At 44.9% G+C, this 72,089-nt stretch overlaps 1 protein-coding gene across 4 annotated transcripts; it reads right to left on the bottom strand.

Annotated features, from left to right (window-relative positions):
• Window positions 1–28,452: 28,452 nt before the first annotated feature.
• Window positions 28,453–65,536, bottom strand: LONRF3 (LON peptidase N-terminal domain and ring finger 3). Of its 4 annotated transcripts, none has more exons than XM_036839854.1 (12): window positions 64,562–65,520; window positions 61,827–61,945; window positions 58,535–58,657; window positions 54,473–54,628; window positions 52,196–52,463; window positions 51,411–51,501; window positions 43,341–43,455; window positions 41,023–41,144; window positions 38,720–38,878; window positions 37,950–38,130; window positions 36,789–36,938; window positions 28,453–33,669 (listed from the first exon to the last, which is right to left on the bottom strand). In XM_036839854.1, the coding sequence occupies exons 1-12, from the start codon at window positions 65,376–65,378 to the stop codon at window positions 33,514–33,516; spliced, it is 2,457 nt and encodes an 818-aa protein (XP_036695749.1). In that variant the 5' UTR covers window positions 65,379–65,520; the 3' UTR covers window positions 28,453–33,513. The 4 variants fall into 4 exon arrangements, with proteins under 4 accessions (XP_036695749.1, XP_036695750.1, XP_036695751.1 ...); XM_036839855.1 differs by having other exon boundaries at window positions 37,950–38,112; XM_036839856.1 differs by lacking the exon at window positions 54,473–54,628.
• Window positions 65,537–72,089: the final 6,553 nt, after the last annotated feature.

Genomic DNA, 72,089 nt, shown 5'->3' with positions numbered 1-72,089 from the left:
AAATAAGTTCATTTATAGCATTTTTAAAGATTCCACATATAAGTGATATCATATGATATTTGTCTTTCTCTGACTTAAAAAGTTCCTTCTTTTTTTAAGGCTGAATAATGCTGCATTGTATGTATATGCTACATTTTCTTTATCTATTCATCTGTTTTTTGTTTGTTTACTAGTAACATCATTTTTGATTGATGTTTTTTGCTTTTTTGTTTTTGTTTTTGTTTTTTTATTTTTTAACAACTTTATTAGAGTATAATTGCTTTACAATGGTGTGTCAGTTTCTGCTTTATAACAAAGTGAATCAGTTATACATATACATATGTTCCCATATCTCTTCCCTCTTGCATCTCTCTCCCTCCCACCCTCCCTATCCCACCCTTCTAGGTGGTCACAAAGCACCGAGCTGATCTCCCTGTGCTATGCGGCTGCTTCCCACTAGCTATCTATTTTACATTTGGTAGTGAATATATGTCCATGCCACTCTCTCATTTTGTCCCAGCTTACCCTTCCCCCTCCCCGTATCCTCAAGTCCATTCTCTAGTAGGTCTGCATCTTTATTCCCGTCTTGCCCTTAGGTTCTTCTGACCATTTTCTTTTTTTCTTTTTCTTTCTTTTTTTTTTTATATTCCATATATATGTGTTAGCATACGGTATTTGTTTTTCTCTTTCTGACTTACTTCACTCTGTATGACAGACTCTAGGTCCATCCACCTCACTACAAATAACTCAATTTCATTTCTTTTTATGGCTGAGTACTATTCCATTGTATATATGTGTCACATCTTCTTTATCCATTCATCTGTCGATGGACATGTAGGTTGCTTCCATGTCCTGGCTATTGTAAATAGAGCTGCAATGAACATTGTGGTACATGACACTTTTTGAATTATGGTTTCCTCAGGGTATATGCCCAGTAGTGGGATTGCTGGGTCGTATGGTAGTTCTATTTTTAGTTTTTTAACTAAACTATGGCCATTCTGATTGGTGTGAGGTGATACCTCACTGTAGTTTTGATTTTATTTCTCTAATGATTAATGATGTTGAGCATCCTTTCATGTGTTTGTTGGCAATCTGTATATCTTCTTTGGAGAAATGTCTATTTAGGTCTTCTGCCCATTTTTGGATTGGGTTGTTTGTTTTTTCAATATTGAGCTGCATCTGCTGCTTGTACATTTTGGTGATTAATCCTTTGTCAGTTGCTTGGTTTGCAAATATTTTCTCCCATTCTGAAGGTTGTCTTTTCGCCTTGTTTATGGTTTCCTTTGCTGTGCAAAAAATTTAAATTTCATTAGGTCCCATTTGTTTATTTTTGTTTTTATTTCCATTTCTCTAGGAGGTGGGTGAAAAAAGGTCTTGCTGTGATTTATGTCATAGAGTGTTCTGCCTATGTTTTCCTCTGAGAGTTTTATAGTGTCTGGCCTTACATTTTGGTCTTTAATCCATTTTGAGTTTATTTTTGTGTATGGTGTTAGGGAGTGTTCTAATTTCATTCTTTTACATGTAACTGTCCAGTTTTCCCAGCACCACACTGAAGAGCCTGTCTTTTCTTCATTGTATATTCTTGCCTCCTTTATCAAAGATAAGGTGACCATATGTGCGTGGGTTTATCTCTGTGCTTTCTATCCTGTTCTTGATTGATGTTTTTAGATTTGGTTTCTTGAGTTACAGTCCTCATGAGAGAGAAAGGGAGGATATCTGTGTTTGTCACTTCTATTATATATGTCCAGTTTTTTTTTTCAGAAGATTTGAACTGCTTAATATATCCACCAACCACGAAAACAAGTTCCTATTTGGCTATACAGTTAATAAGCTTTATTGACTTTTTAACTTTATTGTAGACACGTGCATTAAATCCTGTCATTATCTTTTTTTTTCCTGTAAACATAGGACACAAAGTACTTTATATATGCAGCATGAGTCCCATTTTATTTTTTAAATGGCTATAAATTTATATGTAAAGAAAAAGACTAGAAAGGACGATGGTGGTTTCTGGGTAGTGGGATTATGGGAAACTTTAATTTTCTTCCTTATAATTTTCTAAATTTAATTTTCTATGATGTGTATATATTACCTTTAAAATCATAAAAATATTAAGGTAAACCCAATATAATGTATGGGGAAAGGAACATCACATAGTAAGTATAAATACATGTTTATAAAATCTAAAATATAAAATATTTTGCATATTTTATAGATTTTAATTTCATTTGCTATGAAATAAGTGTTAGTTTATCTTTTATGGATGATGATTCTATATTTGGCTTCTTAATTTTAATTTTAAGTAATTTAAATTAATTTTACTGTGATTTATTTCCAGCATAATACTAGTCAAGTTTTGGTTTGATTTTCAGTTTTTTAATATTGTCCCATTTGTTTTTCCCTTTTGTTTAGCATAGTCACTTTTCATCAGTGTCACCAGTATCAAAATAACATATAGACCAGAAAATCAAAAGTGGGTACAAAATAATTGTTTAGTGACAAGGTGTTCCTGCATAAAAATATTTTAGTTTTATTTCATGTGCCTACTCTACATTGAAGAAACATGCTTACATAATACATTGTCAAATCGTTTTCTTAAATCTAACTATTAAAACATCTCTTGTAGAAGAAATAGCTAAACGTTTACTTAATCTTTTCAAAGATAATAATCTCATTATGTTAAGTGAAATAAGTTAGACAGAGAAAGACAATACTGTATGTTATCACTTATATGTGGAATCTAAAAAATAAAAAACAAATGACTATAACTGTCGATGAAAAAAGTCAATAGTCAATCTAAGAAAGAAATGGAAAATTTCATCCGAGCCAACCTGAGGATTATAACCCAGGAGACAGTCTTTCAGAAAGCTCTGAGGTCAAAGCCCAGTTATATAAATTTTTGGGACAAGCGGTTATGCATCAAAAGGTTATACATCAAAGTAGCATATTGACAGTTTACATAGTCCAGCAGGCGAGTAGTGGGTCATTGTGACCTATTATAGGATTGAGAAGGGAATGTTATTTCCCAAGGAGTTACTTTGCTGGAGACAGGAGAAAATTGCTTTTTGTGTGTGTGTGTGTGAGCAGGACTTCCTGTGTCTTCAAAGAGGATCTAGTTCATGTATAATGCAGATACACAATGCATACTAAAGAGGAGGGGGTAGTGGCCCAAATGGGCAGAGAGAGAATTTTATGCTTAAAAATTTTCTAATCCTGTCCTAAAAATAATTTTATTTCCTCATAACAAAACAGAAACAGACTCAGAGATATAGAGAACAAACTAGTGGTTACCAGCGGGGAGAAGGAAGGGAGGAGGGGCAAGATAAGGGTAGGGGATTAACCACTATGTATAAAATAAATAAGAGATAAGGATATATTGTACAGCACAGTGAAATACAGCCACTATTTTATAATAACTTTAAATGGAGTACAATCTATAAAAATATTGACCTCCATGTTGTACACCTAAAACTAACATAATATTGTAAATCAATTATACCTCAATAAGAAAAAAGATAAGTAGGGACTTCCCTGGTGGTGCAGTGGTTAAGAATCTGCCTGCCAATGCAGGGGACATGGGTTTGATGCCTGGCCCGGGAAGATCCCATATGCTGTGGACCAACTAAACCCGTGCACCACAACTACTGAGCCTGCTCTCTAGAGCCCACAAGCCACAGCTACTGAGCCCACGTGCCACAACTACTGAAGCCCACATGCCTAGAGCCCGTGCTCTGCAACAAAAGAAGCCACTGCAATGAGAAGCCCGCGCACCGCAACAAAGAATAGCCCCTGCTCGCTGCAACTAGAGAAAGCCCACGCGCAGCAACAAAGACCCATCACAGCCAAAAATAAATAAATAAATTAATTAATTTTTTAAAAAGATAAGTATTTGAACTACAGTTCAAAGCAAGTTAACTCTGATTACAGCTACTGAACATATCTTCTTTTAAAAAATATTCTCTTAACATTTTGATGCATCATCTTTTCAATTAATAATATGCTGACAACAGTTTTCTAAAACTGAGTATAGTATTTCCTTAGTTATGCATAAATCACAGACCCACAATAACAAATTCAAATTAAAATTCATACTTCTGTACCAATTATCTCTGAAACTTTAAATTTAGATCCCTACTTGCACAGGAGCAACCCACTCACTGCAACAACGTGGAGAAGGTCTGTGTGCTGTGATTTTGGAAACTTTTGACATATGTGAAGTATCTTTACTAAAATGTTCAGTCCTATTATCTTTATCTCATTGTTGAGTTGTTAACAGAAATCCAGTTCTGAAGGACCCCAGTCTCTCGTTATTCAACCTTTTCAGTTGCTTCACATCATTTCCCATATTTTTCCCCCATACACTTGTCTCTTGATGAGTTTCTCTGGGTGACACAATATAGGTAGGAAAGGTGTCACCTGGTGATGTGCATCTATTCCTATTGCATTAAATCCAAACTTTCTTTCCAAACTGAAGCGTGGAGCAATAGAGATCTGATTGCCCTAGAAGTACTTGAAAGCCTGTTAAGATTACTAACACTGAAACACTCAGCAAGTGTTTCTGAATTTGGCTGGCTAAGTTCGAAATGGTAACATATACAGCGTTGTATTGAAGCTAAAACTGGAAGCAACCAAGGTGTCTTTCAATAGATAAACGGATAAACAAATTGTGGTATTTCCATACAATGGAATTCAATGATACAGGTAAAAAACTACTAATTCAGGCAACAATATGGATGGATGGATTTTAGATGCATTTTGCTAAGTGAAAGAAGTCAGACCAAAAATGCTACATAATGTATAATTCCATTCGTATTACATTCTGGAAAAGGCAAACTAGAGAGATGGAAAATGGATTAATGGTTGCTATCAGTTTGGAGAGGAGGAGAGTTTGACTAGTGGAAGCACAGGAGATTTTTTTAGTGTGATAGAAGTAATCAGTATGCTACTCTAGTGGTAGACACGTGACACTATGCATTCGTCAAAACTCTTAGAACTTTACAGCACAAAAAGTAAACCTTAATATATGAAAAAATTTTTTTCTAACCAACCAGGAGGTTGGAGGACCCCAGTATGAGATGCAGACTAATGAATCTAGCTGTTTTACAAATATATGACATAACCTCCCTGAAGGGAGTGTGGAAAATGATGCTGACCTAAGTAACTTTGCAAATGGTATTTTGACTGGCTAATGTAAAGCTGAAGATAAGAGAGTACATAAACACTCTACTCTGCTTGGTAAAGGTGTTTCTCGTGGAGGTACAGGTCCAATTCTAAAATTGCTGTACATGTATACATTGGCCAATTAAGTAAATGGATGGCAGATGGTGGGAACCAGATTCCAACCTGTAGTGGGAGGTTGTAGTGGGAGGCTACAGATAAGCAAGGGGAGGAAACCAGAATGACACATGTGATAACCAGAGATATCAGCTTGAACTCATGTCCAGCTTAACACAGATACAGATGAAGAGATAGAGAAATAATTCTTGATATGCAAGTATACATGGGTTAGTATGTATGCATATATCTCCTAGCTCTGTCACTGAAGGGGCCTAGAAGCAACAACACTCCAGTAGCAATGAGCACACCCAGTCCCCTGATATTGGTTTCTAATGCTATTCTCCAATAAAGAGAACCAGGTCTCCTTGGAGAAAAGGCTGATTCCGGGACTGGGGCAGGGAATACATAAGATGAGTCTGGAGCATCTTGTAGTGACAGAGAATAAGAACATGCTAAACAAAAAATCCCCAAATGATGAGGGTATATCAAAGAGACACAGGAACTGATATGAAAGAGTTTCCAGTGAACACAGCTGAAATAAGCTGAGCCAAAAAATACATAATGAGAGTATTGGATTATAACCCGAAGTATAAAATAAATATCCATGTGTCCATACTGATATTAAATAAATAATAAATAAATAAATAAATGGGGGAGAAGAGACAAAGCTCCTGTGCTGAAGAATTCCAAATAATTTATGTAGATACTCTGCCTTCAAGGAGGTGGAGTGTAACCCCGCACTCTTTAAGTGTGGGCTGGGCATAGTGACCTCCTTCTGGAGAGTACAGTATGTAAAGGTGGGGGGAGGGGGCTGGGAAGAGTAATGTTACAGTGGAGAAAGCTGACAGACAGTGCCTCCAGCCAGGTGACTAAAGTCAACATCAATAATGATAAGTTATATTGATAGCATGTACCCTTGATATGATGTGTTGAGAAAGGCACTTGACCTCTGTGGTCTTCCTCCCTCAAAACCCATAACTTCATGTTAAAAGCATCAGGAGACCCCAAACATGGTAAGTTAAGCAAAATGAGAAGACAAAGAAACACACAGCGAATGAAGGAGCAAGGTAAAAACCCACCAGACCTAACAAATGAAGAGGAAATAGGCAGTCTACCTGAAAAAGAATTCAGAATACTGATAGTAAAGATGATGCAAAATCTTGGAAATAGAATGGAGAAAATACAAGAAATGTTTAACAAGGACCTAGAAGAACTAAAGAGAAAACAAACAATCATGAACAACACAATAAATGAAATTAAAAATTCTCTAGAAGGGATCAATAGCAGAATAAATGAGGCAGAAGAACAGATCATCTAAATGATCATCTAAAATGAAAATAAATAAGGAAACACAAGCTTTAAATGATACATTAAACAAGATGGACTTAATTGATATTTATAGGACATTCCATCCAAAAACAACAGAATACACTTTCTTCTCAAGTGCTCATGGAACATTCTCCAGTATAGATCATATCTTGGGTCACAAGTCAAGCCTTGGTAAATTTAAGAAAATTGAAATCGTATCAAGTATCTTTTCCGACCACAACACTATGAGACTAGATATCAATTACATGAAAAAATCTGTAAAAAAATACAAACACATGGAGGCTAAACAATACACTACTTAATAACGAAGAGATCACTGAAGAAATCAAAGAGGAAATCAAAAAATACCTAGAAACAAATGACAATGAAAACACGATGACCCAAAACCTATGGGATGCAGCAAAAGCTGCTTTAAGAGGGAAGTTTATAGCAATACAATCCTACCTTAAGAAACAAGAAACATCTCAAATAAACAACCTAACCTTACACCTAAAGCAATTAGAGAAAGAAGAACCAAAAATCCCCAAAGTTAGCAGAAGGAAAGAAATCATAAAGATCAGATCAGAAATAAATGAAAAAGAAATGAAGGAAACGATAGCAAAGATCAATAAAACTAAAAGCTGGTTATTTGAGAAGATAAACAAAATTGATAAACCATTAGCCAGATTCATCAAGAAAAAAAGGGAGAAGACTCAAATCAATAGAATTAGAAATGAAAAAGGGGAAGTAAAAACTGACACTGCAGAAATACAAAGGATCATGAGAGATTACTACAAGCAACTCTATGCCAATAAAATGGACAACATGGAAGAAATGGACAAATTATTAGAAATGCACAACCTTCCGAGACTGAACCAGGAAGAAATAGAAAATATGAACAGACCAATCACAATCACTGAAATTGAAACTGTGATTAAAAATCTTCCAACAAACAAAAGCCCAGGACCAGATGGCTTCACAGGCGAATTCTATCAAACATTTAGAGAAGAGCTAACACCTATCCTTCTCAAATTCTTCCAAAATATAGCAGAGGGAGGAACACTCCCAAACTCATCCTACGAGGCCACCATCACCCTGATACCAAAACCAGACAAGGATATCACAAAAAAAGAAAATTACAGGCCAATATCACTGATAAACATAGATGCAAAAATCCTCAACAAAATACTAGCAAACAGAATCCAACAGCACATTAAAAGGATCCTACACCATGATCAAGTGGGGTTTATCCCAGGAATGCAAGGATTCTTCAATATATGCAAATCAATCAATGTGATACACCATATTAACAAATTGAAGGAGAAAAACCATATGATCATCTCAATAGATGCAGAAAAAGTTTTTGACAAAATTCAACACCCATTTATGATAAAAACCCTCCAGAAAGTAGGCATAGAGGGAACTTACCTCAACATAATAAAGGCCATATATGACAAACCCACAGCAAACATCATCCTCAATGGTGAAAAACTGAAACCATTTCCACTAAGATCAGGAACAAGACAAGGTTGCCCACTCTCACCACTATTATTCAACGTAGTTTTGGAAGTTTCAGCCACAGCAATCAGAGAAGAAAAAGAAGTAAAAGGAATCCAAATCGGAAAGAAGAAGTAAAGCTGTCACTGTTTGCAGATGACATGATACTATAAATAGAGAATCCTAAAGATGCTACCAGAAAACTACTAGAGCTAATCAATGAATTTGGTAAAGTAGCAAGATACAAAATTAATGCACAGAAATCTCTTGCATTCCTGTACACTAATGATGAAAAATCTGAAAGTGAAATTAAGAAAACACTCCCATTTACCTTTGCAATGAAAAGAATAAAATACCTAGGAATAAACCTACCCAAGGAGACAAAAGACCTGTATGCAGAAAATTATAAGACACTGATGAAAGAAATTAAAGATGATACAAATAGATGGAGAGATATACCATCTTCTTGGATTGGAAGAATCAACATTGTGAAAATGAGTATACTACCCAAAGCATTCTATAGATTAAATGCAATCCCTATCAAACTACCACTGGCATTTTTCACAGAACTAGAACAAAGATTTTCACAATTTGTATGGAAACACAAAAGACCTTGAATAACCAAAGCAATCTTGAGAAAGAAAAACGGAGCTGGAGGAATCAGGCTCCCAGACTTCAGACTATACTACAAAGCTACAGTCATCAAGACAGTATGGTACTGGCACAAAAACAGAAATATAGATCAATGGAACAGGATAGAAAGCCCAGAGATAAACCCACGCACATATGGTCACCTTATCTTTGATAAAGGAGGCAAGAATATGCAATGGAGAAAAGACAGCCTCTTCAATAAGTGGTGCTGGGAAAACTGGACAGCTACATGTAAAAGTATGAAATTAGAACACTCCCTAACACCATACACAAAAATAGACTCAAAAAGGATTAAAGACCAAAATGTAAGGCCAGACACTATCAAACTCTTAGACAAAAACATAGGCAGAACACTCTGTGACATAAATCACAGCAAGATCCTTTTTGACCCAGCTCCTAGAGAAATGGAAATAAAAACAAAAATAAACAAATGGGACCTAATGAACTTAAAAGCTTTTGCACAGCAAAGGAAACCATAAACAAGATGAAAAGACAACCCTCAGAATGGGAGAAAATATTTGCAAATGAAGCAATGGACAAAGGATTAATCTCCAAAATTTACAAGCCATTCATGCAGCTCCATATCAAAAAAAACAAACAACCCCATCCAAAAATGGGCAGAAGACCTAAATAGACATTTCTCCAAAGAAGATATACAGATTGCCAACAAACACATGAAAGAATGCTCAACATCATTAATCATTAGAGAAATGCAAATCAAAACTACAATGCGATATCATCTCACACCAGTCAGAATGGCCATCATCAAAAAATCTACAAATAATAAATGCTGGAGAGGGTGTGGAGAAAAGTGACCCCTCTTGCACTGTTGGTGGGAATGTAAATTGATGCAGCCACTATGGAGAACAGTATGGAGGTTCCTTAAAAAACTAAAAATATAGCTACCATACGACCCAGCAATCCCACTACTGGGCATATACCCTGAGGAAACCATAATTCAAAAAGTGTCATGTACCACAATGTTCATTGCAGCTCTATTTACAATAGCCAGGACATGGAAGCAACCTAAGTGTCCATTGACAGATGAATGGATAAAGAAGATGTGGCACATATATACAATGGAATATTACTCAGCCATAAAAATAAACGAAATTGAGTTATTTGTAATGAGGTGGATGGATCTAGAGACTGTCATACAGAGTGAAGTAAGTCAGAAAGAGAAAAACAAATACCATATGCTAACACATATATATGGAATCTAAAAAAAAAATGGTTCTGAAGAATCTAGGGGCAGGACAGGAATAAAGATGCAGATGTAGAGAATGGACCTGAGGACATGGGAAGGGGGAAGGGTAAGCTGGGACGAAGTGAGAGAGTGGCATGGACTTATATGTACTACCAAATGTAAAATAGGTAGCTAGTGGGAAGCAGCCGCATAGCACAGGGAGATCAGCTTAGTGCTTTGTGACCACCTAGAGGGGTGGGATATGGAGGGTGGGAGGGAGACGCAAGAGGGAGGAGATATGGAGATATATATATATATATATATAGCTGATTCACTTTGTTATAAAGCAGAAACTAACACAACATTGTAAAGCAATTATACTCCAATAAAGATGTTATTAAAAATTAAAAATAAATTAAAAGAAAAGAAAAAAAGAAATAAAAAAAAGAAAAATAGAGGAAAGAGGTATAGGAAATGTAGAGGTGAGATTTTTAAACAGGAGGTCCAAGGACAACCTCGCTGAGAAGAGTACCAATATTAGGACAAGGGCAGGAAATTTTGTAAGGGCCAAAACATAGTAAATTATGCATTCTATCTAACCCTCCGTTAATCAGAATACAGATCCCTCAGGCATTTTTGTGGTTGGTTTCCCTGCGCTGTGCTTTTTGACTGATGTTCCTAGAACATCTTTTATCCATTTGGACCCCCTTTCCCAAACATTTTTGTTGGTACCAAATAAAGCAAAAGAGAATTGCAGGAATATAAGGAAAGTTGTGATTATCAAGCTATTTTAGGATTTTTTAAACTTTTATTTATGGTAAATTTAGGAAAGTAAGTAAATATGACTTCAATAGAAGTAAATAGTGGATAACTCCTGAATTAGGAAATCCATGTTTTTGTTCCCTTTATTTCTAAGAACATCTGTGTCCTATATTCAACTATAAATTTCACCCCCTGTTGGTGAAAACATTCTTAAGCCTGATCAGATGAAGCCACTGATGATAAAAGGGGCATTTTCTTTTTCTGTATATTATTATATTGCTGTATAACTTGATCAGATGGCTAGAGATCATGTCTTCTAAATTAGGAAATCACAGGCTTCAACATTAGTATTCAATTTTTAGAAAAGGGACAACAGAAAGTCTAAAATAGGTCAGTAAACAAAATCAATCTGTATAAGAGCAAGTTAATACATAATAAAGTGCAAACTACTTTAATTGTGGTGATGTCCAATTTATCTATTTTTTCTTTGTCTGCTTGTGCATTTGGTGTCATACCTAAGAAACCATTGTCTAACCAAGGTCACAAAGATTTACATCTATATTTTCTTCTAAGAGTTTTAGCTCTTACATTTAGGTCTTGGATCTCTTTGGAGTCAATTTTTATGTATAGTACGTGGTAAGGGTCTAACTTCATTCTTCTGCATGTGGATATCTAGTTGTCCCAGCACCATTTGTTGAAGAGAGTATTCTTTCTACATTGAATTGTCTTGGTACCTTTGTGGAAAATGAATTAACCATTGATGTATGGGCTCGTTTCTGGACTCTCAATTCTATTCCATTGGCCTATATGTCTATTCTTATGCTAGAACCACATTGTCTAGATTACTGTAGATTTGTAGTAAGCTTTGAAATTGGAAGTGAAAAGTCCTTCAACTTTGTTCTTCTTTTAAAAGATTGTCTTGGCTATTCAGGGTCCCTTGCATTTCCATATGAATTTTAGAATCAGATTGTCCATTTTGTCTAAAAAAATACAGCTGTGATTTTGAGAGGGATTGCCTTGAATCTGTAGGTCAATTTGGGAAGTATGCCATTGAACAACAGTAAGTCTTCCAATCCATGAATATAGGATGTCTTTCCATTTATTTTAATCTACTTTAATTTCTTTCAACAGTGTTTTGTAGTTTTCAATGTACAAGTCTTACCTCCTTGGTTAAATTTACTCCTAAGTATTTTATGATTTTTATGCTATTGTAATTAGAATTGTTTACTTAATTTCATTTTTGGAATGTTCATTGCTAGTATAGATAAATACAACTGATTTTTGTATATTAATTTTATTTCTGCTATGGAAAGCTTTTGCCCAGGGGAATGACTTCTTAATGCTTAATTCGGGAAGCATTATATCAGAGCTTAGTTTGGATAATCCCTGGGTTTTTCTAAGCCCTGTGCTTTTAGGGCTAATGAGGTTTTGAAATAGGAACAGTTGAAATGGAGAGAAAGAAGTGTTTATGAGAGAACTTTGTTTTATTTTTAAGAGATTTTCTTTGTCTATCTCCTCCTCTTCTCCCTCAATACCACTATTTCAATCCAGGCCCTTATGGTCTTTCTCTTGAAATTTCGGTAACAGTGATTTTCTAACTGGTATCTCCCGGTTTCCAATCTTGCCACCATCTCCCATCCACTCAAATGCCTTCTCCATGCTGACACTAGAGTGATCTTTTACACCCTAAATCTGATATATTGCCAAACCTAGCGGTCATTTCTTCTCCCCTCTTCCATTACCTTTTAGCAACATTTAACACATTTGCTCACACTCTCCTTCATGAAACACTCTCCTTTCTTCACTTCTGGGAAAGCACTCTTCTGATTTTCTTCATACCTCACCAATTCCTTATTTTATATTTCCTTTTTTGGATCCTACTGGTCTGCTAAATCTCTAAGTGTTGGGCCCTGTCCTGGGACTCTTGTTCCCCATATACTCTCTCTAGCAATCTCAGCCAGTCCCATGGCTTTAAATACTGTCAATACTGATGACCCTCAAAAGTTTATCTCCAGGACTGACTTTTTCCATGAACCCCAGACATGTGTGTCCAGCTTTCCACTTGTATGGCATCTCAAACTTAATATGTCCAAAACTGTACTATTGATTTCCCCCCACCTCCAGTTACAGTGTTTCCCACTTCAGTACCAAGTTGCTCAAGCCCAACACCTAAAAGTCAACTTTGATTCCTTCCATTCTTTTACCTCTCACCTGAAATCTCTTATCAAGTCCTATTTCCTCTACCTTCAAAACATATTCCAAATCCATCCACTTATCTCCATCTCAAGTACCACCACCTTAAGCTAAGCCACTATGATTTCTTTCCCAGATGACTACAATGGCCTCCAACCTGGTCTTTCTGCTTTAATTCTTCACACACACACACACTCCAGTCTCCATACCAGAGTTATCTTTTAAAAACATAAATCAGATCATGGTCCCAGGGCAGCCAATAGTGTAATTGCAGTCTGAAGGCCAAAGGCTTGAGACCCAGGAAGAGCTAATGTTTCAGTTGAATCTAAAAGCAGGAAAAAGCTGATGTCTATGCTTGCAGGCAGTCAGGCAGGAGAAATTCTCTCTTAGGGAAGGGTCAGCCTTTTTGGTCTATTCAGGCCTTCAACTGATTGGATGAGGCCCACCCACACTGGGGGGAGCAATCTGCTTTCCTCAGTCTACCGATTCAAATGTTAATCTCATCCAGAAACACTTTCACAGACACACTCAGAATAATGTTTGTCCAAATATCTGGGCACCATATGGCCTGGTCAAGTTGACACATAAAATTAACCATCACAAATGATAATTTGCATTTGCATAACCTGTAACTTTTCAAGAACAGTCACGTATTTCTTCTCATTGTCTTTATAGCCACTCTGTATGTCGGAAAGGTAGGTATTAAATAGCCTAGGGGAAACTGAGCCTCTGAAAGGATAACTGAGACTAAAGTCCAACTCTCCAGGTTACCAACTCCATCTACCAGCTCAAACTCTACTTCCAAGGAACAGTAAAATGTTTAGACGGTGTCATGGAAATAATAGGGACCCAAGTGATTTGAATGGAAACTGAAGGAGGTATTCACTAAATAATCAGACAGGTCCTCATAACCTGTACATCCTAGCATGGTTTCTCTTGTGGGTTTTTTGCCCATATGAGGGATTAAATGAGTTGCTTCAAAGTGTTGCTTTATGGTTTATCTGGGTGATATAGAGGGTATCTAGTGCTCAGTTGCAGAGGAGAAGGAAGGTGGGAAGTGTGTATGAAGACATTTTGTGGGGGAAAAACCAGATAGGTACAAACACAGAGGATAGATCCATTACCTCAAGTGGCTTTTATTCAAGTGGCTTTATTCTACCAAAATTCAGTGGGAGGAGATTTATGAATAATTGGAAAAGACAAATGGAATAAATAGATTTATCCTTTCCAAACATCCCAGGATATCTATTCAATCAATATTTTAATTCTTCAATTTTTGCCTTCCCCCTCTTAATTCCAACCTGTGCACATTTGCAAGGGCTTATCACAGTGGTGAATGTCAATGAGAGCATTCAGAAGGGAAGAGAACCTCCTAGAAATAGCTTTGTAAATGTTAATGCAGGAAATTATCTTCTCAGGATACAAATTAACAAATGTACAAATCAATTCTGACATTCTGCCTTATAGAGTCTGGTCAACATAAATATCCCCTCTAGTCTGAGTACACTTCTTCTTGGATTAGATTAGTTAGTTTAGTAAATTAAATATTAAGAGAGTTGTATGTTGTGATGTGTAACCTTGGCTCAGTTACTTGACCTTTCTAAGCCTCCATCTCTTTGTCTATAAAAGTGGGGAAAATATAAGTCCCTACTTCTTAGCGTTGTTTTGTGGATTGAAAACGATAATGTGCTTAACACAATTCCTGGCACATAGAGAGTGGTCAAAAAAAATTAGCTGTTATTATCTAAGGTAAAACAAATGCCAATACAGTGGAAAGTACATGTTGTCCCGGAAAGAGCACTGAACTGGATTCTAGTTCTGATTCTGCTACTAAATTGTCATAATGGCCTTGGGTAAATGACAAAAATCTCTCTGGACTTTATTCACTTGTAAAGAATGAAGACATTGGACTAGATGGTTTCTAAGGACCTGCCCAATTTTAAATATCACAATAATTCCAGAAGTCCCCTATGACAGAAAAGTGCACTCTCTCTGCTCCCTACTAGCCCAAAGGTAAGAAAAACGAAAATGCGTAAATGACTGGATTTAACAATATATCCATGAGATGATCAGAGGAAAAGTTGCACAGGCTCCCCAGCAGCACTGCAGAGCTTTTCTGCCCATGGCTGTAGTCTGTCGTGAGGGGTGCATGACAGTGGCAGCCCTGCAGGAACCTGCAGGAGAAGGTTGGCACAGTCCAGGGGTGCGTCATGAGCACACTAAGCGAGGCTGAGGAGCCCATGCCTTGTCGTCGACATTTATGTGCCTCTACCCTTTGCATGTGGAACACATGGGGGTGCTTCAGAGGCACCCACATAATAGTTCTTTGATGACTGTGTCTGGAACAATTAAAACGTTGCACTGATCTTGCCTTTGGCTTTGTGTGTATGAACCATTACCGAAAATTTGTTCCTGAAAATAAAAAAAAGCTCTCTCCGGAGCCTGGAAGCCTGTCGATTTCTCATGACTACAATCCAGAATTGAAAGGCTGTGTGGAAAATTGGTCCTTATTGATTTTGGGGGAGGATATTAAAAGCACACCCAGTCCTGAAATTGTCTCTCTGCACCTGTTGTAGAAAAGACTAAGCGACATTTCATAGAAGCTCACTTGCAGACTTCCCTTTCTCTGGAGGAAAAAAATAAAGAAAAAAAAAGATAAATGTAAAAGTTTAGAGGGAAACATCTCAATTAATGTAATGTGCTGTTTCCAGAGAAAGAAACTAGCAAAATAGCCTTCAATTTGAGGGTTGGTCAGTTCCATTTGTTGAGTGTGATGTCAGGGCACCCAAGGGATACCTATAAGGGATGTCAAATGTGCAGGGAACCCAGGGGGCACCCAGGTGGCCAAAGGACAGGTTCTACTGACAGTGAGGAAAAGCATCATGTTTCTATGTGGCTTGGACAAACCATCCCATTAGCATAAACATGGAGAACCCTGGGACACCACTTCCCCTCACAGAAGTCTAACAAGCGGGAGGTAGTTACTGCATAATCCGCTCCTTATCGTGTACAAGAGAGGCACAGAGAGAAGCCCACGTGATGTTTCATGCACAACTTTGTGGGGTATGTGCCCTCTGATGTGGTCAACACATGCTTGGGGTCAGTCCTTTGCTTGAGAAGTTAGATTGGATCACTGCCTCTTCCTCCAGGGTGATGAGGTTTTGAGGAAATGATTCTCAATAACCGAGCTCATAATAGAGAAACTTCCAAACATATTTCCAAAATAATTTGGGGCAATGACTTGATAATGACTCACACTCATTCAGTACTTATGTGTGACAGGGACTCTGAAAATTTCTTTATATGATTGATCTTGTTTAAACTTCACAATAATTCTCTGATATACACCATGAGGTACTATTTTCTCCCCATATTGTAGCCAAGGAAATTAAGCCTCAGACAGAGGAAGTCATCTATAGGTAGTAAATGACAGATCTCTGTGACTCCAAAGCCATCATGACTTTTGTCATAATAGTAATAGAAGACACAGCCCCTTCCTCGAGTAACTAGGAAGAATATGGGGAGGGGATAAGGAAGAAGGCTTATAAGAAGCAAGCACACCCTCTCTCTTTGTGCCTATGACTCAGCTGCAGCTGTGGCTCACAGAAGACTGAAGGTCACTCAGCAACTTGGAAATGACCTGGACTTCAGTATTAGAGCCAACACATGAGTGCTGTGGCACTGGTTGTTATCCCAAACTGGCCTCCCTCACCACCACTCCCACGGAATTAAACATTCTTCCGTCTCCCACGCCTGCCTTCTCTCAGACAAATGTGATCAAAGACACAAATAAGGTGCCTGATTGTGCTGTTTGGGGGATGGGGAGGGCAGAGGTGGGTTCTGAGACACAAGGGAGGTTGACACAGAAGCAATTTCCAGGGTCCAAGAATTGGGCAGCCCCCCAGACTGGTCTCTCAACATTCACGTAGCTGGTGAGAATGGGGTCTTTGGCCCCTCTGGTGGGGCTGATGTTGATCAGGTGACAGACTTTCCTCCCACAGGACGCTGAGAAAATAGAATGCATCTCCCTCTCTCACTCCTTCATTGTATTACCCAGACAGGGAACAAATTTCTCTAAGTCAAACACCATTCTCATCTACAGGTGCAAAGTAAAGTAGCTGCCTTATATGAGGCTCTGCAATTCCCCACATTTAGCGAAAGTGGGTTGATTCATCTATTTACATCTGGTTTGCAGAGGTGTGGCTGAGATAAAAGAAACTAATGGCGGATATTCATTTCCAGCAGTCTCTATACTTATCATCAATTTTCTACCTGAGCATAAACGGGAATTTCCGGTTGTTGTCATAGGTTTGGGACGGGGGAGACTGAGGGCTGCAGGGGACGTGTCTACTGGGCAATTTAGCCCTTTTAACCTTGGTAAATCCTCAGGTTCCCAGGCCTAGGTTTTTTGTTGTTGTTTCTTTGTTTTTTGGTACCCGCCAGCATGCCATCCTGGTCTTCCTGTGTTTTCTTGCCCACACATCACTTTACTCTCAAGTACATCTGGCTTGTACTCATCTCCACCCACCCTTCCCCCCCAAAAAGGAGGCCTGCCCATTCTTGCCAGGGAACCAGACCAGCAGGGATTACCTAGTCTGAGTAGCACCAAGCTTTTCAGAATGAAGCCTTAGGCTTTCTGTTTTCTCAGGTTTTGTCCTCCCATTCTTTAGGGCACTCCCCACCTCCCATTCCTGAATACATGTACACAACATATATATTCCCAACCCCCAATCCCCACCCCAGGTTGAAGGCCTTCCTAACAACAGGGCCATATTACACAGCCTCAGGCATTTGTAAATACCTACTTGGCTCCTCCTTGATAAGTGGGCTGAAACCATCACTTATTCCAGTTATATAACCATTGGTCAGCCAATTCCCACAAAGCCCGTCTCAGACTTAGTTGCGCCTCATAATTTAATGATTTCATAGGTTACAAGAGGTGCGGCTGTCAGGTTGCTATAGAAACTTTTGCTCCACTGACCTTTTTCTCCCCCTAATAAAATGTTAAAACAAAGTTAAATCAACTATCCAATAAGGCATTGGGTATATTTTAAGTATAATGTGCTCTTCCACACCGGTGGATGCTTGAAAGCCTTTTACCTCAGACAAATTCAATTTGTCTCCTGGGTTTCTTGTTTTGTTTTGTGTTTGTACATTTTCAATCAAATAATCCTACTGAGTTCCCCAAAAGGAGAAATAATAACCTGAAAATTACCCCTAATTGTGTATGCTCTTGCCAAAGGACTGACTTCAATGTCATGCCTAGACTCCACAGGCTGGAATGGAGAAGGAAAGACCAGGGCATTTATAAGATATGGCAAGGAAGAGTTGGAGGTATTGAAGTCTGGCAAGCCTGAGGTCACACTGCAAAATGATCAGCTAAAACTCTGTTCTAGGCCCAAGGGATTAGGCCACAAAAGCCCTGAGTCCTGTGCCTGGGAGACCAATGAGCAGAGGTAAGGGCCCAGGCAACCGGAAGTCAGGCCCCAGGCAGGTGGCTGAGGAACAGTGTAAGTCCCTAAGAGCAAAATTGAACTTGGGGCTGAATAACTGCCTTCTGATATAATGTTGGGGACCATAGATGCCTCCTGTCCAGGAGTGGTGGCACCAACTAGTAGCTTGGGAGAGCTATATAGACCCCCTTATACCCATCTGTCTCCCAAAGTTACCCTCAAATAAAAATATTAAAAGCCTTTTTTGATAAGGACAACCTATATTTTAAAATATTGGGTAAAAGGTCAAAAGGACCATATTTGGAGACTTCTGGTTTTCCTGCTCCTCTACCATATACCACCTAAATAGAAGTAGTGTGCTAGTTATATAAACTCAGTTTCAAGACAGCCCCCGGCCACACGGAGTGCCCCTGCTTCTTGGCCCAACTCCCCACCTCCCACTAGTAACTATTTGTTGCCCTTAATAGATATATAGATATTCTTTCTTTATAGATATTTTAGAGCTGCCACTTGGTCTCAGGATGACCCTTGGTTTCCAAGTAATAGAGAATCAAAGGTTACACAAAAATAATGTCGTATTTTCCTTATTTACCGGTCTTCATGGCTGAGTCCAAGAAGGGCTGGGATAGGGCAGAGGGGGACGCATTCTAAGGCAGCTTTTATTCCCAAGACAGCCCAGACTAAGAAGGGCTCACAGCTTCCTTCTCCCAAGGGCCCCACTTAGGGCTGAACAACGTCTGTGGGCTAGCCAAAGCATTAGCTAAGGATGAGGAATGAAAAGGAAGGAACGAAAGGAAGTAGGAAAGAGAAAAGAAAAGAGCACCTCAGGTCAGGTGTTCCTCTTGAGAGCATCTCCGATGGCTGGAGCACTGCTCAAAACTACCTCAATCCTGGGAACTCTGAGGCCATCACCCATCCAACTTTGAATGTGCCTGACACCTAGAAACTTTTGCAGTTGAATTACTCCCAGGTTACAGATACAGACCTGAATCATGGCGGTCAGTGGTCTTAATCATAAGCCACAGAAACCATCTCTAACTGATATAGGGAGAAAACGTATTTATTTAAAGGTTCTTGGTAGCTCACAGAATCCCTGGGAGAGCTAGGGAGCCAAGCTAGCTGTAGAGCTAGTCCGCCCAGGACATTCCTACAGTTGCCTTCAATGGGCACTAGACATGGCAACCTGACCTCTTAAGTGCTCTCAACGTTGAACTGCATCTTGATGCAACCATTGCTGCTGCTAGAGAGGCTCTGCCTCCCCCAATACTCATCAGTGGGGACTTCCTCAAATATTGGAAGGGGGTTTAGAGTCTGGGAAGTTCAAAAGAAAGGGGATGGAATTCATTCACTAAGGCTGCCATAACAAAATAACACAGATTGGTGGCTTAAACAACAGAAATTTATTCTCTCACAGTTCTGGAGGCGAGAAGTCCAAGATCAAGGGCCGACAGGTCTGGTTCTCCTGAGGCTTCTCTCCTTGGCTTGCAGATGGCCACCTTCTCATTGTATCCTCATGTGTCCCTTCCTTTACTTATAAGGACACTGGTCAGATGGGACTGGGACCCACCCTAATGGCCTAATTTTAACTTAATTAACTCTTTAAAGGCAGTATCTCCAAATACAGTCACATTCTGAGGTACTGGGGCAGGGGGGTTAGGGCTTCAACATATGAATTTTGCAGGGGACACAGTTCAGCCCACAACAGGGACAAATGTTTATTTCCCCAAGTTTGCCACCCTGCACTATTAGTTTGGGAGGACTCACTACTCCATCCCCTTGACCCTTCTAGGGGAAAACCAGGTTGTCTTCCCCTCCCGCAATCTTATCTAATACCAGCTACTTTTCCTTCTCTACCAGTCCTCTATTGGGGTCCCAGCAAGTTTTGTGGCTGCACTTACCCAAATTGATACATCTGGAGTTCTTAAATCTCCTGATCTGATATTCTTCTAGATGAACCATTGAACTTCAAACTCCTTCCTCTAACAGCAGCTAGTTCCTATATAAGGTATCAACTCATGTCCCAAGGACCAGATGGGTGGGGATATCCAGGAAGATATGACTATCATGTTCCTCAAGATAAGCTCTGAAGAAAATGATTTAGAATGTGGTCCCACTGCCCTTAGAGGGATCACAGTGTATGTACACCACTGTTAACCTAAAAAACGTTAGGTACAGGGGCCATGTTTTCATTATCAGAAATACGCTATTTTCTTTTTGCAATGCGCTTCTAGGTCAACGAGGAGTGTTAACCCAAGAGTTTGTCTATCTAGTGCTCATTTTGAAAAATTCCATAATCCCATTTTGTAAATTGGTAGTCATTCATTTTCCCCAATGGATGGCTATTATTAGAAGTGACTTAGCTAAAATTCTGTCTGAAAAGAGTAAAATGAGGTGGTTTTATTTGTGAGCCCCACATATACATCTCTGGACTCAATCTGATGACCACTTTTCTCTAGCCATATAGACAGAATGTTCTACCATTTAGCTCCACAGCTAAGGGATGGGAGAGGTGGGGAGAGGTGTAAGGTTACTCCTGGAAAAGGAGGGTTTTTGAATGGTGGAAGCCAGTAGAGGATAGAAGGAGAGTCAGAGTGAGACTTTTAAAAAATATATAACATGGCTTCCTGAGGTGTGGGTTTTGTTTCTGTTTTGGCAAAGCCAAAGTCCATGGGAATCATAATCAAAATGCAAATGTATATTGGGAAGCCATAAGGAAACTCTTCAGGAGAATAAGGCAGAGGCTGTTTGTGGGAGACGCTGGGAACCATGAGCTGGGCCAGGCAGAGGAGGACGAGGCACGCGGTGTTCAGAGGCTGATGGGGAAAGAGGGACGCGGAGACCAAAAGACCAGAATGGTGTAATGCGAGCCTCAGAAAATAAGGGCTAAAGGTGTGAAGGAGGGAAACCAGGTGGAAATATAACTATGGATCCAAGATGGGAGCGCTCAGGTGTGGTGGGGCAAGGACAGAGGCTACCAGATGAATAAAACAGGGGGGAAACCAGGAGGTGAACGTCCAATTGGCTTTAGCTTAGACCCTAGAGTCAGAGAAAGACTATTTCAAGAAGGGCCCAGGTCAGAAGGCAGAGAGTAAATAGAGCTGCCTATGGTCCTCTAGGCAGGATGGTCCATAAATGCATGTCAGGGGGGGTCTAAGAGCCCCCAAATATATGTACCTATGTATATGGCTTTTAGCAGATTCTCAAAGGCAGAACGACTTATATACATTTTCTATTTACACAGAATGGCCCCAGAGAGATTCAATGAGTATTTACATTTGCTTGTTTTCTGGGTCAATTCTAGGCTGTAGCCAAATAGTCAGCATGCTGGGGAGACCAAGTCAGAGGGAGGTGTGGGGTACAGTCCTCAAACTGGTCAAGACTGGGAAAGTTGGTAGTTTGGGTCCTCATACTGGTCAGACTGGGAAAGTTGGAAGTTTGGGTCAAGTTCAAATTTAGCATGTTGTCCTGATATGCTGAACCACCACCAAATCACTGAAATATTATGGGGCTCTTATGTTAACCTTGGTGACCTCAAACAATTATGGCTTAGAACTTCCTATTAAAGAGTGTGGACTTTACATTCACACTCATAGTGAAAGCCAGGGCTATCCCTAAATCTGCAGGGTCCAGAGCAAGTGTACCAACAGAAGTATGTGTATCATGTTTATACATATTGAAAAGCTGCAGATAAAGCTAACGAAAGGTTAAGTAAAATAATATTCTCCAACCTTGATGACTATTCCTTTATATTGATAAAATCAAAACATTATAACTATGGTTATCACATGCGGAAAATTAGTAAAATGCCAAAAACTTAAAAAAAAAAAAAAGGAGTGTGGACTTTAGTGTGTAGAAAGTTCTTAGACAGAGAGCACATGAATGGGCTTCATTGATTCCGAGGAGGTCTGTAAACTGTATATATGCCAAGTGTATTCAAAATAGTGTGTATGCCTTTTTCTAGAGAGCAGCTACATAAAGTTCTGCGTTTGTGTGTGACACAATAAAGGTGATAACCAGAGAGATACAGCAATATAAAGAATGATGAAACAACAAGGTCCTACCGTATAGCACAGGAAACTATATTCAACGTCTTGTCATAAACTACAATGGAAAAGTATCTGAAAAAAAAAATATATATATATAGCTGAATCACTTTGCTGTACACCAGAAACTAACACAATATTGTAAGTCAACTATACTTCAATTTTTAAAAGTTCTAACAAAAGAATGACGAAATAAGGTTAAACTATCTGCTTGAATGACCAAAAAAGTAGGGACAAGGTTGTTTCAGCCTGGAAGGGTTTTCAAGCTTGTGCAGTCCCTCTGGAAACTACAGCGCGGGCCAGAGCTGTGAAACCGAGTATGAAATTGACAGTACCTGTGAGAGGCCCTCTGCTGCCAGAAGCCTTATGTCAGGTCAGGGCAAAACATGGCCGGGGCAGCTAGGAAAGTCATTTGATCAAGGCCTTACATTCACGACCGACTTCAGTGTTTGAGGTTATCTCACAACGAGGCTATTTTTCATACATTCACAGAGTTTCACTGATAGGTCTGGACAAAGACAACATTCATCCTACAACTTAAAGCTTGTGTCCCATTTTCAGACGACACTGCATATAGTGCAACACAAATTAATTTTTATATAAATACTGGATTCATCTTGTGAATAGTAAAGTCATACTGTATTAAACTGCTCTGTAATTAAATATGTGAATGTGTTACCACAAATTTTGTAACCTTATCTTTGGGGTTTCCTTGTTTGTTTGTTTTTTTTCTGTATACTCGCTATAAGATTTTTTTTTAAATTGTGGTAAAAAGCACATAACATAAAATATACCATCTTAATCAACTTTAAGTGTAAAGTTCAGGTGTGTTAACTATATTCCTATTGTTGTGCAACAGATTCTTAGAACTTTTTAATCTTGCAAAATAAACTCTATCCTCATTGAGCAAACTCCCCACTTCTCTTGTGAATAGCAAAATTATATTGCATTAAGCTCTGTATTAAATGTGTGAATGTGTTACCACAAATTTTGTAACCTTATCTTTGGCATTTCCTCATATTTTTGTTTGTTTTAATACATTGGAAGGATCATAAAATGGAAATGGTCTGGGACTTTCTCAGCTTCTGTGATTTTCTCACTTAATGGTCAAGTTCAGCCATACATCTAAGCCCCTAGGTGTGCCGTCCTGTAATGGGCAGGGAGAGAGAACAAGCTGGTCAGAGAGAGGAGGAGATGAGTCCCAGCCAAGCCAGGGGAAGAGCCATGAGGACACCTTTGATGGGAGAAATCTCCCTGCCGTGGTGAGAAAGGAGCACTCTGGAAGCAGACTGCCTGGATTCCTATCTCCTTCCACGGCTTGATTGCTCTGTGCCTTTGAGCAGGTTCCTTAACCTCTCTGAGACTCAGTTTCCTCGTCTATAAAATGGGGATGGTAATGGTATTTGCCTTCCAGAACTCTTGTGAGCACTAAAGTGCACTGCCTGGTACATAGTAAGCACTCAATATATATTACCTGCTTCTGCTATTATTATTATTATTATTATTATTATTATTATTTACCCTTGTGTAGTGGTGGTAAAAGTGAATCTCTCTAGCTGGGAGCTCCTGCGCTGAGGACCTGTCAGTCCATTTTGTCATGACCTTAGTGGGATGAATGATGAGGATTCAGCTGCTTAATTCCACAGAAATCCTAGGCCGGGGGAATAGTTTCAGGCTTGTGGTTTGAAGGGGGTGAGTGTGGAGGGATGACCTCAAACAAAAGCATAGAGGGGATTGTGGTCTATTATGTCCATTTCAACAGCCGCTGAAAAGGTTGGTCTGAAAATGTCAATCACACCATCTTGGCATCCCCAGAAGACTCTGTTAAAGCACGAATAAATTATCTAAGAGCCCAAACCAGAAATCTGGACTCCTAGCACTTTGCATGTCCACATGAATTAGTTTTCAGGACTGCATTTTCCTGAAAACAGCTATTGGCACTGGGGGTAAGCTGAGAGTTGGAGAAAGGAAAAAGACCCAGAGCCAGCACTGTGCTGGTAAAAATGTAGCAAATGGCTCCCTGGGAGAGGACCCCTAATTTCCAGTGTGCTGTACATCACACACCATGGCTGGTTTCGGCTACCAACCTGACGTCACTGATGAGAGTGAAAAGTAGTACAACAATTAGGAAGTGATAAACTTTGAGTATCCATTACTTTGTTTTTAACGTAATTTATTTAATTGTAGGTTTATATAACTCGTTTTAAAATAATGGCTGTGTTTCGCAACCACCTTGTAAAATTTCGGAAATCTTAACAGTTGGCTTTTGTGAGCCAGGATGAGCCAGCTCCCGCCGGGGCCCTGGTTTATGTTTGGCTGATCAAGGTGAGGAGATTCATCTGGGCCCATTGTCCCAAAGCCTTCAGGTCTTATAAATCACAACCCTCCACTCCAGCCCTGCCAACTCCTTTCTTTCCCCACTCCACCCTGGCCTCCCCACTTCTGAAGGTTCCAATCACTCCTCAAAGCATGTCCAACCCACAAACTCCCACTTCTCTTTCTCTCGTCCAAACCCTAACGGGGCTCCTGGGCTCAGCAGCAGGAGTCAGGCTTTGCCGAGAGGACTCCCGTGGCGGTTACCCCACGGACCCTGACTTGGCTGGCAGGCTGGGCTCTCACACGCTAGCCCTCCCAGAGAGCAGCTGGTGGTTTCAATCAGGATAAAACAAAAGTGTGAGGCACTGGGCCCTGCTTCCCTGTCGGGAACCACCGTGCCTTGAACCCTGTGCTCTGCCGGGCTGAACTGCTCACAATATTCCACACGATTGGCTGATGCTCTCCTCATGGACCACTAGATTTTTTCATGTGTTTCTTCTGCCTGGAATGTTCTTCAACCCCTCTCTACTCTTTCATCTGGAAAATTTCTCATCCTTCAGGATTCAGCTTCTGCATCACCTCCTCCAGGAAGCCTTCCCTGAATACCTCCCCAAGCAAGCTTAGGTGATTTTCCTTTGAGGAAAGTAATGCTCTGTATGATGCTCTGTGTTTTCTTCCCTAGGCTGTGAGCCTCTCAAGGAAACAGACATGTTGTGCTCTTCTTTGTAGCCCAGTGCCTAGCATATAATGTGTCCTGTAAATACTTGTTCCATTAATAAGTGAATGAGTTGGAGGTGCTACTGCCCTTGCAGGACCTGGACTAAGAATTACCACTGTCGCTGAGCCTCTATTTTGCTGCCAGTTCCTATAGGCAGAAAGGCCTCTGGTGAACACCCTCCCATCTGAACTTTGAAGTAGATGTGAGCATCAGAAGACCCCCCCCTTTCCACTTATTTATTTTTGAACACACGTCAAAGATTTTATTTAACTCATAATTAATGAGGGAACCAGTAAGATGTCACAACCTGTTCTAGGGAGAATTCAAACTACTTAAAAAATCCCTTCATCTGTGGATTTATAGCCCTGTATTGCTGATGGCCAACAAAACCCCTCCCCTTCAGGCATCTGGCCCCCAGTGGGAAGGACTAGGTAGACATCCTTCTTTCCTTTGTGAAGCTGTTTCATTAATAATGAGGCTTTAAAAAACATTCAGGAAAGATGGAAGTGGACCAGGCACTTGATGGGATTATTGGACCTATGAACCAACCTTGAAATCTCTTGCTTCTGGTCTTCCCGTTAAGGTAGATAAATGTCTGTTGGTGTGGGTTGGGGAGGCAGTGGTGGGAATACAGAAACCCAAGGCCCGAGAAGTGAGAGCAGTGGGCTTCATGAGAGGCAGTCTAATGACTGTGGAGTGAGACAGCCTGGATCCCAAGCCCAGCCTCCCTGCCTCCCAGCTGCGTGGCCTTCAACAAGTTGCTTTATTTTTCCAAACCGCAGCATCCTCCTCTGTAAATGATGGGTGATAACAGCACCTACCTCAGGACCAAGCAAGATAATGTGAAGCACAGCACCCAATACATTGTTCACATTCGGTAAATGGGAGCTGCTCTTTTGCTGTCCCCCTTACTGCAGGTTCCCCAACCGAGTATCCAGCAGCTGAGTTGTTCTCCTGAGTCTGTAGCACCGCGTGGTGGGCAGCTCCTAATAGTGGTTAAGGGTGTGGGCTCTGGAATCACATTGCCCAGGTTTTAGTTGGTATGACCCTAGGTAAGTAATGTAACCACCCTGTGCTGCAGTTCACTCCCCTATAACGTGGGGCTAGAGATCTACTTCCTAGATCATAGGGAGGATCCCACAAGAAGCTAAATATTTAAAAACCTAGAAAAGAGCCTGGCATGCAGGGGACACTCAGTCCATGTTGGCAGGGTCTTTGAATGCTTAAGGGTTTAAGAACATGACAGTCATTGCTTCCTGAAGACATGACTGCAGTCTTAGTTTGGACATAAGTGGCATCCCCAATCAGGATGGAAGATCAAATCCAGTCACCATGAGAAGAGGATGCCTGAAGTTCTGTCTAGAAGGCGGTGAAAAGCAAGTCACTTCATTTGTCATGATTAACCATTTCCACACCCTTCTTTCCCTCCCTCCTTCCCTCCCACCAGTTGGAACTCATCCCTGTAGACTGCCGAAACTGAAGAGCTCAACTCCATTTGTGGGCTTCATCCTTCCCTAGCCCTCCTCCCTGGTCCTCTTACGAAAGTGCTCACTGGGGCTTGCAGGAGGAGTATGTGGTCCTGAGAATGCAGTTGCACGCCAGGTGTGGCAATGGGCTTCCTGATGGGCCAGAGGGGCAGTGATCTCCCCTGTTCCCGAGACCGTGCTGAGTATTTCCATAATGCACCTCTAAAATCCAAGAGAAGCAAGATTTTTATAGCGAAACTGGACTTCTGTTAAGTAAGCTATTTTGGGACTTAATTTCATTGCACTTGTGGTATCCAGAAATTGTTGATATTGACTTACTGGGAGGTAGGTGGTGTTCTGCAGGAGGGCTAGAGGGCAACACTTCAATAAGCAGAGGAAAGGGTTTTTCAGGGCTTTCTAATGCAACAATGACATTGGCTAATACATGTGTATAAGTGGACAGTAAACGTGGGTGGCCAGTCAATGGGAGGATCAGTTGAACTCCGCAGAAAACTAGAAAGGGTGGGAGAGGTGGGCTCCGAGATCCAGAAGCGGGGCTCCTTGGGGCCTCCACTCTTCTGCCTTGACCAGGGCATGGCTCTGCACTGGGCTGACCATGGACAAGTCTGGCTGGGAAGCTTCTGCATTGCCTGGAAGAAGCCAGTACAGAAAGTATTGACACCAGCCCCTTCCCATCCCACCTCAGCCCCTCCTGGAGTTAAGAACTCATAAAACATAAGAGGGGAAGGAAATGTTTAAACATCTGGGAGCCTGTGGATTTAGGGCATTTGTCCTTCCCTTCTTTTGCTCCTATCTTATTTTGAGACTGGGAGTTCCTTCTAGGGAGGCATCTTAGGCCCTAGAGAACTCAAAGGGTGGATCCCAGAGGAGAGGAAGCAGAAAGTGTTGGCTTTGGCTTTGCTCAAACAAGACCCTCTTTTTCGATGATCCAGTCCAGTTCTCCAGAAAGGATTAGGCAGGCATTCTGGGAAGAACTGCCTCAGTGGGAAGATGTGCCTTTGGCCAGCGTGTGCTCTATCTCATGAGACCCAGACAGTAGCAGATGAGGCACGGAAGGGCGAAGTCCAACAGAGCCAAGCATTCCCTCTGGGCCCTGGTTGGCAGGAGTTCTGATTTTTCGCAACTACCCGAAAGATCCTGTTACAAAGAACAAGGTCAGGCCCAAGTGGAGTTTTCTATCATTTCGGATTTTTTTTTTATAAAGTCAGATTTATTCGCCTGTTTCAACATAAACATTTTTTTTCAATTATTAATTTATTTATTTATGGCTGTGTTGGGTCTTCGTTTCTGTGCGAGGGCTTTCTCTAGTTGTGGCAAGCGGGGTCCACTCTTCATCGCGGTGCGTGGGCCTCTCACTATCGCGGCCTCTCTTGTTGCGGAGCACAGGCTCCAGACGCGCAGGCTCAGTAGTTGTGGCTCACGGGCCCAGTTGCTCCGCAGCATGTGGGATCTTCCCAGACCAGGGCTCGAACCCGTGTCCCCTGCATTGGCAGGCAGACTCTCAACCACTGCGCCACCAGGGAAGCCCGGTTTTGTTTTGTTTTTTTTAATTGTTCTACCCCTATGTCTTTTTTTCGTCAGTGGTAAAATAGAACCTGTGTAAAGTCCTCAGTGGCACGAGACTAACGTGTACCGTAAAGGAGGTGAGACATTGCTGAAGCTCTCGTGCCAGTCAGCTCAGTCGATACTGCTCATTGTCTTAGTCAATTTTACCAATTTTCCTGCCAAAGGGTTCATGCTGTGGGCCTTAGCTTTAGCCTATTGTTGAGAAACCATTTAATTGAAATAAAACGTGTAATTTGCTTTCATGAACATTTTATCATGCCAAAGAAAACAGAGCAGGTAGTGCGCTCTGCTTTAAGCAAACTCAATATATGAATGGATTGACAAATAAAGTAGGGGCAGATTATTAGCAAAAAGTTTCAACATAATTAGTAACAACAAGCTTTTCTGGTGCATTTTTAAACAATTAGTTTAATCAGTTCACACCTGCCTCACTGTCACGTAAGAGCTTGCTTTCTGAGTGCAGGTCTATTTCCTTGGAAGATCTTCTGGTCAAATGTATTACAAACAATAGGAACAAGAACAAAATAGATGTTCCCATCCCTTTCCCTTCTATTCAGCTTCCAACAAAAAGATACTGAAGTTATTTGGGCAATTTTTGCCCTAAAGTATGGGTAGAGTTGTGTTAGATACAAAGTGAGACAATAGAAAACATTTTTTAATGAACAACAAGCTTTCACAGAGACTGTCTATATCACATTGTTATTACAACATAGATGAGCTGAAACTTCTTTTGTACAGATTTAGAGGAAAGAAGACCCTAAAGAGACATCAAGCATATAGAGGTAGTTGAATAACAATATGGGAAGAAAAAAAAAGCGTTATCTTAATTCCCCTTTCAGCTCATTACAGTGCAAGAGTAAAATGGCTGCTTAACAAACAACTGGAATTACAAACACGAAGACACATTTGCCACTGTTTAAATGGCTTGCTGGATATTTTAATCCTGGCATTACTGAGAACTGCATAAAATGATGGAACTAGTTTATCTAATAAGCCTACGATGCCACATTGAACTATTTGTTCTCCTTTGATTTTGTTGTTGTTTATTATTGTTGCTTTGACTATAGATAAATGTCAAGCAAGTTTTAAAATGATGCATAAGCTACAGTGTTGCTTTGTAAACTTTAAATGGCTACACAGTCACGAAGCAAAAGCTTTAAAATGACACCAGGAACAGAGATTACAGGCACTTCTCTCTCAAGGTTAATTTAGCTCATTTGAAAATACCCATTTGTAAGGGAAAATGTCTTCATTTCACCTCTGGATGTGCATAATCCAGAGTGGGAGCTATCATTCTAAGAGGAACAAAAAAAAAAAAAAAAAGAGGAACCAAATGTGTACATTTTACTTGGCTCCTTTTCCTTCTTTCTGCACTCAGGAAAGGCCACAAATTGCAGCCCATGCAGCCAGCTGCTTCTCAGAACTCTCTTCTATCAAATCAAAACCTCATTCCTCAAGCCCAAGAATGGGCTGAAAATCTGTCCTTTTCCCTTATTTGGGCTGCCTTCTATTTGCATCTCAATTACATATCTCTGCTATGATTCTGCCTTAGGAAACAGAAATGGATGCAAAGTCAGCATGTTGGGAACTCAAGGAATGAGTCCCTGAATAAAACTCCCATCTTGGAAACGGAGTTGGTGAGGGAAACACAGCCCCCAGCGGGTTCCTGTCCATCAACAGTGTGCGATCTATTGACAGTAAGAGACGTCTGAGTGCTGTGAACCAGCCTCAGAGCTCCACTGCTCCAACAGCCAGTCACAGGGGACTATCTGAGCCCAGTCCGGCTCCACAGGCAGAACTGGAAGTGCCACATGTGCAGTGATTCCACGAGTCCCAGCATGCTGCGGCAGCAAGGGGCTAGAAGCAGTTGGCCTTCAGAAAAGGCAAATTGTTGACACAGTCAGTTCTCTACCCCACTGAGTAAGGAGCAAGCACTCTTTTCTCCAAGTTGTCTACAGAAAATTAGTTTTATCATTTTTCATTTTCTACATTTTGCTGGTTATTAGCTAGCAGCAATAGTACAGTACGAAGCAGAAAGGCATAATGTCTGCTTGGTACCTAATATATATACACACATGTACATATATACACAAACACACTCATATATATATATATATACACACACACACACACACACACACACACACACACACACACACACAGAAAATAACCTACTAGGAAAAGACTAGGTAAATCACAATAAACAGAAAAATTAGCTGAATAAATGGCACTAACTACCAAGGGGGAAGTCTTGTCCTTCTGGCCTAGATTTAACTTTATGTTTTTCCTGTATATACTCTTTATTCCCAAGCTTTGCAGCAAAATCAATTTACAAGCAGTGAAATGGTCATGTCCAATTGATTACCCCGTTCAAGTACCTATCAAAGAAAGCCAAGGCTTAGCCTTGCACTTTGCCTCCCTCCACTACTGAAACAAAAGCTTGCTGTAAAACATGTAAAACAGTCCAAATGTGTATCCAGGCTACTGAGAGAAAAGTGCAATTCTGCCTAGCCAAGCTACATTTGCTGCAGTTAGGTCCTCTCTTATCAACGTGAAATATTCTATGATGTGGAACTTTATACATTTGGGAGAGCAGGAAGTGATGAGTTGGTTATTCTAATGGAGCTAGAACTTAAGGCTTCCATTATATCAGAAATTCTAGACCTCCAAACAACACTAATTTTTAGCCCTCTTGAAAGAGGAAAAATTTGCTGGCATGGGATTCTCCCTTATCTCTGACCCTAATTTGTTTTCCAGTCTTTTCATTTTCCCAAACAGACTTGACCCCCAAAGGAATTACATGTAAATCATCAAGTTATGGTATGAAAATCAGAGGTGTGGATTCCCCCAACCAAGTTTAAAGGAATTGCAAATGGGTATTGTGTGCAAAGGCAGGGTTTTACGCCAATGTAGTCCCCTGATGATATTCTGTAACTATGAATAATCTAATCATAGCTGTTATTTGTTGAATGACTCCTATGTGCTAGGCACTATGCTAAGTGATGTATATATTATATTATCTCATGTAATGTTATAAGAACCCTACATGCAGTATTTATCCCCACCGCTTGCTAGTTGACAAACTGGTGCTCAGAAAAAGTGAAATCACAAAAGTAACACATCTAGCAATCCAAGACACTTATGACCCTTTTCTTTGTTGCATTTACACTAGATAGTAGGAAATTACTGTCCTAGGACTGTGCTATGACCACAAGGCTGGGCACCAGGTGGGAGAGGGAGCCTTTCATTTCCTCCTACCTGAGCCTTGTAGAGTTTGCTTAGGCAGTAACCACGCCTATGCTTCCATTCTTTACCAGCCCAGTTGGGCTCCAAACATCAAACCTGGTAACATAATGTTCTGACAACACGGTGTTCATTAAGAAAGTGCAGAAAAGGTTATTTGGTTTCTGCGTACATGAATCTCTTTTTTGTTGCCTGGATCATCTCATTCTCCCTTTTCTGTTTCTGGCCACATGTGGTGATGGAAGAAGTCAGACTGATTACTTGAGGCATTAACCTCTAGCAGGAACAGAGTGGATGGGCTGCGTGTGAGTCTCGCACTGCAGCTGTCCAGAGTCACATGGCGGGAGGATAATTTGCGTGATGGTAGGAACAACACGATTCACTTCTTCGCTGTCCTAATCATTTCACTCTGTCATTATAACACTCCTGTTTTCAGGTTGTCCTGGCACTAAAGAAATCAAACTGGCACTAAGCAAGCTAAACAAGACCTCACTCTTACCCCCTTACCACTTTCTTGCCCTGTATTGAAATCTTTGGCTCATCTCAGTGAGGAGGAAAGACCGTGTTTAGATAAAATCATGGATTAATTGCTTCCTTTGAAAAGATTTTAAAACAAAAAAGATAGTTTGAGGGTTTCTTAAAGGGTTCTGCCCTCTTTCCTGGCTTCTTTACACTTTTAATAATGAACCGTCCTTCATCAAGCGTTTGCACACATGCTCGCCAGGCCCTGATCCTCAGAACCCTAAGAAGAGGTGGGGTATGGAGGCTAGCTGGGCATGGCTGTGACGTACCAGACTGAAAACCATCACCTCTGAAGGGTTAAATATTATCCTGCCTAAAAGTCCCATTACTAACTGCACTGGGGAGAAATTAAGATATAATTAGATTGCTGAAATAAATGCCTATAAGAGATTGTAATAAAAGACACTCCTCTTATTCATCTCTTGATTCCAGAAAAATAATTCCTTCAGCCTGGCTCTGTATGACACATAGAAAATGGATTACTTTTATTGTACCCTGGCTTATTCCACAACCTATGCCAAATCCCTTAAGTATTTTATACTGTTGGATTCAAATTGAAAGCAAAATAGAATCTGTAAGGATAGATGATCTTGGCATGATTCTGAACTTCCTTTTAAGCATCCAATTGGATAGATACAAAAATGGTTCAAGAGCTGGGATCAAATGTAGCAAAAACTGTTAAAGCAAAAATTGTACATTTCTAGTATTGTTACTTCCCCCTAGGTACATGGTAAACCACATCAATAAATAAAGCAGTATTTTTCAGTAATGCACACTTAAATAGTTACAAACATACATGTAGAAAAAAAAGATACGGTAGTGCAAAAAATAAATTATTAAAACAGAAGGAAGTATGAACATTATTTTACACAATGCTATATAAAATATGAACCATTTGGAATGACACCTCAAAAGTCAGTGAAATAATGCAGCAATATGATTAGTAACTGGGCATCACATTTCAACCACACAGTCATTCATCTATGAAAGACAGAAAATTAAAGCAAAACCACTTTAAACTTTGAGAAACTTTTATGTCAAAATCAAAAAAAATTTTTTTTCTTCTGGGCTCTTAAACAACCTCTGCTGTGCATGTAGTTGTGCAGCATGTCAAGAAGCATCTTAAGAAAGAAAGTTTCAAACAGATCACATTCTTTTGGTCTTTCTACTTAATTTCTTTCTGATCAATAGCAGGACAATGCCTCTGTTTGATACTTCCTTCTAAGATGTTATTGCAATTAGGTATATTTACAAGACGACTCCCCCACGGTGGTGAGGGGAGCATGGGAGCTCCTTTTCAGCAATCCACTCACTAGTTTTGGTTTCGGGATATAAAGGCCAGGACTCGCCGAATACCGTTCAGTCTATCCTTTAGGGACCTCATTGCTAGGAACGGGAGCTGAGCTCGGCTTTCCAATGGAAGAACCGCTAATGTCCACCAGCACCAGGCCGGGCCATTGGGGTTGATCTGCAAGAGAAATGCAATGGGCTCGTCTTATTCCTGCGGAAGTGATCCTAGCCTGTAGGCTTCCAAAGTTGCCAGGAAACACCCCAGGTGGAACTGCTTCTGTGTGTGGCAGGGATTGCTAATTACCCCCCATCTCTATTTCCCTTTATCTTAGCTGGGCATACAGCCACCCAGGGGGTGGGGGTGGGAAGGCTACATTTGTCAGCCTCCCTTGCAGCTAGGTGAGGCCATAAGACAAAGTCCTGGCTAAGGAGATGTAAAGGGCAGTGATAAGTGTAACTTCTGGGCCATGCTCTGAGAAAGGGGCATGCGCCCTCACTTTCCTCTTTCTCTCCCCTTCCCCTAGCTAGAACACAGACATGCTGATGATCAGACTTCTTCAATCAGGAGGATGAGGGCAACACTCAAAGGATGGTAGAGCTTTGTCAGGAAGGAGCCTGGGTCTGAATGATCTCACGGAACAGGGCTGCCCTAGCCCTCCATCTCTACGACTTACACTCTCTATCTAGTTTAAGCTACAGTTATTTTTGGTAGTGGTTAAAGCAAACACATCAATTTCCTAAAAAATACACCATACCTTCTAGCCAGTGTGATTTTACAAGCTGAACTATCTACTACAGTCGGCCCTCCATATCCATGGATTCAACCAACTATGGATCGAAATTGGTTGGTTGAATCTGTAGACGCGAAACCTGTAGATGCAGAGGGCTGACTGTACTCATTGCACCACATAATTTTATAGAAGGGATTTTGGTATCCATGGGGCCTCCTAGAACCAATCCCCCATGGATACCGAGAGACAACTACTCAGCCTCTTCCACCTCTTAGATTCTGTTTAGGCCCTTTGGCCTGATGCATAGAGCATCTGGGTCTTCAGTTCTCATGACCCCTTAGGCTGTGCATGTCTCTTACCTCCATTTCCCTGTTTCTGGCTGAAGGCAACAGAGTCCACATATGCCAGGTCACTAAACGGGGCCATGGCTAGCTTCTCCCCTAAAACCAGAGCCTATGATTCACAGCCCCAAAGCACAGCAATCCCACTTTGCAAAAATTCCAATTGGAAAACACAGTCACATAGAAATATATTCCATCCCAGGTTTCCTCTAATAAAGAGCTTTCCTATCCTACAGTGATCCTGCACCAAAATTCTGTTTGTCGGCAGCGTCCCAGGTACACATTGTAGACCTTGGTGACTTATTTCCTACTAAGCCCCAAATGAGCTTTCTGCCCACACCCCTCAGAAGGTTGGCTTTAGGACTGCAGAGAACCACATTCTACACGCGGGACTGTTTGCTTCCAAACTGGTCACCTGATTCTCCCCCAACCTTCACTGCCTCTTTGCTTCTCTGTGTCTCTAGCTCCATTTGGATTCTTTTTGTCCCTCGCTGCAGTCTGTAACGTGTTATCCCTCCTAGGATGAGTTCTGAATGTTAGATTGACATATCCTGAACTGTATTTCCCAGGATCATTAACAAAGATGTTTAAGCTGATGTTAATACATGTGGTGGTTCCTAAGAAACGTCCTGCGGAGGCTTAGAACATTCTTATTAATGGGACCACTGGGGCTACAGCATTGACTGGATCAAACTGTATGGGTTTTATTTTTTCTGCTGCTGCGCTGCCAAAGCAACAGTCCTAATAAGAAATGAAATGAAACCCAAGATTTCGGCTTTCTGTGTCCCTGAGCCCTTAAGAATCACACAGTGGCACCTGTGTTTTCTCTTGTGGAAGATACTGTTACCATTGCTGATCGCTATCTTCTGCCTGACTAGGGGAGAATGCTTTCCAGAAGGTGAAGGGGAACATTCAACTTGATCATGAGCTTTCTCAGAGCTCTGCTGTAGTCCTGAGTCACAGTGGCCCAGAGCCAGGAGCTGGATCATCTGGAAGCAATGGCCTTTCTCCCTCCAACATTCACGATGCCTTTGAACGGGGGCGGGGAAAGGAGCCACCTTTGTGGCCCGGAGAAAACAAGACACTGCAGCGCATTAGGGAACAGACTGGTGTTTTATAGCCTCAAAACGCAAGAGGAAGAAGGGACTTTAGAGACCTCCTCGTCTACCTCCCTCATTTCAGAGATGGGCGAACAAGTCAGAAAGGGGAAGGGACTTACCCGAGGTCACACAGCTAGAGAGGTAAGTAGGACCAGTTTTTTGGCATGGAAGTCAGAATATACATATTCTATTTTACTATTGTGATAAAGTCAGGAATGAGTACAGGGAAAGAATCAAGGAAGTTATGGAGGCGATTACGTAGCAACCAGGTCAGAATGTGGAAAGGTGATGGTGGGAAAATATTTGACTAGGATATCTCCAGCCTTGTCCTAGAGAGAGGATTCCCTGATTTATACCAGGCAAGCAAAGCTTGGTGAAACTTAACTATCTCCACTTTCCTGGAAAGCTTCAGATCTGCAGCTTGATCTCTCAAATGGACCTGTCCCTCCAGGAAGTAGACTGATCCAGTAGAATCTAATGAACTCTTTTCTAGTATAACTCAGCCAAGGGTAAATTTAAGGATTGGGTCAGTTGTCTCAGGAAAACTTGTTCATCCCTGATGAGGACAATGGCAAGGGTCTAGACCTGCAGGGCTAAGCACGGAGGGACCTGGGGGTGAAAGGTTTCCGTGATCCTGCAGTTGGAATCCTGTAAGGTGGCTGGCCCTAGCTCCTCACTCCTTGTTCCTGCAGCAATCAGGGGGAGAGTTATGAAGCCTCCAGGAAGTGGCAGCCTTTGGTCTCAGCTCCCTAGGTACCCTTCTCTTAAGCCTGGCCTTTTGTGAATCTTGTCACCCTAACACATCATCATGGTGGGAATCTGGACTCACATTAAAGGTTCTTCTGTTGATGGTGCCTGTGTTCCCATCCTCTCACTTAACTAATCTCTTAAAGCCTATCTTGGATCCAAGTTCCTACTGCTTTACTTTAGTTACTCCAATTCTGATTTGGGGTCCTTTTGTTCTTACCCATGATGCCTACTGCCCAGCCAAACAAGACCGATTTGGATCCATCTTCTTCTCTACACTAAATGTGCTGGACGGAAACCACACACGTATCTAATCACAAACCCTAGGCGCTCTCATCTGGTGGGGGCGACTGATTACAAAGAGACATTTTTAGATACCTGGGGATCAGCATCTTTCTCTGGCATTGGACCAAAATGATTGAGTATCCGATTCTTCAGAGATGATTTGAGCGAATGAAACCATGATGACGCTTGCTCATAGACACAGTTATGTAATCCCATGAGCTCAGCACAATCCTCTCCTTGAACCTGAAAGTATCAAAGTGGAAGTGAAGCATTCTGTGCCTTCTCCAACATGCCTAGAGCCCCTTTGACACCTGCCTATTTGAGCATCCATCCCGTCACCCTACGGGAAGACTCGCCCTTCTGGCTTTCTCCTGTGTAGTGTGTGAAAGGCTCCTCAGCCAGATGATGGACTGTGTGTAAATATTGCTGAGCGTGGAGGACAGAGAAAGGTTCAGCTGGGTAAATGAGCTGAAACGGCCAGACATATAGAAAACCAGTGACACTAACTGGCCTGAGTGGAGGCGTGCTGTTAAACGAGGTTGTGCTTGTTCACGCCTCTCTCCTTTTCATTTTTTACATCTGCTTTCCCACTGCTCCCTGGGAAGAGAGGGAGCAGTGGCTGTGTCTCCGTATGTAACTTTATCTTCCAAGTCAAATACATTTATTCGTTGAGCAAATGTTTATTAATCTTGTACTATGTAGTGAATGTAAATATAAACGCTTATGGGATTATTTACCTCTTCTTCTACCCGTTAGTTCAGAAAACCAAGGATTAACTGGACATGTCATCTTTCTGTGTTATGGGATGATGGATTATTGGGAAGGGCTCTTGGCCAGGTTGCACATTTAAAAATAGACATGTGTATGTGAATCTACAATTATCTCAAAAGAAAAAGGTTTAAAATATAAATAAATCAAAAAATAAAATACATATGTATAGATCCAGCTCCAGATCTTGGTATCCCTGGCAGAGACCTAACTCCTGTGCTGAATGGGCTCCAGGGTTGGTCTGGCTTGGCACCTCTTATGCATGAATATAGATCAGCAACTAAGCAGGGAAAGCCCAGACAAGGGGCGCGCTCACTGCCATTCCACAATCGAACAGGAACCTGGCAGCATTCGGTGTGGCAGCAGCGAATCAGTGAGAAATCCCAAGGCCCCCATCCATGCCCAGAAATCCTTTTGCAATCATCTTGGTCTGCCAAGCTTCAGGGCTAGCTTGGCTTCAGGATTCTTGGCACTGGCCACCCTCACCTTTTGGTCTTCAATGTATTCGATGTCAGCTGTGTTGTAACCATCCCGCTGGCCCTGATGGAGGACCTTGAAGCGCCTCTTGCCTATGCTGTCGACCACTGAGCGGCCATCAGCAAAGAACTGAACATTTCTGATCTCTAGGATGCAGCCATATTCCGCAAACCTGTTTATTGGGAATGGACTCAAGAAAGTAAATTCTTGATGAGCTGTTTCCCTGGCCTGCGCACCTCCCCCCATTTCTATAACCCCATGTTGTGTCCTGAGGGACTTCTGCCTTCTTCCCTGTCCCAGGGTCTACAGCTGCAATAACACCACAGGCAGTGCCTGTGTGAGAAAAAATTTTAATGTGTAACTGCTACCATTTATTGTACTGTGGTCAGTACTTTACGTGCATTATTAAGTCACCAATCCTCCCAACAAACCCAACGAGGTAGGCACTATTATTGTACCCACTTTACAGATAAGGAAACTGAGTCACCAGAGGTTCAGTAACTTGCCCGAAGTCAAACTTGCTCCAAGGATGGAGCCAGAATATCAACCCAGGCAGTTTGACTCCAGGGACCACACTCTTATAAAACACGTTTTAGAGTATATACCACCTGTTTAACAAAAGGTTGATCCTGGGGTTCCTTTAAACGGGCAGCCTCTCACACTGTAAACTAGGGGCCAGAGGGACCCTGATCCTTACAAATGCTCCTGGGAGGGACCCAAAGTAAAACAAAAAACCCTTTCCACCCAACCTCCCTTTACTTGCATAGCTCCTCACTTACCTTTTGACAGGATCTCCAAGGCACATGCCAAACTGTCGTGTGCCTGTCTCAATGCATCTACGAATCATCAGACGGTAGCAAGGCTCAAAGATGTGCAGGGGACAAGGAACCGTGGGATATGCCATGGTACACACGAAAATAGGCACGTTCTTATTTAAGCTGTCAGGAAGAGCAAATGACATGCATCTCACAGCATTGAAGCAGAACACAGAAATGTTGGTCAAATTTCACCATGTGGTTCCCCCGCAGGAAGGCAAGGAGACATCAAGTTGAGGCTGATAACAAATACTAAAATGCATCTGGTGCTGTGGGCTGAATCCCATTATCTGGTGCACAGGTTACCCTAAGGGCTACGATTAAAATTGACATTCTACACATTCTAATTTGGGTAATGAAGTTCTCTAGTACCGTAACATTGTCGGTGATAGTTATACCTCACATTTTCCTTTCTTTCTTTCATGCTCTCCACTCTAAACAATCTCTCCAGGTGTCTTGCTGGCAGTATGGGGAAGGGGGGTAAAAGTAGACCCAGCTCTCCAGAGGAATGGTGGGAAAATCTCTGCAAGATGTCCGTGAGCATCTCACATATTTGCAAAGCCCCCAGAGGATCTGCATGGCAGGCCCAGCTGGGAGGAGGAGGGAGCAGTGGAGAGGCAAGAGTAATCTAGCCCAGTGATGCTCAAACGCTCCTGTGCATCAGAATCACCAGAGGCCCTTAAACGCAGACAACAGGCCACTGCACCCCCCCAGACACACTGGTGCAGTAGCTCTGAAATCGACACCTACGAGTCTGCCTCTCAACATGTGCCCACGAAGACTCAGACACATGGCCTGATGGGGAACCACCAACCGGGCCAGCTCCTCCTGGATCACTGTTCTTTTATTTGCCTAGTAAATCCAATACAGGGACATCTGAACATAAACTTACCAATAGATATAAGATCATTTGCCCAAATCTCAAAAGCATTAAATTTAGGATTCCTTTAAAGAGAAATCCACCTAGTATATTCCAGTGTTTGTTAATCAGACATTAAATGATATTTGAGAAGAGGGCCCAGAGAGACTCAAGGTGAACTTAAGAATCAGAAATAAAGATAAAGATGCCTTGAGTAGATCTGTTAATGAGCAAAGAACGATTTCATTTCTGGCTCCCCAGCACAGTGTGTTATTCAAAGTGAGAGGCACAAATAAACTGGTGGCAGTTTAGAAATGTTCTCTACAGGGTGAGCATAAAACCAGAACAGCTTTTGCCATCGGGAACCTTGCCCCCAGAATGCTGTGAGAATTCCACCAGGGATGGGGAGATGGGGGGTCAGCAGTATGAGAGACAGAAATTAGTGATTTCCTCCTGCTTTTTCTGCTAAGTGAGTTGTTCTTCCGGCCAGGCAAAGAGCTTGGAGCCTTACTTCTTTCTCCACCCCTACTCTCTACTTCTCACAATACCTGTGATGGAAGAGGAAGCGTAATAACAAGCAGCATTCTTACTATTGCTTTTGTTAAGTGCTTACACTATGTACTAGCTCATTTGATCTTCGTAACAAGTCCATGAGGCAAGGACTATTATTATCCCCAAGTTACAGATGAGGAGACTGAGGCCCAGAGAGGTTAAGTGACTTGCCTAGGGTCATGAAGTATACTCACTTTGTGGCAAAACTGCATCATAAGCCCAGGTCTGGCTGATATCAAAGTTCTTAACTTCGTAGAACCTCCTTATGTACCTGAAAACCGTCTTCTGGATACAGCTGACCCTTGAACAACACGGGGGTTAGGGGCGCCAACCCTCTGCCCAGTTGAAAATCAGCATATAACTTAGAGTCGCCCTCGGTATCCAAAGCTCCTCTGTATCCGCGGTTCTGCATTCATGGATTCAACCAACCACGGATTGGGTAGTGTAGGACTATAGTATTTACTACTGAAAAAAATCCACGTATAAGTGGAACCGCACAGTTCAAATCCATGTTGTTTAAGGGTCAACTGCACTTCATTAAGCCCCCCTGATTAAATTATTCCAATAATCTGGTATCCATGATACCCAGTTACTAGTGCCAATATGTGACCTGGTCAGTGGTTCGGCTTAGGTTTCTTCAGTGGGTGCTGGTAAATAACAACTGGCTTTCTGGGGATGGAGCGGGTAAGCCCTTGTTACAGCATTTTCCAATTTCTGTGGTGTAAATACTCTCACTGCGGCCAATTTCAAGCTACCAACATGGTATCACTAAATGAGGAGTTAGGAGGGAATGTGCACTTTCAGTTCTATGACCTGGTATGAGTAAAACTGAAAACAGCAATGTGCATATGCATACTTAGAAAGTTCTTCCATTTCCTCTTCATAAAGCCTCCTTCGTTCCTTGAGTTCTTCTGGAAGGAATTTAGCTATTAGCTCTTCCATTATGACATTTTTACTGTATTTTCTTGATGCCAAGCACTATACGGGGGAACAAGGCAATTAGATATTACGCAGTCATCAGAAAAACACACAGCACTTCTGATGTAATTAGTAGAACAGTTAAATGACCCACATACTGGAGTAATTTAGACCCACACATTGGCAGCTGATACTATCATAATGTATATATTCTCTGGAGGTTAGAGTTTAGCTTAAAAAAAAACACATGCAATGAATTACTTTTAAAATTAGAAAAATTATTTTAAAAAGGGAAAAAGACCTGCAATGGAGTATTAAAAATGTCATAGCTTTCCTAAGACACTGAAATTGATTGAGATCATGTTCTTGTCAAAAAAGGGAGAAAATCCTTTCCTTTCCTTTTTCTGATTACTGTGTTTATAAGCTCCCAGAAATGGTCTCCATCTGGGATATGCTGAAAGTCCGTGGTCAAAAGGTTCAGGGAACTAAAAAGCAATTTTCAATTATTGATCCTTTCCTGCTGTGCCCCACTCCCAACCCCACCCCAATGCTTGGGATTCAGAATATTTCAAGTCTATATATTATACGTATTTTTTTCTCCTCTAACTTTAGTTTTAAAAAGAAAAGCTATACTGGTGATTTCATTTGCCTATTTTTTTTTATTATACCGTCTAGGTATCACTGGATTTATGTTATAAACCTTGATTTCATAACCTAACTCGGGCTCAGTTGTCAATTGTCACTATTACTCTCCTCCCAAACACCCCTAGTCCGTGCATATCCAGGGATCTGTAAGGAGTGGGTGTTTTGTGTGAACCAGACAATGGGAACGAAAACATCTGCAGAGAACTGCTGGCTATGGAAACTACCCACACAGACCCAGCAGGGGGAGCTCCTGAGTATAAAACGGCAGGCTTCAGACATTTTTTCCTTTCCCCGTACGGGCTACGTCTGTCTATTCCGCAGTGAACATGATTGGAATAAGATATTTCTCTCTCTGGATAATGGTGCAAGTGTGACCCTCTGTGAAGACACAGAGATAGATGGGAATATCTTCTAGCCCCTAAGTCCAGGACCTCACAGCCTCTGCCTCCACGATGCTTTCTCAGCCACTGCCATTGCCTGGCTGCAGGAAAATGGGCTGCTTTGCCCAGTCCCAGTCTTTGGGGAAAAGCAATGACTCAGGAGGTAGCCTCTCCAAGAAGGAGGTGACTCCTCCGCTGATGCTAAAACAAAAAGCCAGGAAAGGTACATACTAAAATTTTAACGGTAGATTTTCCTTCTTTCTGTTAATCTGAATGTTGTAGTGTTACCACAACACAAATGTATTATTGAAGTATAAGGACCATGGGCTTCTCACCTACAATCAGGACAGCAAATACCACCTCTTCACCTAGGCCAGATATGACACTGACCCTCCCCCCAGCCCAATACACACCCTCAGGGCTATCCTGGGTGATTATTTCACTCCCTTCCCTTAATTTAAATGTTGGCGTGTTGGGAAAGCTTGACACATGACTTCACTGGATCTACATTCACCTAGAGATAGTCTTGCATCATCTCCAACCTCTCCTCAGGGATGACAGGGGTCAAGGGACATTTATACTGATTGTAAAATATGGCACACAAGTCCCTGGGGTGGGGGGACAAGATGGATTCCCAGATCTGCTTGTGCTACAGAAAATTACAGCAAGTCCATTTGAAAGACAAAGGTGGCAGTTTGTGTGCTTCATTTTAGAGAATCTGGAAGCCCCCGAGATTTTCCAGCAGACAAATGTCTGCTAATAAGTACAGCCACAGCTGAGGAGTGGGGCAAGGACCACAGTGAAGGTCTGTGAGGTTTTCCTGGAGACCTGGGAGTGATCTCTTCAAACCACAGAATACACATTGATGATAAGGGGACATCGGAGCTCATCTAGTCCAAGCCCAGGGAGGACAGAAGATTCACCCAACATGACAGTGAATCAGGTGCCATGATGGGATTAGAACAAGGATCCATGTTTATCATCATTTTGATACTTTTGTTTCCAACACAAATTAATTTCACTACTGACAGTTCATAAAAAGCTAGATGTTGCCTCATTTCCCTGGAGGACTTTGTGGAGATGGGAGGGGTGGCTCTAAGACAGGAGAAATAAATGGTCTGAGGGGGTGTTTTGCTCTAGCACAGTGCAGTGGCTTGGGATCCAATAGGATGCTGTATTCGTACCCAATTCCAAATAAGCTAACCCAATCAAGAAAGAAAGAACGTTTTACCTGTGAAAGACCATCTTTGCACAGTGGACACTTCGCATTGTGATCTAGGCATCTTTCAAGGCATTTTAAGCAAAAGGTGTGTCCACAAGGTGTTGTGACTGGCTCATAGAATAATCTGAAATTTAGGAATCGGAATGCAAGAAAACTGCAATCAGACCAAACATGAAAGACAGAGCTATTCAGTGTTCAGGTTTTATAGTATTATTTGGGAAATTCTATGTGCGGGGGTAGGAGGGGGTTCTCTTTTTCCTTTTTTTTAGAAAAAAAACCCTGCTGTTGTTGCACTTCAGAAAAGCATTTGCTTTTTATTTCTGAGCTGGATTTAAATGCATTAAATTATGCATTTATTAAAATTTAGGACATAGCTAGATCATTTTGTAACATTAGTTCTAGTCAGTCTCTTCCAGGGCATCCACATTTTTTTCCCTGTCAGGTCCTAGAAAAATGAAGACGAATGCCCAGAGTGTCTTGAATAGATTCCATTCTAAAATACTTAGTCAACCTGTTTACCTGAATATATGTAAACACATAGATAAACAAACACACACTCCCAGATTTAAGCACTTTATATCATACTACAGTGGAAAAAGACTAGGCTTATTTGCTAACCTTATTCCATTTTTCACCTAAGCAATGTTTACAGCCTGAAGGATCTCAAAATTGCACCTGTAACAAACATAACTGCCTTTTATATGGATGGATCATTTTCCTAGGGACAACACAGTAATATTATTAATGTGCTTACTGATGGATAGACAGACAGACACATACATATATACATGTGTATGTATACACATACTTTAATTAGATCCTATTTTAATTGTTTTGCAGGAGCTATTTTTTCAAAGCAATCTGAGGATCTTTTAAAAAGCTGTTCTGTACATTCAGAGATTCATGGATTTATTTTGCTTAAAGAAAGGCTCACCTGCAGCAGGACCATTGGATGGGGGCAGCTGAAGATGATGCTTCAGAAGCGGAGCTCGCACCCACCAAGAGGACAGAAAGAAGGGAAAGACGCCTGACCAGCCTGTTTTGACCTCACAAGAGTGTTCAGTTGAGAGGAAGAGGCTGCAGGCTGCACAGCCCCCTCGTGCGGCCAGGAGGTGCACCAGCAGCCTGGCCCACACAGCCAGGCTGAACAGAAGAATCAAAACGTCAGAGCTGGAAAGTACTTGAGAAAAAAATCGAACCCACCAATCAGAATGAAACTGAGATCCAGAGGGGATGAAGTGGCTGAGCTAAGAGTACACAGCCAACTGCTGGCAGATGAAATGGAAAAAGAAAAGGTACACGACTTCCCCTTCCAGTAGTGTGCCTTTTCTGTTAGAACAATGATTCTCAGCCACTGCTGTGTGTGAGAACCACGTGTGTTGCTTTTTCTTTAAATAGCTTTATAGATGTATTATTGACATGCAATAAACTGCACATACTTTAAGTGTACAATTTGATAAGTTTTGACACATGTACACATCTATGAAACCACTTCCACAACCAAGATAATGAACACACTTGTCACCCCCAAGTGTCTCCTTGTGCCCCTGAGTAAACCCTCCCTCTTGCTCCTCCCCAGACCACCCCCCTCCCACCATCACCTGGGGAACTTTAAAAAACTACAGAGGCCCAGGATCGCACCTACAGAGATGCAGATCAGTTGGTCCAGGGTAAGGGCCAGGCATCAGGACTTTTAAAGCTCCTGGGGTGGTTTTAATGTGTAGCCAGGGTTGGGAATCACTGTATTACACAATCCTACTAACCTCTGCGTAGGCGAATCTACTCTATTGGTCTCCAAACCTAATTATCAGAGTCCCAGGTGGAACTTTAAAAACGCAGACGTGGCAAAGTCTCACTGGATAAAGTTTACAATTCAGGAGGTCAAGGGGAGGAGCAGAGATTTGATATTTTTAACAAGCCAATCAAGGTCTGGACTAGGAGAGAGATTTTTCATATATTTACTGTTTTCTACTTTTTAAATGTTATCAACCTGTTTAAAAAGCAGCTAATCTGTTTAACCAAGTTAATAAATTTTAGTTACTAAATTGGCCAAAAAGTAAAATTAATTTTCAAAAAACCTCTTTGATGAAGGTCCTAACCAGTGTACTAAGGCAAGGAGAAAAAAAGTCTGAGGACTTAAACGGGAAAAAACAAATCTGTTGTTTTTCACAAATGGTATGATGATGAACTTAGAAAATCTAAAAGAATCTATAGAATGATTATTAGAATTAATGAGAATTGATAGAATTAGCAAGGCAGCTAGAGAAATACACACACACGCACACACACCATTCAATTGTAGCTCTATATACCAGCAACAAGCATGAGAGAATACATTTTTGAAAAGATGACATTTACAATTGCTTTTGAGTGCCCGGGAATAAACCTAACAAAAGTTTATGAGACCTCTATTGAAAGAAACTGTAAACATTTCATTGAAAGAAAGTAAAGAAGACCTAACTAAGTCCCAATAAAAACCCCAATGGGTTATTTTACTTGTTTGTTTTTGTGGAACTTGGCAAGTTGATTTCTAAACTTTATAAGGCAAGGCAAAGGGCCAAGAAGAGCTGAGACACTTTTGAATAGCAGCAATGTAGGAGGACATGCTCTACCAGACATCAGAACTTATTATAAAGCAGTAGTGATTAAAACAGAGTAAGACTAGCACAAGGACAAATAGATCCGTGGAATAGAAAAGAAAGTCCAGAAATAGACTGAGACCCAGATTCTTGATTTATGACAAGTGTGGCACTTCAAAGCAGAGGGAGGATTTTCAATACATAAATAGCATTCTCAATAATGCCATCTGGGATAGTTGGCTATCCATAGGGGGCAAAGAAGTTGGACTGCCTCTCACACCATACACAAAAAGCAATTCCATGTGGGCTATAAAGATAAATGTGAAAGGCAAACAGTACAGCTTCTAGAAGACAAGACAGAACATCTTTCTGACCTCAGGGGGGGAAAAAAAGATTTCTTAAACAGGACACACACACAAAAAAGCTAACTGTAAATGAAAAGATTGATCATTGTTACTGCATTAAACTTAAGAACTTGTTAGCGCGTCGAAAGGTGCCATTAAGAGAGCAAAAAGGCAAGCCAGAGCTGGAGAAGATACCTGCAGCACACGTGACTAACAAAGGACCTGTATGTAGAACATACATAGAGCTCCTAAAGTCAGTAAGAAAAAGAGAGATAATCCAATCAAAAATGGGCAAAGAGTTATATACGCACCAGCAGACATAAAAACTGTTCACAGTAACGTTGTCCATAATAGCTCTAAACTAGAAACAGCCCAAATATCCGTCTAGAATATAACTGATTTTGGTTGATTCATACAATGGGACACTATACACTAATGAAAATGAACAAACTTCACCTACATGGAATAACATGGATAAATCTTCATCCTGAGGAAAAGAAGCCACAAAAAAAGAATCCGTTCTGGATAATTCAACTTATATAAAGTTTTTTTAAAAATAGAAAAAATGAAATTACACTGTTTAGAGATACATACAAGGGTGTCAAGATAGTGGTTTCAGGGGCAGTGGGGGGGCGTGATTTGGAAGGGGCACACGGGCAGCTTCTGGAGTCCTGGCAATGTTTTATTTCTTGGGCTGAGAGGGGTTCCATGAGTATCCTCTTTACAATATTTTGTGAAGAGAATATATTCATATTTTTACATACTTTCCCACTGTGTCTATTTCACAATTTAAAGTGTTTTTCAAAATTGAGATTTGCAGGCTGATTTTGGGAACTACTGCTGTGATCTAACTGCTAGAAGCAGCCAAACCAGATGATCTCATTTCCTCAGTGATCTGAGACCTATGAATCTGAATGCTTTTTATACATTATTTGACGACGCTAATAATGAAGACTGATTGATGAATCTGTATCTGCAAAACTATTTTTCTTGAGAATTTCAAGCCTTTTGTTCATTAAAGAATGTAATCCACATACAAATAATAATGATATAGCTGGCCAATTAATTGCAATAAATACTGACAATTAATGAGCAGATGAATGAAACAGACACAAAAGGATACAGCAACTCTTAGCAAGAGCTATGATTAAAATGCTCCTGATCTGAGTGGTCACAAACAAGAATGCTGCCACAGATGCTGCATAATTATTGCTTTGAAATAATTCAAGGTTCAGATGCTTAGAATACATCATCTTTCAATACTCAACCCACTTCTATATTCAGGCTGACTGAGTACAGTGACTGGGGACAGATGGAATGTATTTCTCTTGCTATCCTGGCTGTGCACAATACTGTTTTTCATATAAATTAACTTTATACAGTCATAGGCAATAATTTGACTAGCTCCATTTTACTATTGAGGAAATTAAGACTCAGACAAGTTAAAGAACTTGCGCAAGGTCACATAGCTAGCTAATAAGTAGCAGGGCTTGGGACGTGGAGTCACACGTGAGTCACAAGCCCATCTTCCTTCTCCACTGCATGACACAGCCACGACATGACACACGACTGTGCGCTCATCTCTACCTAGAACACATACCATCCATGTACATGTAGATGCACACACTCACACACACACCCTTTTCTCTCTCCCTCTCTGTCTCTCTCCCTTCCTTCTCCCCACTGCCAGAGAGAGAGGTCGCGCTTGAGAGAGAGAGAGGGAAACTCTCTCTATAGATAGAGCTAGAAATAGATATATACTCAAATCCCTCTCCCTTTTATTTACCAGTTTAGGTAATGATTTCGGAAAACACTTCAGGGGGGCATTTATAAATCAGAGTAGGGCCAGATTTTCTCACAAGAAAGCATTTTACATTGTCACAGTGATGGAGTAAACAATAGTAATAATAAATGCTTTCAGTTAGATGTCAGCCTGGATAAAATGTTTGGCTTGTCTGGAAATAGCTATCTTTTCCCACCAGTTACATCCTTGTATTGTGCTCTTTTGCTGCTATCAAATGAGAGCAAAGAGGGAATGAGGAGGAGGGAGGGGACAGGGGGAGAGAGAGAGAGAGACAGAAAGTGAACTGACTCCTTAACATCCAGCTACTTGAGCAGCTAAAACTAGGTTAAATATAAAGCTTTTCATTTCAATTGACAAAGAGGTCACTGGGCCATTAGGTAACTGGTTCAAATATCAAACATTCCTGCTCCACATCTCAAAATATCCTTGTCACCCCAGAAGTGCTGCTTCACAGCAGCCCCAGAGGTGGCCCCCAGGGCTAGGATATCTGGAGCAGGTAAATCCCAAGGGAGGATCTGCAGTCACTAAAGACTGAGGGGCAGAGAGTGACTTCCCTCAGCGGAGCTCTCCCCGTCCAGCAAGGGAAACTCGGAATGGAGACTGGAAAGTTTCTCATTAGCTCGCCCTCCAACTGCTGTTCCATTCACTCTCTCCACCATTTTCCCTGAGGAATTTATAAGCCGCTCCTGATTTTCCCTCTAGAATCAGAACAAATAAATTCACACTCTAACTTGTCTTCTACCAATGCAGCACCACGGCACTGGATTTCATTCTAGAAACCTGCACAGGAGGTACAAATGTCTATAGTTTCATGACCCGGCAGATTGTTTGAAAACATCTACCCTTAAACCCTCTCCACCAAAGACACATGAGGGTCATAACAGAACGTAATAATAATCCTAATAACAATTTAAAAAAGAAAAACACTGAAGAGAGGTAGAAACAGGAGCTTTTCCAAGACTGCAATAATTCAAGCTAAAGCATATATTTGAAATGGCCTCTGTCAACATGTGATTTCTGACTTGGAGACAAGCCCTGTTGGAAGGGGAACTACATGCTTTTGAACTAGGGCTACAGTTTTAAGAGCCTTGCAATCAGAAACGTTCTCTAGACTTGGCAGGCTTCTTTTCACCGTAAAGCAGCTAGAGGCCCACCCACCCCACCCCCCGGCCCCGGTAACTTACCAGCCCATACAATAGCTTCTCCAGGCAAAGATGGGTTTTTGCTTTGAAGTCTCATTTAGAACAGAGCGGCAGGATAAGGGAAATAATGGCTTTTAAACTCAGAGCGAGCCAACTAGAAGGGGGTCTTATCCTCTTGGTGTTTATTTCTTGGACCAAATTTCTAACCTTTCTCTGAAGCTCCCTGTTGAGAGCAGGGACAAACAAGATGAAAGGGAGAAAGCAGAGGAAAGGGAACAAAAGAACTTCAACCTCAGGATTCTTAGCCCTCAGGGAAAACACAAACAGGATGAGTCTGCGTGTTTGATTTTGCGTCCCCGGGAAGCCGGCAGGAGTGTTAAGGAGGGTAAGTACACCAAAGACCCAGGCTTTCTGAGTGAGCTGAATCAAGTCTATCAAAGTCTGACCTCTGAAGGACCATGGCTCACATCACAGACTGAGAGCCACAAAGGCGTTATTACCTGTGGAGGCCCATTTGTCTGCTTGGAAGCAGAGTTTGTCTATCATCTCACAACTTGGCTCTGGCACGACCCACCTGCTACGTTGTTGTGAGGGGGAGGGGAACTGGTTATACAGCCCATCCTACCCTCGCCCACTCCACCTCAACTCAGACAGTATATGGAAGGCTTTCTTCCAGTGCTGCTAACATTCTTTATCGAGTCTGTCTGAGCTTCTGAGCAAATCTGACAACTCTAATTTTTTTTTTAAGAGAGAGAAAAAGTATGTGTTCGGGCAATGGCTACCTTACTCATTTTTATTCAGAGGACAAGAAAAGTCATTCCGAGTACAAATGCCTGGGATTGACATGGAAGGCATATGTGCTTGTAAAGGGCAAGAAAACCTCTGAGGAGCCTCCGTTGGCTGGATCCGTCTGTGTGGTGGACCGAAAGATTTTTCCTGACGTCTCTTCTCTTGGTTCAACCATCTTAACAACTTTTGTGCAAATATCTCAGCCTCCTTTTAAAGCTCTCTTGGGGGGGAAAAAGGCACATTTGAGAATCTACTGAAAGCTGTGGACCTTGTCCTGGAAAACTCACACACACACACACACACAGACACACACACACACTTTTACATATAACTTCACGGAATTCTTAGATCTATTAGAATCCATAGATAGAACCCCCTCAGGGGCCCATGGACCTAAAGTTAAAGAACCTCTGGTCTAGGAAAAGAAGTTAACATTTATTGAGTACTTACTATATGTCAGGCACTATTCTAAGTGTCTTAAATAGATTTTCTCAATCATAACAACCCCATAGAGCAGGTACTAGTGTTCTCTATTTTACTCATGAGAAAACAGTGGCAGAGAAAGTCACTTGCTCCAGGTCAAACAGCCAGTAAGTGGCAGAGCCTGGGTTGAAACCCAGGCACCCTGGCTTTGGAGCAGCACCTCTTAGCCGCAAAGCCACAGCTGTGAAATGAAACAAGTGAAAGTAATTTCTTTGCACAGACCACGGCTGTAGCAGTTTCCTTTTTGTGTCTGTTGGAGGGTGGGCAGGCATGTGGATAATTTGTGTGTCCAGAGGTCTGAGAAAGCAGAGATGATGTGGCAGTGAGTGGAGGAGAGACGCTTGGCCAAGTGGTACATGCCCACTACTGACTACTGTGCAGGGCCCAGAACAAAAACTAGTCAGGCCCTCTCTTGGCTTCCAAAGAATAGGCCTGTGGTGCTGACACTGGCCCTTGAGCTTTGAGATCTTGATCAAGTAGCCAGTTGAGATTAGTTCCAGGGTCACAAACCGAAACACCTACAAGGTGCCAGGAAAGCAAAGCAAATGTGAGAGGAAGGCTGGTGTAAGGCAGTGCCCATGGGAGGGGGGGCCGTGACCAACTGGAGTGCGTGTCCTGTCTCAAAACATTCACCTTTCACAAGCCCCCAAAGCCCGTGAAGGCCAAACAAAAGACATCCAGCCTGTGGGCCATCAGTCTGTGACCTCTGAGCAGACCGTTTCCTTCCCACTCTCTAGGTATTTCCAAGTCAGGAGCGTGGGGAACGCAGTCGGTAAACAAGGGACACAAGCTAGCCCGTGTGACAGTTAACGGCGTGATTTCCATTTTGTTAGAACCACGCTTTTCCACGCTAACCGACCGAGCAGTAGTTCACTAGCAGACAAGTCCAGACACCAGAGGCGAAGAACACTCCGGCGGTGACAGTACACATCACATACCTCATACAGAGGGAGCATTCAAGGTCAGAGGCGTCAAAAGAAGCGAGTGGAACGCTGAGAGCAGGTCTGGCCCCCGGAGCAGCGGGAGGACCTGTGGTTTAGAGCAGAAGTCACAGGTGAACCAACCTCGGTCTCACAAACAGCACTTCTGAGGCAAAGAACCCAATTATCTTGTCAGTCTGCCGCTCTCACCACCTCCCAGAGAACTGATTTAGTGGCCACGTGAGCCACTGAGAATGGGGTACCCTGAAACAGGCGCTCACAGGCTTCCAACAGTCCCATAAAGACACGCGCAAGTCAGGGACCGTCCGGAGCCCTGGGGGCTTCCTTCAAATGCACCAGGCACCTCACTCAACAAGCGGCGGCGGCAGCAACTCCGCGGACTGAGCCAGGCCTTCAGAGCTGACACTGAATCTTGGCACTGCCAGCCGCTCTGGGAAAGGTACCAAGCTGCGGCGGCTGCTTCTCAGATGCCTGCCTACGGGAACACGACTGGGAACGAGCGGCGTGAGGCCTGATCGCGCTGCCCTCACCCTACCCTCCTGGAATGGGGACGGGGGTAGCGAGAGGCTGGCCTGGAAGGAAGTGACACCATCGAGGGCATGAGATGTCAGTACTCGACGCTGTGCTCTCACAGAAACCCCACAGCCACCCCGGAGGCGGCAGAGCTGAGAGCTGGGCCCCATGCAGAGCCGCGGAGCCCTCCCGTGGAGGGTGAGGGACCTCCGTATACTGGTGAGCCGGGCCCTCCTCCGGGCCGCTTGCCCCCCGGGGAGAGTCCGCACCTGGCTTAGACGCTTTCCTAGGCACGTCTGGGTCTTGGGGTTCGGTTTGGCAGCGCTTCCTTTTCTTCTCCTGGCATTTGCCAGCCTTGCTGGAGGCAGCCTGGGGAGAGGCAGCGCCCCCCCCCGCCTCCTCCTCCGCTCCGTCCTGCTCCTCCGGGCCGTCTTGCCGCCTGTCCCCTTTCACCGGCACGAGGTTCATCGGGCTGCCTCTGTGCCCCCTGGCTGCTGCCGCCTCCTGACTAGAACAGTGTGGGCGCTCCAGCGTTTCCTGGAAAGAAAGAGCCAAACATCAGGATCTACTCGCGACCAACATCGGCCTCTGATGCTTCTCCCCAGGGGCACAGTGAGAAGATACCGCACAGTGCTGACCATCTAGAGGACGTGCAGCTTAACTGATGGGCCGTCATAGGGCACAGGCAGGCCCAGCTGGGGCGGGGCGGAGGAACCTCTGTCTGAGGCAAGGACAGAAAGGCGTGTGGGGAGAGAGTCCTTGGGCCGCGCTGAACTGGAGAATGGCAAGTGCGGTGCCAGGCCCCGCTCCTCTCCAAATCAGTCCCCAGGCACTACCTGAGGGAAAGCAAGGCATGCAGCACAGCGAGGGCACATCCAGCCGCTCAGTACTTCCTCTCACCCTCACTGCCATTCCGGGCCATCCTCGAGCCCCACACCCAGCTCCCAAGGAACTTTCGGGAAGGCTCTGGCACAGGTGTGTTCACAGGCCTGCCGAGTGCCCTCACGCTCCAGAGCTATGTGTTATACTGGTCAAACAAACTAGGGGCAAATTAGTCTTTTCACTAGATTTTGGGTGAAAAGTCTGAAAAAGAGACAAGATCATTTGGCAAAACGATCAATAATGTCTCTAGCCTTTTAAAGAATTTTTTTCCAGGAGAAGGATCTAGAAAAAACAAATCCAATGACAAGGTGCTTATGCAGGTTTACCTAGAGAACCCCTCTCTACTCCACATCCACAGCACACGGGTCAAAACGCTCATGCTGTTTTCTCCCCTCCAACCCCAACCAAAAAAATTGGTAGATAGATGAAAAATGGGCAGTGCACAGCTGGGAGAAAATGATGAGGTAAGGAGAAAAAGGATGTGGGTTTTCTGAGTCCCTAACCTGGGGAGTTCAGGGTTTTTTCAGCACTATGGCACTGCCGCATCCTTTCCACGAGCCCCAGGCATAGTCTACACGGTACACTGCTTTGCAAGGCAAAGTTTGGGTGGAAACCCAATCCCTGCTCCCCAGCTGGCTCACATGGGAAAGCCAGGGGTGCTATTTTTCTTCATTTCAGATTGAGCTGCCAGTAGAAGTCACTCCAGACACTTTGGTTCAGTGTTAGGGTTCTCAATCTTGTAATAATGATCTCAAACAAGTATTGAAATGCACTAGGGGTGCTTTGATTTCAGGAGATACTCTTAAGTTCTGCCCCACACCACCCTTTTTTGAGTCAGGTACACCTGCATTTTATTCATTCTCCAGAGCGGGGAAAGAAGCCAGGGAAATGTAAGATTCTCACCTGTCAGAGAATCCAAGAAGCCACAGAGACCCCAGGGCTCACATACAGGGGAGGAACACAGATCACAGATGGAGGGCAGGCAGATGTCCCAAGGTGCCTAGATCTTCAGAGCTCAACTCTGCCTTCACGTCTGCCCTTCTGAGCCCCAGCCTCTGCCCACTTGCCCTCTGCTGGGAAAGCTAGGGCCTGGAGACCATCGTTTTCAAAGACTCAAATACCTGCGACTTCCTAAGTCGCTTCCCTCTCCCTGGCTCCAAATATGTACTGGAAGTCTACTTACGTGTAAGACACGGTGCAGGAATATGAAATTACCTCCCCTTGGGGATCAAATGGAGTTGTCTTTGCACAAGGAACTTAGCTGGTGCTCAAAGACGAGCAGCTTGCACAAACAAAAAGCAGGAAAGGAGGGGCTGTCAGGCCCTCTTCCCAGGCTCCACCCCTAAGCTGATAAAGCCACCCCGACTGAAGGGCTCCAGGGGAAGTGGGGCAGTTCCTTTCTAGTTCTGTCAACTCTCTCTTTCAGCTGGATCTGACCAAGAACTGAAAACTAAACGTAATAAATCATCAACCCCGGGCCCCTGCCTAAAATCCAATTTCATCTTTAAGAAATAGCCTTCTAGCAAAGAACGCAGCCATGAGCGGCTCCATTTCTTCTTTCTCAGGAACCGAATGAAGTAGGAGGGTGAGGGCTCACTCCCCACGTTTGCCCACAAAACAGCCAAACGAAGCGTCACGAGCGAACTGGGTGAGTGGAGTTTTACCTGTGACAACTCTGGTAGATTATGGCTGGTGCCTTCAGTAGCCAATGACTCTACGTGTTCCTTTAATCTAGGGTGAGGTGCCAACAGCTTCAGGATATCGGGAGAATGTTCCTGAGAAGCCCCCGGGAGTGATGGTGAAAAGAAACTAAGGAGAAGCTGTGACATAAAACAGAAGACTTCACTACTTAAGTTTCTACAGGTGCTTGGGTGAAGGGCGGGGGGGAGGAAGGGGCAAAGGGCACAGCTTGCGGGGCCAAACTCCAGGGAGGAAGCCTTGGACCAGAGACCCCGACACAGTGGGGCAGGGGTCCTCACTTCAGCGCGTCGGAATTGCCTGGGGAGCTTAAGAAAACTCCAGGTTCTAAGTTCCCATGCCCGGCTCCCCCAGGTCTGAAGTGTGGCCCGAGAATCTGGATTTTTAAAAGGCACTACAGATGCCTTTGTCAGCCTTGCCAGAGGTACAAACCACCACTCCGCTGCTACCATTCCGTAGAAATATCTGCAGGGGGATTTCAAAACCTACCTAGGAGGAAAGAGGCAGAGGTGAAGGCGGGAGAGAAGCGTCAGCAGGGGGACCTGGAGTTGTGTCCGCGACACCCCCATGGGTAGAAGGTGACAAATGTCATCGAGGTTCCTCGATATTTCTTCCCACCCTGCCCATTTTGCTCCCTCCTCCATCAGCCCCGGATCATGAATCCCTTCAGCAGTGAAATGTTAGGAAAAGCAGAACCCAACCTTCCTCCCTCTTCTCCTAGTCTCTCCTCCCCGTTTCTGGCCTTCACTTTCCAGAGAATGTCAGGTATCGTCAAGGACTGGGGGCAGGCCGCTTCCAGTCTATGGCTGGCTTCCTTTGCAATTGATAAGCTGGGGGCAGTGGTGCGGGGGCAGGTAGAAGACCCAGAAGGGACTGTGAGTCAAAGATGTGCGGTCGCGTGGACGCTGCGCCATCAGCTGCCCACATCCTTGTTTCAGTTCTCCCCTGTGAAAGTGCCAATTATCAATATACATATGTATCTATCGTATGTAACACAACACAGGAAGGCAGGTCACTCACTTCTAAAACAGATTCACAAGTTTGCCGCTGAGACCCACTAAAGGGCGCTCCACCCCTTGTTCTGGGTAATAGGGTATTAACTGATCAGGAGAATCTGACCGAAACTCTGACCAAACTCTCTCTGGTTTGATTTGCTCTTTTGCTAGCCCCCAGCAGTTCCTTCGTGATGTTCCTTCTGACGCCAGCACTTTCCACATAGCCAAGCCCTGCTCATCCCTCAAGGCTCAGCTCCAGCACTGCCTTCCCCTACTCCCCCAGCCCCCCTGATCTCTCCTGTCCTTCTGTGTTCTCGACTACACCATAAGATAGCACCTTACACTACACAGTCTTGTGTTAGCCTCAAATTGCGTTGCAGATATAAGTCTTTCTCTCTAACCAGATGGTCACCTTCTGGAGGGCACGTGACAGATGTCCAGTAAATACCCATCACACTGGATGGAACTGAATTAAGACACTAGCCATCCCAGGGCGCAGGGAGAGGCCTAGGGTTCAGACCCAAAGTCTTCAGCAGATGCCTCTATCTCCTCCCAGCTGTAAGTTGGTAAAGGAGTGAGGTGGGGAGGTACTCAGTGTGCCCAGGGCCATAAATACCAGCTTTCAGAGGCTCCTCTTCCACAGGAGCCAAAGTTGGCTCTCAGAAGCCCTCCCGAGTGGCCCACCAGGACCAACCAACCCACTTCTGAAGCAATCTCCCTGGAATTCTCCCAGAAAGAGCACTGGGCAGCCACAGGGCATCCCAAGGTACAAGGATAAAAGGGTAGAGTGTGGTGAGAGGGAAGGAGAGGCAGAGAGGGAACTCGAAGGAAACAAAGCAGAAGTAACAGCAGCACTGACCTCCTTCCTTTAATACCTAAGATCTCAGACTAGGCCTTCTCAGTGGCTTTGGAAAACAAAATTTGGGGTCAACTCTCAGTGAGAATGAGCATGCCACATACGAATGGAAGTCAATTCCACTTCAGTGTCAGCCTTTGAAAGACCCAGATGGGTCAAGAGGGCAGAAAAGAATCTGAGGTAAATACAAACATTAAAAAGAAACCCAGGCCTGTGAGTGGCTAAGGCAGCTAATTAATCCCAAGTGAACCTGGACCATCTGTGTCATATCTTTATCCCTGGAATGGGAACAATCCAGTAAATAAGCAAAGCGGAGGGTCCTCAGTGTTCTTAAGTAGCTGCCATGCCTTCGCCACACTCAGTGGAAATTCGCCTCTAAATTCTCACCCTAGCTTCAGAACTCCAGAACACTCGTCACAGGCAAATGCTTGCTTGTATTGTCCGAAATTTATATTACACTATATAACAAGTGCAAGATTGTAAGGTAGGTCCTTGAGGACTGACACTGTGGCTTATGCCTCTTTGGGTCTCAGAGCTTAGCACAATGTGTTGCCCTGCCCCGTTAAGGCAGCTGTGGAAATGACACTAGGTTGTCTGTAGAATCGGGCTGTAAAGAGAGATCAACCCAAATGATGATACCAGAGCCTCTCAGGCCAACTGGGAAATGGACAAATGAGAATAAAGAAACCACTCACTCCTGAGCCCAACACCTGCCTCTTTTGGCCTTTGCACACTCTGTCCCCAAAAGTCAAGGCTCTTCTAATCACCTCTGTCCATCCATCCCAGACCTGGATAATTCCATTGCTGCTCTCCCCCTAGCCCCAGCAGTGGGTGCTGAGACTCCTGACAAGGCCTCCTGGAAGGCAGGATGGTGGAGCAGCTCACAAGGCAGACTCTGGAAGCAGGTGGGGTTGCGTTTGATTGCTCTTTCACCAATCACTAAGTGTGTGACCTCAGGAAAGTCACCAAGCCTCAGCTTCCCATCTGTCTCATCTGTAACATGGGGATAAATAATAGTACCTACCCTCATAGGGACACTGTGGAAATTAAATTATATCTTCCCCATAAAGCTCATAGCACAGTGCGGGGTGCATAGGAAACGCTCAATAAATGTTAGCTATTATTATTATTACTCACACTATGGAGTACAGTTAAGATTTGGGAAAGGGTCCACAGCTTGGAGCAATTCTCTGCCACCAGCGTTCTGACTAACCAGGCCAAAGCAACTTCCCGGAAAAGAAACCTTCCGCGAGAGGCAGAACCTCCAGAGCTCAGCTTCCCCTAGTTCATTGATTTTGCTAAGGATTCCTTTCTGGAGCCTTCAGAAACCACTCCTGTCTATTGCGCCCTTTCTTCATCCACTGCTCTGCCTCACTGTACTGGGACAGAGGCGCCTGGGGAGTGGCGGTGAATAGGGAGTGGGAGAGCAGAGGCCACCACTGATTGCTAGCATCCGACTTCCAGGCCAACTAGCCAGACACCGTGAGAATACACTGCAGAACAGTAAGCAACGAAGTCCACGAACTGAGGATGCTTGAGCCTTCACTAATGCGCCCAGTATTTAAAAACTAACATCCACATTCTCCCAGGACTCAAGGCTTGGAATGACTGTTTGGATTATATTGTAATAGTCCTTGACTTAAATTCTGTATGTGTTTTATTTCTAGCAAAGGAGCTGAAGGTTGGAGTTCTGCATATGGCAGGGCAGATGGGACCCAACATCCCTTCTGAGGAGCTGGCTGCCCTGTGTGACTGGTGAAGCTGTGACTCAGCCCAAGAAAAGTTCTACAACTGCAGGCAGCCTCACACCCAGGACCTCTTGCCAACAGCCAGAATCTCCTCAGTGGGCCTCCATCCCCATGTTAACTTATTTGGTTTTATTTTGTTTTGTTTGTTTCCCACTGACAACCCAAACCCCGAGTCAAAGAAGCAAGAACATTCCTCACCAGCTCCTACAGAAATGCAGGAACTGCTCAGTCTGATTGTACATGCCAAAAGGATGGTGCTTCCGGGCCATCAATTGGCACTTGTGTCTCGCTCCTGTCCCCTTGACCCAGGGAGCCACCCACTCAGGACCCCCCATCCCAGGAAGGGCAGCTCCCTCACTCCCCCCACCCGGAGAAGACAGAGGGATGGGGGCCCACTGGGCAGCTGGACCTGACGTCATCTCAACTCACCCTTTGGGCTTCAGCTCTTGCTCTTTTGTTCTTTCCATCAAGGGACACACAGTATAGAAACTCCCTTAGTGCTTCCTCCACCTTGCCCAGGGTGGCTAAGGCTTGCGCTTTTCTGAAGTGTGCCTGGAAGAAAACATGAGCATTCAATCCCATTCTTATCCACCTCTTGATGCTGCTATCATTCATAACACCAGCTAACTGCTTCATGGGTTTTCACTGTCATGTGAAGGGTTTTAAAAGGACTATCTTATCTATAGCCCTACTAGGTAGGCAACTGTTCTGAAGCCCATTTTCAAGGAGATAAACTGAGACCCAGAGAAATGACTCGCCCAAAATAACCTGGGTGGGAAATTGCAGAATCAGGTTTTGAGCCTGGGACTGACTGATAGCGAAGCCCAAATTCTCAACCACTGTGCCATACTACCTCCCCCGCAACTCCGCCTCCCCCTCTCCTGGCCCCACCATTGTATTGGAGGAGGTACCAAATGTAGCAAGAGCCCCCGTTTGAGCACATACTAACCAGGTTTCAGGACCTGCCTGGATGGGCCTTCCTGGTAACTGGTCTGTCAAGCTGAGACCTAGTCCACGTTGCCGGCTGAGTGACCACCTACACTCACTGATCATTTATCAGAAGAGGCCCAAGTGAGCCAAGGCACGTGATCTCTCCAAGACCTCGAAGGTAGCTAGTAGCAAAGCTGGAACTAGAACTGTGTCCCCCCCCCCCCCCCCGCAAAGCAGACCGCCCCTTTGGAGGGCTAACCAGGGCCTGCGCAAACACTTTGGCTCCGGTGGGCTCAGCTCACATCTGCTCCCTCGCCACATCTTGAAATAGTATAAGAAGTTTTAGGGCTCCTCAGGGTTCAAGCCCAACTGCCCTGGGAGAGAAACCCTAAGGGGTAGGAGAGGAGCATCCTGGGGAAGAGGGAGGAAAAAGAAGAGAGGTGGGAAGAGGGCTGCCTTCTCTCCGTGCCTTAGGACAGGTGCTCCTGGCAGCTTGGCTTCGAGGCTGCCCCTCAGGGGCCTGCTCCCCACTCCCTCACCTCCACGACTGACCCCGAGTGTAACTTAGTGAAGGAAACAATCCAGGTTGCAGCTGCTGGGCGCTCTAATATGCGGGGCCTCCCCTTCCGACACACCTCTACAGGCCGCGGTGCCCTCCGGCTCAGGCCTGGCTACAGGGGCCAGCTGGGATCTGCCTTCTTGAGCAGTGGCCCCTGCTCCAAGCCTCTTGGGGGCCTCCCCCAGAACTCCCCCTCCTTCTGGAGCCGGATGCATGGCTTGTTGCATCTTCCCAGCAGTGCTCCAGGGGCCCTCAGGAGAAAGGCTTGTGTGACATTTCAGGGCGGCTAGAGGGGATAAATGCTGGGAGCCTGGAGAGGCTTTTGGGATCTGACCAATCATACCAAGAAGCAACCCATATATACTCCACTTGCTCAGGGCAGCCAGCTCACCCTACTGGGAGCTGTACCGCCTGCAGGAGAGTTTGAGAAGCACCGAGCCCTGGCTGGGTGGCTGGAATAGGGCTGCACGCGGTGAACTCCTCCCATAGGGGCGTTTCATATAGAAATGGTGGGAAATATGCAAATCGGGGTGTGAGGTGGCTCTGAATCAGAAGCCTCGGTTCAAGTCTTCTCTCAACCCCCAAGTCAGTAGAGTTCTCTCGTCACTGCCTCTCTGCTTACCCCAGCGCTTTGGGGAAATGAACTCCTGTTTAATATTTCCACCAACTCTTCCTTCACGGGGGAAGTCACTTTTCCTGTTTCATCCAAAATGGTCCACTGCTTACTCAGCCTTGTCTCCCACTGCACTGTGGAGGCCCCAGCCCTTAGGGGGCGTAAGCAGAAAGAGCAGAAAGAGTTGCAAGAGAAGTCCTCTTACGCCCAGGCAGCTCACTGGCCTGCGCCACTACAAGGCCTGAAATGCTCCCACTGAAGCTCCGGTGGGTTAAGACTTTGGTGACTTTGAATAAACTGTAATTGTGCTCCTTGGGAAAGAGAATATACTAATCCATCATCACTCATGAAAATCTTCTCATGAAAGAACATACGAGATTCTCTCTGACATTAATGGCCCAGTATGCAGCTCCACAATGTTTTATCTGAAGTTCCCAGATCCAGAAAACAGTCTGATAATCCAATATTTTCATAAGCTTGACATCAAAATCATTAGGCGGCAAAACCTGACCTAAGATGATGTGTGTTACAGTCTTTGTCCCACTTAGTGTATATTTTCATGTAATATCCTGCAGAAATAGTGTGTGTGACTGTGGGGTGCTGTCCAGAGCTAATACCTGGTCTTTGTGAGATTGGAAACATTCTGGATTCTGAACCTATCTGGCCCCACGGGATTCAGATAAGGGATCACAGCCTTGGATGAGCTGGGGTTGTGTAGAGAGAGGACTACACCAAGAGCCAGCGTTACAGCTCACAGAATGGTCTCTTGGCCACGCTCACCTGTAACCCTCACTGCATCCCTGTGAGGCGATCAGGGCAGACAGCAAGATCTTCGTTTTGCAAACTAGGACATTTAGGGTTCAGAGAGTGAAGCGACTTCCCCATGGTCACTTAGCTTGCAGGTAGTAGAGCCCAGGCTCAAATCTAATCTTCTAAACAAAATATTGAAATGTGGCTGAGGGCCAGTCCTGAGGCCTGACAGAGATGCAGAAAGTGGCACTTTGCACCCTGGCATCTTGAGAGATGCTGAACCTGTCTTTCTCCCCACCCTTCCATGTGACCTACATGTTTAGGGAACCGGCAGGCTGACTGACTACATTAAGGACTTCAGATGGCAGAACGAGCCAGCAATACTTCTCTCTCCCTCCTCTTTCTACTGTCCTGGGAAAAGAATGATGCTGATGATGGCAGACACATACAACGCTATGTGCCAGGCATTGTTCTAAGTATCTGCATGCATTAGCTCATGTAATCCTCACAACAAACCCTGTGAAGTAGATGCTTTGAATATCCTCATTTTATAGATGAGAAGATGAGGTACAGGGAGGTTAGGTAATTTGCCAAGGCTGCACAGCTAGTGAAAGTAGCAGAGCTGGGACATAAACTCAGGCAGTCTGGCTCCCAAGTCCATGCTCTAGAGTGTCACAAGGCCCAGGCTGCTCTGCAGGCCATCAGTGGAAGATCAGCTCCCTTGCAGATCCCTAAGTCACCCTTTGTCAAGGGACACCCCCCAGCTCCTTTGAAGAGCCTTCTCCCTGCTCTGAGTGAGGGAGGCAGTCCTTCCTGCCAGTTCCTGTCTGCAGTACAATTCCTTCCCATCCCTCCCATCCCACACTCACCTTAAACCCCATGGGGCGGAGCTTACATGCTATTTCTGCATCGTGCAGTGCATCCTCATGAGACTCCAAGGTGAAATAAATTTGAGACCGGTTGCTGTAAAGTAAGTGGTCATTTGGAGCTGCCAAAATGAGAAAAAACAAACAAACAACAACAAAAAAACCTTGAGCAAAATGGCAAGTTATCTAGGACTTTTCTACTAGGGACCCAAAGGGGTAAGCTCGATCTCCAGCCCTAATATTGCCCTGCCTACCACACCCCCCAACCACTCTGGGTCTGAGCTTCCCCACCTGTAAAGAAGTCATTTTTCCCCTTCTCTCAAGCAGTTCCTTAGAGGGCCTGTGGTGTCAGTGGTGCATTAGCAACTTTGACATACAGGAAACTCTGGCACCCTGCTTCATGGCCGTGGCTAGCAACTGGCAGCCTGGCTTCTGGGTGAGGTACTGCCCACAAGGAAACAGGCCAGGGAGGAAGGAGAAGGGATGGCCAGATGTGACCCCCATCCTTGCCACCAGGAAGACAAGTCCAAGTTAGTCTCCCGGTGATATCAGCGACATCTCTGTCTACAAACCCCAGCACACATGAAGTTCTTCTGAAGAAAATAGAAATGCGTCCGCAAGCCTCCATCCTCTCATTACAGATGGGCAGATGTGAATGGACAAGGCTTCTGGGAATAAAGTGAGGTTGGCTCTCACCAATACTCTGAACCACTAGATGCCAGGGCTGGAAAGGCCTTTAGAGATCATCTGGCTCAATCAACCCATTCTTCAAGGAAAATCAAGCCCAGAGAGGGGAAGGCATCTGCTCAAAGTCTAGCTAGTTGGCCAGACTCTGAATCTGGGGTGGGAGACAGGTTCCTTTTTTTCCGAAGGGGAGTGTAGTACTTCGAATAGTAAGGAAGAGAGACTGGCCATCTTCCAGCACAAAGATACTCTTTGTTGGGGAGGTCCCTTTCCTCTTAGAAGGGTGAAGAGGTCTTGACATTTTTCACCCTGACTCCTCTGGTGGTGCAAGGAAGAACCCCCAGGGAAAAGTGGTGACAACAACAAAGGGGGAGGAGGAGGAGGGCAGGAAGGGGCTTTCCTGGCCCTTACGGGTCCGCTGAAAGGAATGGAACCTCCCTTGGAGACCTGGGCTTAAGCGGCGCCACCTGTCTACTTCATACTGCCCTGCTATTCCCCAGGGACTGGGCTCCAGCTTCTGCTGCGGGAACAGGCTTTGCTGGGGTTTTCCCCCCAGGGGTGTGCAGAGGGTTCGCCTGGGTGCCAATTACTTGCTCTTAAGACATCAGTCAAGAGTTTGCAGTCTCCTCTGTCCCTTTCCTTGCAGCACACACTGTGCTTTGCTTGGGCACACGGGGTCTCGTTCCTCCCCCTCCCCCATTACCTGTTGCAAGCTCGGGTGGAGATTCAACACGTGGAGGCGCCAGCCCACCCCCTCCTCCACCCATCCGAGTGGGGCTCAGGGCACCCTGGGATCCCAGAGCCCTGTCTGCCCAGCCCTGTCGCCTCCTCCCCGGCACGCTTCGCCAGACACCGCGCCCCGCCGCCGAGCTCCTGGCAGCCGGCCAGAGCTGGGCAATACCCGCGGCTCGGCGGCCACTTCCTGGGTCCAGACGCGGGGGGTCGGGGAGGGGGAGAGTCGTTCCCTGAGGGAACTCGGGCGCCCTAGTGCGGCCCGGGGCGCGGGACTGCCCACATCGCCCTTGAGGCCGCAAAGACCACCCATCCCTCCTCAGGCGGCACGGGAAAGCGGGACAGAGGCGGGCCCCTTGGCAGCCAGCCCACGGTCCCCGGGGATCCCCGAGCCGTCGCCTGGCCGGTCGCCCTCTGGGCTGTCGGGCTGGTGTTCGAGGCGAGAGCGCAGGCTGCGGGCGGTCGGGCGGGGGGGGGGGCATCTATTTCAGCCGAGGATCGTGTGATAGGAAGCGGTGACAATGAGTCACAGGGCGACGGGGCGCGAGCGCTCCCCCCACCCCGCCCGCACACGCTCCCGGGATGGTTTCCGAGGCGAGCGTGGCCCACTTCAGCTACCTCAGCCGTTACACAATCTCGCCCGCCCGCGCGGAGGAGGGGCCGCCCGGCCCGGGCCGCTCGCGGCCCTTATGCAACCAGTGCTCTCCTGACCTAATTCCACGCCGGACCCACCCCACCGGGAGCCGCGGCCCCGGAAGGGACAACTCCCGGCAGCCACGGCGGCCCCAGGCCGGGAGGGAGCGGCAGACGCAGGCGCCGACCGAACATCCCAGGCTGGCGGGAGCCCAGAGGCCCCGGCGCGTGAGTGGGAAGGGTGCGAAGTTCCCCTGCTGGCCCGAAAGCTACGGGCAGGTGTTAAGAGGGGCCCGGGCGCGCAGAGACAGAAGGAGAAGGCAAGCCCGAGAAACAGACGGTGACACCGAGCAAGAGCCAGAGTGACAAAGATACGGAAAGAAAGAAAAAGACGGAGAAACAGAGCGACACAAACAGAAGCAGGGGCTGAGACACGCAGAAGCACACAAGCTAACAGGAGACACAGAAAAAGACAAAGAGCAGAGAGATAGACAGAGACCCAGAGAAAGGGCGATGAACCAGTAGAGACAGAGAAGAAGTCGGAGACGGAACTCCAGAGCCCCCCTCCTCCACTCCGGTCGCGGTCCATCCGAAGGTCCGCGCGCCCTCCTCCGCCCGGGTCCACCCCGCAGCTCCCCGCCGGGCTCGTGCCCCCGCCCGCCCCGGCCCCGGCGGCACGGTGGGCTCACCTAGCCTAACTGCCTCGTTGTACTTGAGCAGCGCCGCCTCCACCTGGTGCTCGCGGTACAGCCGGTTGCCCTCGTGCCGGAGTTGCGACGCCCTTGCTGGGCCCGGGAACAACTTGCCGAGGAGGCCGCTGAGCACCACGTTGACCCGCAGCGGCGGCGGCGCCTGCTGCCCAGCCCGCCGGGCCCCGCGCGCCCGCCCGGTGGCCACCATCAAAGCGGAGAGTTTGACCCCGCACAGCGCACAGCGCCGGTCGGCTGCCCGCCCGCGTTCCAGGCACAGTTTACAAAAGGTGTGTCCGCAGGACAAGGACACGGGGTCTGAGAGAAATCCATGGCACTTCCGGCACTTGAAGCCGTCCCACACCTCGGTGGCCTCGGCGGCCGTCGCCGCCCCTGCCTCTTCCGCCGCCAGCGCGCAGCTCGCCCCGCGGCTCCCGTCCGGGGGCTCCGGCGCCGGCTCCTCGCCTTGAGGGACTTTCTCGGCCAGGCAGCGCACCAGCTGCTCCAGCTGCTCGGCCACCAGCTGCTGCCGCTCCGAGAGCTGTCGGTACACCTCGAGGGCTTCCCGGAGGCGCCCCCCAGACGCCAGGGCGTCGGCCTGCGTGAGCAGGACTTCGCACTCCGGCGTCGAGGCCCTCGGAGGCCGTTCCTGCGGCGGCGGCCGAGTCGGTAGAGGTGCGGGGCCTTCTGTAGCCGCCTCTGGGTGGGGGTCCGTGTCTCCGCGGGCCAGTGATGCCGCCGGCTCCGCCAGCTCTAAGTTGTTGCTGCAGAGCTCGGCGGGCAAGCTCAGCATCTGTTCAGTCTGAAATGAAGCCATAGGGAGAGGAACATGCGTGGGGAAGAGGCGTCTAGGGGCCGGGGACGCGGAGCAGGGAGCGGCGGCTGGAGGGAGTCGGGGCTGCCACGGCCGCCGCTCTGCCGCTCGCCGGCGCCTGCACTGCCTCCGCGAGCTCCATGCCGGCCGCCCCACGCCGCCTAATAACTGTCTTGTCTCAGCAAAGTGTTATATAAAACGACACCACGTGATGCGCCGCCACGCCGCTCATTGGCCGGCGGCGGGGCGATTGTTACAAAACCAGACAGTTTTGTAACAGTGTTGCGCTTGCTTCTTTGGGCTTAGCTTTTCTTGGCTTCTTTTTGCGGTTGTTTGTGTTTACACTCTGCCTTAGTTCCCCCTCGCAATGTGGTTCCTTTCCGGAAGACGGGGAGGGAAAGAAAAAACCCAGCGTCTTCTCCTGGGCTTCTCCGTCTCCAAACCCTACCCCATCCCACCTCCAAACCCGTCAGCAAACAGGTCCCCTCTTCCAGCCGCTCGCTAGCGGTCCCCTCTCCCCTCGAGAGGCCGGTACCTCGAGGCGCGCAGTCCACCAGGTCTTTGGGGACGCCGGAGGCTTGCCCTCCCAGGGGCGACAGCGGCTGTGTGCGAAGGGAAGCGGGTTGGGAGGGTCCCCGGGCAGCCCCCCACCCGGGTCCCGGCCTCGGCTCCTCACACCCGGGGTCCCTGGCCACCTTCCCCATGGAGTCCCCCAAAGGTAGTGTGTGCGGTTATCCGAGGGCGCTTGATCTCCTGTGCCGGGAGCGACTCGGAGCAGCGGGCCCGGCGGGCTCAGCAGTTTGGCGGCGCTCGCTGAGCGGAGAGGGACGTGCGGAGAAGATGCGCTCGCCGGCTAGCGCCCGGAGGAGGCCCCCCGCGCGCCCCGCTTCCTCACCTCTGTCTCCTCCAACGCTGGAACCTGCGCTGGGGCAGGATGGGCGCGGCCGCGAGCACAAGGCCTGCTGGGGTCAGTGGGCACTCCGGGGGCGTGGGAGAACGGCGGGCGGAAGGCGGGAACCCAGAGCGCTGCTCGGAAGAAAGTCCGCGAGTCCCGGCGCACTCCAGCGGCCGGCCCCGCTGCCTGCCGGTCCGCCGCTCCAGAGCGGAGACTTCCGACGCAGGCGCGTCACAGTGGGGGGCTGCGCACAAGCCGCGATGCTTGGCTCACAACGGCTAGTGGCCTCAAGGGTGCCCCGCTTCCTTCCAGAAGGCCAGAGTGAACCGCCCACCCCACGTCTCCCTCCCACCCTCACACTTCGGACGGGAGCCACTCGCGCAAATAAGGGTCCCGCTGCTCCAAGCGGGGAGGTGGGGTCTGGACTTGTCTCCGGCTCAGTGGGCCTCCGGAGTCGGCAGGCTCTCGGTACTGCCTGGAGCCACGACCGAGGTAGAGTGCCGCCGCAGAGGCCTGAGGACCTACAATGGGCGCCTGCTCTGGCCATTTCTTAGCTGAGTGACCTTGGGCAAGTGATCTAAAACTCTGGGAGCCATCGTTTTGGCTTCTGAACCAGTGTCAAGGATGACTAGTTATGTTTCAGAGCTGGGAACCACAGGCTCCATCCGGGCTGTGTCTCTTTAGGTCATTAATCCCCCTTGAGTCAACACCAAGGTCCCAGAGAACAGATACTGTGCAGCTATCCTTAGAGCCTCCCTCTGAGACAGGACAGGGGGAGAGGGTCAGAAGGGAGAAGGGACATGGGCACATAGGGGAAAGGGACCAAGAAAAGAAACAGAGGAACTCAGGATGTAGCGAAGAAGGCACACATAGGAAAACTTGGCTTGCAGCCCTGGCTTTGTCGTAACTTGCTGTGAGACTTTGGGCGAGTCCTCCCACAAGGTCTTAGTTTGACAAGGTCTTGTCCTAATGTCCAAGGTTCCCTCCAGCTTGAACCTTGACAGCCTTCTATCCTAAGACTAGATGTCATGATACCCAACTCAGCTACTTAAGTACAAAAGACTAGTCCAGATGCTGTGGGAGATGGTGGCTTGGACAAGGGGGTGAGGTCAGCAGTAGTAGTGGAAGGGCAGGGGTGGCTAGATGGCTGTCCTCTTCTTCAAGGTCAGACCTGAGCTAGATTTTGAAGCTGGGGAAGTCAGGAGACTGGCCAAGAGGTGGAGGAGAAGGCTATGCCAGGCAGTTGGGGAGAAGCTGGAGCTCCTGCTGACTTGCTGCCTAAGGGGAGCTCCTTTCACCTTCAGTTTCCCCTGTTATTGAATGGGGTCTATCAGTCCTTTCAGGCTGCTATAACAAAACATCATAGACTGGGTGGCTTATAAACAACAAACATTTATTTCTTACAGAGAAATTTATTTCTGGAGACTGGGAAGTCCAAGATCAAAGTGCTGGCAGATCCAGTGTCTGGTAAGAACCCTCTTCCTGGCTCAAGACAGCTGTCTTTTTTCTGTAGCCTCACATGGTGGAAAGGGGCAAGGGATCTCTGTGAGGTCTTTTATAAAGGCATGAATCCCATTCATGAGGGAACCCTCATGACTTAATCACCTCCCAAAGTCCCCACCTCCAAATACCATCACATTGGGGCTTAGGTTTCAACATATGAATTTTGGCGGGGGACACAATCTGTAGCAGGGTTCCAGGCATTAATTATCTGCCTGTCCCTTCTGGCGCCTGTGAGCAGGGATAATCTGTGGGGCAGGTAAAGAGATTTATATGAAAGGGCCATGAGATGGATAATGATGAAGACCTCTTAATTCAAAAATTTTATCCCTTTGACAAGTTTTAAAAATAGATATTGGTTATCCAAAATTGTCTTCCAGATGCAGATTTGGGATGTGCCTTGCTCCCTGGACCACCTTGACAAGTAAGCATTCCCTGGGTTGGCTTCCCTCCCTTACCCGCCATGGCAAGGAGGCAAGGAGAAGGCCAAGTCAGGCAGTGGGTTTCATTCAGTCCTGCAGACTTCGAGTAGAGTTGCTCTCATCAGGTAGCCCCTCTGGGCAGCTGTGTGTGCCACGGCTAACCAGGAACTTAGGAAGGTTAAGAGCTGCCAGCGTGTTGCAGGGTGCAATGGTGCAAAAGGCAGCACCATCCACTCACTGACCAGGCCACGTGAGAGTTTTACATTGCATTTTCAAATCAGGACTGCCTGTAGGATAACACCCAGTGGGTTTCTATTGAATACTGGAGAACATTACCACAATGCTTGTCTTTCCTTCTTTCTTTAAACAAACATTCCATTGATATTCATTTGCGGACCAACTCACAAATCTCCTACTCAAAACTTCTTCTCCTCTGCCCTTAATAATTGAAGTTCCCTAGAACTTGACGATGAGGGGAGAGGAGAAGTTGACAATGCTTTTTCAGATGCAAATATTCCCTTTAGAGGGCTGGGTCCTTCAAACCTCCGTTTATTTTGCCAGCATCCCCTCCTGGTTAAGGTTAACCAAGAAAAAGAGCAAGAGTTGATCCGCCCCTCCTTTTCAACTGACTTACAGCAAGTTTTCCAACTGGGCTCTGAGGATTCTCTCTGGGGCCCAGAGGAGACAGCAGGCAGGGTTCGACTCTAGCTCCCCTCAACCAGGGCAACCTTGCGTCCACCTGTTTCATGTAGTGAGCTTTGGGGATGATTTCATTGAAGAAAGACTTTCCCTTCCTTAAAATTAAAAAGTTTGAAAACTGTGGCAGTTTTCACCTCTTTTAACATATTTGCTGAGCATCTTCTATGTACCAGGCACTGTTCTAGGTGTTGGAGATATATCAAAGCAGCACTTGGCTCCCAGGTCCTCCCTTATATATGGTGGCAGCTTTTCCCCACACATTCTTGTCCCGGCCTCCCAGGCCAACTAGAGGGCAAGGACTAGTGTCTTATGTCTTTCATTTCCTCCTCAGGGGACAGTATTTGAACAGACCGTACTGAACACTGCAGTGGACATTCTGACCCTACATGGGAGTGTGCAGAGGGACAAGAGGAAACCCAGCTAGAATATGTCATACCTTTGCCCTGGGTTGTTCACAGAGAGAGTGGGCATGCAGATAATTAAGGGTTAACAGTCCTACACTTGGGAAGGACTGGTAACAGCTCTGGGATGGAAGAATCCAGTCAAAGCCAGGGAGCTGCAGTGAGGAATGAGCAACACCGCCACACACACCCTCTCTCTCTCTCTCTCTCTCTCTCACACACACTCACGCTATGCATGGAAGCTTGGCCAAAGCATTTACTTGTTCTTTACTTGAGTTTCTCATTTTATAAACTGGAGGTGATCCATCGATTATGTAGTCCTTAGAGGAAAAAAAATTAGGCATGGTGGGCATTAAAGACATTGACATGAAAAAGGCTGCCCCTTGCTATCTAGAGTAGCCAAAAAATCCAGAGCTAAAAGAAACTTTACAGATCAGCCCTGGTTTCACAAGTGAGGGAACTGAGGGCTAGAGAAGGCAAGCGACTTGCTGCAGGTCACAATGGGAGTTTGTGACAGAGCCAAGATTGGAAGCTAGGGCTCTTGCCTCTTTGTTTAAAGTTCTTTCCATGTGACCAGAGAGCTTCCAAAGGACACAGAACGTCTCCCAAATAAATAAGAAATTATTTCAGATTTCCAAATTACAAGATTTGCCATTCAACAAATATTTATTGAAGAGATACTAGGTGCTAATGGAGCTGGCATTTGCGGGGCAATAAGAGAAGGGTAGGTCATGGTTTTTACCCTCCAGTAGCTAACTGAGGAAACAAGAGGCAAAGATTTGAAACAGTTAAGTAAAAATAACAAGCAGTATGTGAGAAGTGCCAAAATTGGGGGAACAGAGAGTCCAAGGGAGAGCTCAAAGGAGACAGAACGCAATGCTTCCCATCTCGTAGCAAAGGTTCCTTTAAGCTGAGTTGGAGAGGATTTACATAGAAAAGTTAAAGACCACCCCGCTGCTCAAATCAAGGGGGTTCCCTTCACCCTGGGGGCCACTTGGCCGGGAGAAAGGAGAAGAAATCCAAGTAAGCCAGGCTGGGCAAGGCCCAGGAATTTGTATTTTTAAAGGCCACCCATGTGATTATCATGCTCAGCCAGGTTTGAAGTTCACCCGTGTAAAGGGTAATGCAGAATAGATTGGATAAGGGCACCCCACTCCTCTCCCTATCTCATCCAGTTTCTCTGGGGGTAGGCACCAATAAATCTTGTCTACATTTTACTGAAGGGAAAACTGAGGGTCCAGAAACTTTCGATGATGTGTTCCAGGTCATTCAGTAAGTAGTGGGGACTCGGTTTCCTGCCAACCATTAGAAACAGAAAGATCATAATATACCATCCCAAAGAAGATTTTGCTTCATTTCTCTGTAAGACAAGTCAGACCCGCTTGGTTAGCTAGAGAGTTCGTTACCCAGAGTACAAAAAGGAGCAAGTCTCTGGAGCTGCCAGGTGTGTGGGACAGAGCCCAGGGCGACGTTAGTTGCTGGGAGATCGGAGTTCTAACTTTGCTGTGTGACTCAGCCCAAGCCACTTCCCCTCTCTCTTTGTCCTTCACCTATTAATAACGATGCCCCACGTCACCGTTGGGATAGCTACCAGTGATGGAAAATGCACAGCGCGGTTAGTTCCGATGTGATTCCTGGGAACAGAAGGGATCCACAGCCATCTGCCGACTGTTGTGAGTAAAATATGTGCTGGCTGCCTTCGGAGCAGAGGCATTTTCTTCCCAGGAAGAGGGTGGGCTAGAGGCCTGAGGCTGGACTCTGCCGTCTTCAGGGTCATTGACCAATGTGAGGCTCTAGAGATCCTGGCAGAGAGCAGTCTGGTCTTAGGAGGAAAAAGAAAGAAAAGGCAGGTTATCTGGAGGGAAAGCAGCAAACATTCATCAGAAGGAAATTATCTGAAGACTTTGGCAGGACTGGGAAATGGTTAAAATCAAGGCTTGGATCTTCTTTTATAAATTGTGATAAAATATACGAAATGTAAAATTTACCATTTTAGCTATTTTTAGGTGTACAGTTTACTATTAAGGTCATTCACATTATTATGCAACCATTACCACCACCCATCTCCAGAACTTCTTTTCATTTTGCAAAACTGAAACTCTGAACCCATTAAATAACAACTCCCCGTTCCCCACCCGCTCCAGCCCTGGCCCACCACCCTTCTATTTTCTGTCTCTGTGAATCTGACAACTCTTGGTATCTCAAATAAGTGGAATCATATGGTATTCGTCCTTTTGTGACTGGCTTATTTCACTTAGTATAATGACCTCAAATGTTCATTCATGTTGTAGCATGTGCCAAAATTTTCTTCCTTTTGAAGGCAGAATAATATTCTCTTGTAGGTATATCCATTCATCCATCAGTGGACACTTGGATTGCTTCCACATTTTGGCTATTGTAAATAATACTGCTACAAACATGAGTATACAAATATCTCTTCTAGACCCTGCTTTTACTTCCTTTGGATATATACCCAGAAGTGGAATTGCTAGATATATGGTAATTCTATTAATTAATTAATTAATTAATTAATTAGGTTGCACTGAGTCTTAGTTGCAGTAGGCGGGCTCCTTAGTTGCGGCTCATGGGCTCCTTAGTTGTGGCATGCATGTGGGATCTAGTTCTCTGACCAGGGATCGAACCCGGGCCCCTGGCATTGGGAGCGTGGAGTCTTAACCACTGCACCACCAGGGAAGTCCCGGTAATTCTATTTTTAATGTTGCGGAACCACCATACTGTTTTCCACAGTGGCTGCACCAATTTACATTCCTACCAGCAATGCATAAGGGTTCCAATT

The sequence above is a fragment of the Balaenoptera musculus genome, chromosome X (genome assembly GCF_009873245.2).
Source record: "Balaenoptera musculus isolate JJ_BM4_2016_0621 chromosome X, mBalMus1.pri.v3, whole genome shotgun sequence".
In the NCBI taxonomy this organism is placed as follows: Eukaryota; Metazoa; Chordata; class Mammalia; order Artiodactyla; family Balaenopteridae; genus Balaenoptera; species Balaenoptera musculus.
This window is presented reverse-complemented; position numbering and strand designations above follow the sequence as displayed.

Excerpts from the sequence above, each read along its gene's own strand:
- LONRF3 (XM_036839854.1), bottom strand. The coding sequence starts at position 65,378 with ATGGCTTCATTTCAGACTGAACAGATGCTGAGCTTGCCCGCCGAGCTC. Across the intron at positions 54,629-58,534 it reads CAAGAGCTGAAGCCCAAAGG|CTTCTCCTTAGTTTCTTTTC; the intron begins GTGAGTTGAGAT and ends TTTATGTCACAG. Across the intron at positions 36,939-37,949 it reads AATACATTGAAGACCAAAAG|GTTCAAGGAGAGGATTGTGC; the intron begins GTGAGGGTGGCC and ends TGATACTTTCAG.